A 72089-nucleotide genomic window follows, 5' to 3' on the forward strand; every position below is an offset into this window, starting at 1 on the left:
GTTTATCTCCCACCACTGTCATTTCGTTCCTTTTTTTCTTCCCGTGGACTTTCTCATTTTTCTTGCTGAATTTGCATTGCCTCACATGTGATGGCAATTTTCTGTGCACATTTCTCAGGAACCAAACATCACCCAGCTTTATCTATCTCTGAGCATATTTCTGTCTCCGTAACTATAAAACTCACTAGTAGCTCTTCAAGAAAATTTGGGATTCTAGCCATTTTTTAAAGATGAACGTTTGCTTCAGTATCAAATTATGCTTCCCCGCTAACTCCATGAAAATGCTTACTGCACCAAACTTTTGGAAGATTTTAAAGGCCATCCAATTTAACATGTTGATTGAAAAAAAGTGATGTAATTCAGGTGAACTGAGAACCATGTGAAAAGCTAAAACCCCACTCACGCAGGAGTCACAGTTTTCAACTCTCAATTGAAGTAGCAAAAACCCTTTCTTCTACTGCCATCTCTTTCCTAAATATTTTCAGAACACCTGAAATGATCATAATAATAGCAGCCAGCACATAAAACAATTACTGGAAACAAAAAGTGACCACTGAAACAGTTTTCCCCACTCAGCCTCAATTTTTTAGTATAAAATATATATTTTTTAACCTCGATGCCAAGGATAGCCGTTACATTAAAACAGTTGATGGGACCTATTTCAGATGCTTCTCCCCAACCCCGCTTCAAAGTGCGCTTTTCAGCTGAAGCATTTTTAGACAGAAGTAAGCCCCGAGTGTGACTGAGTGGTCCACAAGCACTACCAGGAGAGCGCTGTGAGAGCAGCTGAAATACAAAAGTGTGGGCGTTTGAAGGCATTAGCGAGCATCCGAGACAGCTGAGATTTAAGGATCAATGCAGCACAGAGAGGGGAAATGCAGTGATGTGAGCCAGATAGTTTCTGCTGCTTTTTTTTTTTTTTTTCTTGAGACACTTGCTAGTTCTTAATTGGTATTCAGCTTAGAGGTCAAGGAAAAAGATGATCAAAACAATAGCAGCCTCGTGTAGCCCGGCAAACACTGGCGAGCAGGGATTTGATGGTGCGCTTGACTACAGGGGTCAAGATCCGAAGGAAACTGGAGCCCCTGGCAGGTGAGACTGTCATTGCATCTCAAGTTTATCCTTCAGCTTTTTTTTTTTTCTTTCTTTTTTTTTTTTTTTTGCCATTTTCTCATCTTCCTTGGTCAAGTCTAAACAAAACAAAACGTGAGAGCTAAGAGAATAACAGGAGAAGCAGTTGTTCTGTTTCCGGATGGAATGGGGGCAGATTGTGGCTAATCGGCATTATCGTGAAAAGAAGAAATGTTTCTGAAATGACAGTGTGAGATGTTCAAAGGGCCCTCGGCCCAGTGAAACAAACATCTGACAGATGATGGACAGATAGACGGATAGACAGATGAAAGTGAGTTGCAGAATATGGTCTGAAGGCATACAGTAATAGAGACGTGTGTGTGTGTGTGTGTGTGTGTGTGTGTGTGTGCGTGTGTGTGTGTATTTTTGGTACTGGGTATTGAACTCAGGATAATTCTACCTCTGAGCTATACCCCCAGGCATATTTTTTTTCTTTATAAATTTTGAAACAGGGTCTCAGTTGCAGCCAGTCTTGCTTAGTTGCTGAGGCTTGCTACAAACCTCCTCTTGTCTCAGCCTCTCATATACTGGGATCACAGAAGTGTACCACCACACTGGGTTTATATATAATTATTATATATAATTACTATATACATATATGTATATTTATATATATAAGAAAATGACCAGATCTTAATTACAAAAGTGTCAGCCTGTGACACTTGAGACACAATGTACTCCTACCCTACCTTCCCCAGCTCAGCTGAGCAGAACCTCTACTCAGTAGGATTTAGATAAAAATTCAGGCCTATATCTTTCTTGAATTTCCCAAACAAACTGGGCATGGCTGCACATGTCTGTAACCCCAGTACTTGGGAGGCTGAGACAGGAGAATCTCAGGTTCAAGGCCAGCCCCAACAATTTAGGGAGACTGTCCACAATTTAAAGACACTGTTTTTCAAAACAAACAAACAACAACAACAACAACAAAAAAAACCACTAAAAAATAGGGCAGGAGATGTAGCTCAGAGGTAGAATACCCCTGGGTTCAATTCCTGGTAGAACACACAAACACACAAACACACTTCCCAAAGCAAAGTTAAGTTTTCATGGCAAGTGGAGCAGGCCACCCACTTTTCCTTTTCACATCACCTCCAGATCTGTGTTGAAGAAAGTATTTCAGGCAGGCAGAGTCAAAAGGACTGGGACTTTTTTTCCATCTTGATTCCTTCAAAGGGTAAAAATCACTCTGGTAGAAGTCACACTAGACCATTGTCAGAGAAAGAGAGCCGTAAGGTCCAGATCAAGACAAACGTCTTCATTCTTACAACTTTTATTCAAGATTGGAAATTATTTCCTAGCCACAGAATTTAGGTAAGAAAAAAGTAAATGGTAGCCAGGCGTGGTGGCGCACATTTGTAATCCCAGCATTCGTGGGCTGAGACCCGAGTATCGCGGTTCGCGAACAGCCTCAGCTACTTAGTGAGGCCCTCTGCAACTTAGTGAGACCCTGTTTCAAAATAAAAGAATAAGAAATGGGGCAGGGGTGTAGCTCAGAGGTCAAATGCCCCTGGGTTCCATCCCCAAACACGCCAAAAAAAAAAAAAAAAGAGAGAGAGAAAAAGTAAAGAAAAGAAAAAAGTAAATGGTGCCTCTATTGGAAAGGAGAAAAAAAATTTCAACTTTGTAGAGGCCATGATTTTATATACAGAAAATTCTAAGGAATCTTCCTAAACAATATAGACTATTAGAATCAATATTGTGTTTTAAAATATTTGCATAAGACCTATATAAAAATTTAACTGCATATCTATAAATATTAAAAATTACCAAGAAAATAATTTCAGTTTTAATATCATAAAATAGAATGAACATTCTAGATAGAATGAATGAAATATGGAGTACTAAATTTAACAAAACAGAGTATAAAACGTGAACCTTTGAAATTTTAAAACATTGCTAAAAGAATTCAAATATTTAAATAATTGAAAAGAGTTATTGTGCTTGTAAGAATTCATTGTTAGAACAGCAGTGCTACATACAAATTTAATTGAATACCTATATAATAAATATTAACAATTACTAAGAAAAGAATTTCAGTTATAGTAGCATAAAATAGAATGAAGTATTGAGGACTAAATTTAACAAAATTGAGTACAAATATGAACGTTTGAAATTTCAAAACACTTGAAAGAATTCAAAGATATTTAAATAATTGGAAAGAGTTATGGTGCTTATGATTGGAAAAGTTAATTGTTAACACAGCAGTGTTCCCTAAACTGACCTGCTAATCCATGGCAAAGTCCATGAAATTACCAGGTGATTTATTTTCTCCAATTTTTGAGAAGCTAAGACAATTAAATGAATTTAAAAAATAACTAAAGCCGGGCATGGTGTTGCAGGCTTGTAATTCCAGCATTCGGGAGGCTGAGACCAGAGGATCACGGTTCGCGGACAGCCTCAGCTACTTAGTGAGGCCCTCTGCAACTCAGTGAGACCCGGTTTCAAAATAAAGAATAAAAAATTGGGCAGGGGGTGTAGCTCAGAGGTCAAATGCCTCTGGGTTCCATCCCCAGATCCACACACACACAAAAAAATACTACTACTAATAAATAAATAAATAATAAAAAAACTAAGAGTAACCAAAAAATCTGAAAAAATATTTCAAATGATCTGTTCATTGCTGCTTTCAGATTGAACTTAAAGCATCCACTGAGATTTATTTTCTTATTTTGGTATTTATTCTCTTCATTGTCAGAATTTTAATTTTGTTACTGTCGGTGAGGGAACAGATAGAAACTGAAAATTATGTATCGTAAAACTTTACCAAGTTAGTTTTACTGTTTGATTATGTATGTGCAAATTCTGCTAGTGTGTCACTAGGTTTTTCTCTAAAGCATGTTGTTTTAAGTTTTATAAGCTTTGAGGAAAAGTATAGCTTATAGTAAATATTATGTGTGGTGAGACTACATAAATCAGTTGGCAACCTTATTATTTTAATTATAGAAAATTTTGACTGTAAGCTTATATTTTATTAAACCCTGGGTCCTACTTAGCTGAAGGTTTCATGATTCTCCATTTTATACAAAAGAATGCTGAAACATGAAGGATACATTTCCATAACTTAAGGAATAAATTGATAATATTAAAATTTAGTTCCCTTGTTAACGTGATCATAAAATTTGTGTTGCGAGCCACTATTTCTTGGAATGAATACATGCCAAGTTTCTTCTGGATATGGCATTAGGTAGAAAGGCCACTGTGATCTAAAAAGGAACTGAGTAAAATAAAGCACTCCACGCCTTCACAAAATTTGCATCCTGTTCATGATATTACTGGCAACGTCCAATTAACGTTGAATCTCGTACTATTCCAGAAGCACAAATATAGCATAAAAGTCAGTCTATACCATGTAGATAATACAAAAAGAGTCAATCTATGTTTCCATCAAGAAGTTGACAGTGGTAGGCTATGGAATGTACCTAAGAAAGCAAAAAATTAAGCACATGGACTATTAAATAGGGGTAGAGATTAAAAACAGAGGTACACATTACTTCTATACTTTTTTTATGAATCAAGGGAATACGCTTTTGAACCATTGTTCTTTTTCTTCAGAAACTTTTCTGTTATTTGTGAGTAGGAAAAACTCGCTCCATTTATATGCTTATAGAACTTTTTGACTTTTCAGATTCTTTATTAAAGCTATTTTTAATTGTTGGGTTGTTGTAAATAACGCCTGCTCTTCTAAATAAACCTGAAGCTCCATGATAGAAACTACATTTGCTATAATAATTAGCTTTTATATTTTATCATGGCTTTTAACTGCCAATAAAATTATCCAAAAGATAAAAATAAGGCCTGGTCTAACACACAAATTTAATAGATGTTACAGGAAAAACATAAATGTGCTGCAATTCTTAAATCACACTTTCTCCCATTTTTTCAGAGGGGTTTTTATTTTATACAATTTGCCATACTGTCTAGATTTAGTAAATATATAATAAAGATTTTTATTGACCCATAATACAAGTAAAAATAAGCATTTCAAAACTTAGAGTGGTTGTCATATATATTTCTTTTTTGAAGATTTAAAGAAGTTTATTAAAAAGATAGAAATACAGAAAATAGAAATACAGAAAACAGTTACAGCCCCATGCCAAAATGGCATGAAAGGGGAGGGTGGCCCTGGCCAACTCACCACTCCCCCATCATATATATTTCTTAACTCCAAATTTATTTTTGACCATTTATAAATAACTTCCAATGGTAATTAGTATAAGTAATATAAAAATATTTAGTTCTCATACTTAGTATCATTTCAGGGCTAGTTTATCAGTATTATGATTGTAAAAACTGAGTGGGAATATTAGCATATTAAAATAGGATGATTTTCAGACTACATAAAATGCTTCCTAGAAGCACCTCGCATGTAATATTAATAAGGAAGATAAAGTTCATAATGATAGAGTTCAGTGAGTAAAAATAAGAAAATTCTTTATTTAAAAATTGCATACTATGAAATTATATTTTATTTTTAAATTTTCTATCTATGCATAGCGCACTAAGAAATTGTGACTGATCCTCGTATTTGCAACAGCAGTTCACTAAAAGCAGAGCCATTTGTGCTTGTGATGTGCGGGGACGATATGAACACTCAGTTTCCTATCACTGTCTCTCTTGTATTGGGTCTTCTCAGAACACATCCAAGTTTAGCTAGGAAGAAATATAGGCTATTTTGAGAGCCAATAATTATAAACTTAAGCTTTTATGTTATTTTCTCTATTCCTATTATATGAGCCTTCTTCTTGTATAGATGAGTGGCAGGAAAGAGAAAATATGCTAGGTGCTATATACAGCAGAAATGGAGTCTGACAAACTCAACAGACAGCCTGTTCCGTAGGAGTGACAATCAGTAGCCACCACTGGAATGACTAACTTCAAGAGCACGGCGTTGGCTGGGCATGGTGGTGCACATCTGTAATCCTGGGTTCGTGGCCACCTCAGCAAGTAGTGAGACTCAGCAATCTAGCAAGACCCTGTTTCAAGACAAAAAAGTAAAAAACGAGGAGTATTGCTCAGAGGTAGAATTCCCCTGAGTTAAAACTAAACAAAACAAAACAAAAAAAAAAAAAAAACAAGTTATCACTACACTCTCATCCTGGAATCACGGCTTCACCTGCTGCTGGCAGCTGAACTGGTGGCTCACTCTGGAAACACAGCAGATAGCTCCACTCATTAAACTTTTTTTTTTTTCTGAATATCTCATTAATGCTTCTTACTTTAGAAGATACCTCCTAAGGAATGCAACCACCAGGAAGAAGGAGGAAAAGTAGACGTAGTTTTGAGCTTTTTATGTCTCTGCAGTTCAGGAAGGCATGGTTAGGAGGAAAAAAATGAATACTGAGAACTAATGAGCTGTATTCTATAACAAGTTCTGAGTGAAGAATTAATAGAGCACACTGTGTACATTTAAAAATTCCAAGACAAATAACCTTTTCCCATAAATGGCACTTAATACCAGGGCATGTAACCACGTGCATGTGCTTGCTCTCTGTCTCTCTGTCTCTGTCTCTGTCTCTCTCTCATGCATAGTTACAAATGCATTACATTTTCCCTAAAAGATGTTCTAATATCCCTTAGTCACTTTATCCATTTGTGGGTGATTATTATTAGGGTAGCTCAGCTGTAGTACCAGGTTGATACCTCCTCAGAAACGAACAGCACAAAATAGCAGGAAACCTGGAACATGCCCCTTCAAATCTGGGGCAGTATGGATAATCATGAAGGTAATTAGGACTAGAGTCCTCATATATGGCCATAGTTCATATGTGGAAATTCTTTCTTCCCTTCTACTTCCTCTGTTCCTTTAGCTTTCTGGGTCATCAAGATTGTTTATTTAGGGGCTTAAGAAAATCAGATCTCTATTCTTAAGGAGACAGAACTCTAAATATTACACCTATAGTAGGATTCTCTAATTAATTGCTATCTATACTACCATGCATAGCAGTTGTTAAGAAATGTCTTAGATTAATGGTGTCTAAGTATTGCTGCCCAGGTACCTTGGAGAAGAAATTTGACATCAAATATTTTTGAAAAATGTAAAGCAAAATGTATATAATTCTAAAATTGACATATAACACTCTGATTGTGACAAGATTTCTAAAGTAGTAGCTTTGTAAGTGTTATACTTGGCACTTTAAGACAAAGATGATTTGCCTTAGGATTTACATAGTCACAAGAGAATTATTTTGCACCTGAACAACATGACAAAGACATCTGAGAGCTTAGCTGGCAAAGAGTCTAATTAACTAAAATCCCAAAGTCATAGGTCTACATTCAGGGAGAAAGGATCTCAAGAGCTTTTATTTTTGTTGAAACAACAGGAAGTAATGGGAATTTCCAGGGATATAATAATACTGATGAAATTTTTCAAATTTGTAAAATGTGCAGGTGGTTTGGTATGGTAGTTTAAAACCCCTGGAAGGCCCAGACATATCAGGAATCTGTCTACAGTTTTGAAATTTTTATACAGCCTTCTTCACAGAGTTTATGGGAATAACTGAGGTCATAGCAGGAGACTAAAGAAAGCTTCCAGGAGAAAAGTGCTGGAATATGAGATGGAACAGGCACATCAAGCCTTCCCCTGAGAGGCAAGCAGCAGCTGGCTCCCACTTAAAAGATGGGCGTGAAAAGTTGAGGTGAGACCTCAAGAAGCATACTAAAACCTGATGACAGATAGATGGGTATCTGAGAAAAATACACAAACATCCTGAGCCTCCCTCTACTGATAAAATATGACCAGAGAAGTTGAAATATATGTACCCATCTGTCTTAGTCAACATCCTCAATGCTATAATCTAAAAGACCTGGCCATACATTGGAGAGGAAGGAAGACTTGCTCATGGCTTCTTTGGAAATTCTGGGTTCAGTCCATGTGAGACGGAGATCTATGGATCTCAAGGCCTGGCTACAGGGAGCAGAAAGAGGGAGAGCACATGGGTTCTGCTCCTCACATCATGGAAGCCAAAATCAAGAAATCCCTCAAGGGTAAGGAACCATATACAATCCCCAAGGGCACATTTCCAGGGACTCAACTTTTCTGGCCACACCCTACCAGCGTTGGCTACTACCCAGATAAAACCAATAAAATGGGTTTATTCACTCATGAGATTACAAACAAGGCTCGCTTCTAATATTTCTACTTTGATTCCATGAGGGCTAAAGGGATATTTTGATTCCAAATCATTAACCCATTAAACTCAGAGGTTCTGCTAAATTCCCAATTCAGAAGGGAACAAAGGAAGACACCACACGGGTATTTTGACCTGGTTCCAAATACCAAGCAGCAGGGATGTTCACTGGTGGGTTGGCAAGTGTCTCGGTCAATATTCTCTTTGCTATAATCCAAAATGACTGTCCATAAAACTTAGAGAAAGAAAAAGTTATTTGATCACATATTTTAGAGATTTGGAGGTGCAGTCCGTGTTGGGTGGGTCTGCAGAGCTCAGGGTATGTTAGTGGGAAGCAGAGAGAGGGAGAGACCAAAGCTTTGCTCTCACATCCCTGAAGGCTTGAAGCAAGAAAAAGTGTGCAGGGAAGGCAGAGATCTTATATAAACCTGAAGGCCATTTCATCAGGCACATCCCCTGCTTCCAACATTTCTACCTGGGGAACATTCTAAATCCAAACTACTATAGCAAACTTAAAGAGCTATTTCTAAAGAACAGGTTCAGGGGCTGCAGAAGGCTGCAGGTCAAGCAGAAGATCTGCAATTCAAGTTGTCATTGCTACCAAAAGAGAGATTCTGCTTTCATCAGCTTCAAACTCCAAGCCAACCCCAGACCGGGTTGACTGCACCACCCACTCTAATGGCTTGACAGAAGGAAGCATGACCTTTCTTCAGCATAAATACACTTACCATAGATACCATATCAGTATGCTTTACTTCATTCTCTTGCTTTGATGGCTTATATTTATTTTATTTTTTGAATTTTTAATGGATACATAAAATTGCACGTATTTATGAGGTACAGGGTGAGATTTTGTTACATGCATACTACAAAATCTTACATTCATATCAAATGCCATTAATATATATTATATATATATTAATATATATAAATTAATACTAATATGTGTAATTTTGAGAGGAAAGAATATGACATAGTACCAGGAGATTAAAGTGGATTCTGATCGAGAGGTACAGCATAGTTTGGAATCATTAGGAGAATAAAAAGATACATATTCAGGAGGGTGTATATATATAAAAAGATACATATTCAGGAGGTTGTATATATATAATATATATAATATATAATATATATTCCTCCTGAATTTTAAGGATATATATAAATAGGAATATTTACTGATTTACTGTAAAAGTTTACAATAAGATTTAGCAGTGATATAAAAATATTTAAAAAGATAAATTAAAATATTAAAACATTTTATTGGATATGGAATACTTTAGCAGGCCTAAGAGTTAATTGAGCAAAATAGAAGGAAAATTTGATAATACTGACAGCTAATCAATAAGAATTATGCCAACAAAAATAAAATATGAGTACAAAAATAAATATAAAAGTTTATAAGATCTTGGGATAGTGCAAAATTGTTGAACACAGGGATATTGGGGTACCAGTAGAGGCAAAAGAAAAGGGAAAAGAAAAAATTTGAAGAGAAAATGTCCAACACTTTTCCTAAATCAAAAGTGAATCAGCAAGTCAATAAAGAATAATTCCAGTGCACACTAACACATATACATACACATGCATGTCCCTAAACATAAGTGCATCAAACTTCTGAAAATAAACCAACAAAAATGAAAAATCTTAAAACCAACCAGATAAGATGGATGAATTTACACACAGAAAGATAACAAAAGTGATTACTGGGTTTTTATCAAAAATAGATAAAGAAGCTGGGCATGGTGGCGCACGCTTGTAATCCCCTAGCTTGGGAGGCGGAGACAGGAGGATCGCACAGGTTCAAAGCCAGCGTCAGCTACTTAGTGAGGCTCTCAGCAACTTGGTGAGACCCTGTGTCCAAATAAAATATGAAATAGGTCTGGGAGTATAACATGGAGGTAGAAAGCTTCTGGGTTCCACTCCAGTACCACCAAAAAAAAAAAAAAAAAAAAAAAGAATAGATAAAGAAAACCAAACATTTTAGTAGAGGGAAGAATATGAATAGTGTATCTACTCCATCTTTGTGGAAGTTGTATTTACTAATAGATTTTAAACCCCATCAAAAAAGCTTTTAAGCCGGGCGTGGTGACACACGCTTGTAATCCCCACGCTTGGGAGGTGGAGACAGAAGGATCACACAGGTTCGAAGCCAGCCGAGCTGGTTTAAGAGACCCTTTTTCCAAATAAAAATATAAAAATAAGTCTGGGAGTGTAGCCCGGAGGTAGAAGGGTTTCCAGGAATCCCAGTATCACCAAAAAAAAAAAAAAAGCTAATTTGATTCATTTTATTCTTTAAATAATTTGAAGTAGTCATTTCAAAGTCTTTGTCACTTTGTCAAGTTAACTTCAATATTTTAGAATCATAATGTTGCTTTTTTATTTTAATAAATTATGCATTTTGGGTGTACATTGTAATAGTGTGTGTGTGTGAATGAAATCCAGGGATGAAATCCAGGGACCTTCTACCCCCACGCTATACTCCCAGACCTATTTTATACTTTATTTGAAAACAGGGTTTCACTAAGTTGCTGAAAGCCTCACTAAGTAGCTGAGTCTGGCTTTGAACCTGCACTATCCTCCTGTCTCAACCTCCGAAGTGCTGGAAGTATGTGCCACCATGCCCACTGTTGTGCAAAACACAGAATCTGGGTAGTGTTACTCACCTTTAAAATATTTTACTTTTTCTCTAATAAGCCAATAGTGTATTATAAATCACTTTTAGCCACATATAAGCTGAGTTGAGCAAGTTTTCAGACCATAAAGGTTCAGTTTACTTATGTTTTATTCGATCCTAGAAATTATGACCTCATGACATTATGATACCATGAAGTCTAGACTATCTAATAGAGTTGTTTTCTTTCTTTATTCTAAACAAATCTTTGGTGACATTTTATAAAATTTTAGTTCTGTACTACAATGATCTTTGCTTAGATTTTTGAACTGCTACTGTGAAAATATCCATATTTATTACATTTTTTGGAGGAAAAATTAACCATATACCTGATGTTCAGAACTTTGATTTATCCATCCCCCAGAAGTGACCTTTTCAGTGAAAATCAGTGATATTTTTTGCCAGCACCATAATTAATACATGCTTTAAACACGAATAGGTAGAAATGTGAGCTCACCTCTCTGAGGTTTGTACCACTTCAGTTTTAATTGCTGCAGCAGAAATTCTAGGAACCTTCTAACAAATGGTTTTTAGATTATATTTTAAATCATTTCATCAGTCTTCTTTAAGAAGTTTTATTTTTAATAGATTTGATGAGATATTATTAACCTGCCTCACAACTCGTCTATTTTAAAGGTTTAAATATATGGCTCTTCTATATGCATACAAGATTTATACAAATAGTATCATAATTTTAGAATATTTTTGTCACACAAGAAATATTAAATACCTATGACTAGTTTTTATTATTTTCCCATTATGAGCATTTAATATAAGTACAATAATGTATAATCTTTTGTGGTTGACTTTTTTCACCTTCATATTTTAAAATTTAATCCATACTGTAAGATATTTTAATCCTTTTTTCATTTTTATTATTGTATAGTGTAGCATTATATGATATAGCTGTAGAGACTATGGTCACTATATGTCTATTATTTTGAGGAATCTATAAATTGTTTTCCAAAGTGACTGGGCCATTTCATATCCTAAGCAGTAATGTATGATGGTCCTAGTTTCTCCATATTCTTGTCAAAATATATTAAGTTCACAGTGGTTATAAAATGATAAGTTATCATTATCTTTATTTACATTCTATAATGACTAAAGACATTCAACATCTTTAAATTTACTTATGAGACATTTGTATGTCTTTGCTTTGGGTTAAAGAGCTTTTCATATCCTTGCCTTTTGTAAATTGGCTTATTTTTATATTTTGCATTATGTTACTTATATATTCTAGTCACAAGTTCCTTATCAAATATGGTTTACATTTATTTTATCTCCTTTGTGAATGAATATTAAACATTATTTTATAGATGATAGATTATAAATATCTGTGTGTGTGTTCTTCTAAATTATTTAGCTCTTCCCACAGTTTACATTGGAATTTTCTCCAAAGTTCCATGTGTTAATGGCTTACTCACCAGTATGTGATATAATTGGGAGGTGGTGGATACTTTGAGGTGGGACCCTGGTGGAAAGATGTTAGGTCACTGGGGGTGTGCCTTCAAAGGGGAACCCAGTTTCTCTTTCTCTCTCTTTTTGTTTCCCAAATGCCATGATATGAGAGGTGAACAGTCTTTCTCTGCTTCCATGATGTATTATGTTACTATGGGCCCAAAGCAATCAGGCTAAATGACATTGGTCTGACACTTATGAAATTATGAGCCAAAAAGGAATATTTTCTAACTTTTTTGTTGACTGTTTCAGTACTTTTCATCACAGCAATGGAAAGCTGACTTATACTAGTCTATCATCTCTTGGGGCTTATTTAGTTATTTGATGATACAAAAAAAGGCATCTAAGTTTAATCTTTTTCTTGCGGCTATTGAGTTATTCCAGGACTCTTTGATGAGAAGACTACACCTTCAACAGTATATTATCTTAAAACTTTGTCAAAAATCAAACTGACCACAAAGAAAAAGGTTTTGCTGTAGCCTTTTTTTGCCTGGGTTATGTAACATGGAGAATAATACTTTGTATATATAATAAAAGTTATGAAGCTTAAAATAAGGAGATTATCTGCAAGTATCCAGATAGACTCCATCTAATCACTGGATCCCTTAAAAGCAGAAAGATAAGCTGAGTGTGGTGGTGCATGCTCGTATTCCCAGTACTTGGGAGGCTGAGTCAGGAGGATTGCAGGTTTGAGAATAGTCTCAGCAACGTAACCAGACCCTTTGAAACTTAGTGAACACTGTCTCAAAATGAAAACTGAAATATGGCTGGAGGTTTAGCTCAGAGGAAGAAGGTCCCTAGGTTCAATCCCCAGTACCAAAAACAAAAACAAAAACAAAAACAAAGCAGAGGGATTTCCTCTCCATTTGGGCTCACTCAGAGAAATCCAGTGGAGAAGACAGAACAGTCAAAGCATGAAGGCAGTGCCCCATTGTTGGTTTTGAAAATGCTCATGAATCAGGGATTGCAGGTGGTCCACAGAAACAGAAAGTGATCCCTGATCCAGTCCTGAAAGTAAAATCCAGTCCTACTTAAGATTACAGGCAAGTGAATCAGGCTAAAAAATTGAGCTGCTCTGAGAATGAATGCAGAGGCCTTCAGCTACACTGACCCACCTCTTGTTGCATCTTACAACAGAGGAATCAGCTGAGCTACGCTACACCAACACTGTTGACCCGGAGAAACTGTGAGATACTAAATATGTCCTGTTGCAATGTGCTAAATTTGTGTAAAATTTCTTGGCATCAATATAAAATTAATAAAGCCACCATATGTCCACCTGCTTTCCTTAAATGGATATAAAGGACAAATCTGACAGAACAATTCAGAACACAAATGTACAAAGAAAACTGGAAATGGAAAATCCTCATTAGAATAACATAATGATTGCTGCAGGCAACACAAATGATTAATGATAAAAATTTAAGGAGAAATGGTGCATGTGCGTAGTCTCGAAATAATCTTGAAAAATGTTAATTTCTAGGATGAGCTTAAAATATGTTCACCTATGATTTAGTAATCCATCGATTTTGTTCTCCTCAATTTCTCCTACTCTCGATTTTGGATAACTAAATATTTTATTTTTGTTTTTATACAGTTAAAGGAATATATGATAGAATATAATTAAAAAAACAGAAATATAGAATCACTGGAACTAGACAGAACATCAAAGAAGAACTCAGAATATAAAACATATATTCCATTCTTAATGGGATAAATTCTTATGGGCACTTGGTAAAGACTTGTACCAGCAATTATTTCTCGAAACTGGAATAACTGAATCACTAAATAAGTTGGTGGAAAAAAAAACTTGTATCAAAGACATTTGAACATATTTAAATCTTCAGTAGTTGGTAAAGAAAATAGTATTATTGCACAGCTTGACTCATGCTAAATTAGTGCCAAAGAGAGTCAGACAGATACACGTGGACTTCTGGCAGGAAGTGATAAAAAGTGAGCACCAGATCAAAGCTAAGATATATGTAGATAAAAACCATATTAAAATAACAAGTGCATGTGGGTTTTAACTTTGTAAAAACCCAAGAAAGTATGCAAAGGTGGTTACTTGTTTTTGAGATATCTGATCTGTATATTGGTATGAACTTTGATCTAAGAAGGTCATCTACTTTTCACTTTTAAAAATTTAATAATTATGAAGTGAAATAATATCATAAGCATATACATGAAATAGAAAAATACTCAAGAACATGAATCATAGGTGCAGAAGATTGTTTATTTTCTTATATCCTTCATTTGAAGTCTCTGCCTAGAACTTGCAGTGAGATTAATCTTTCAGGTGATGTTTCAGAGATGTCAAACAGTGAAACCTGAATATAAATGAACATAGGAAGAAATAAAAGACATTTCATAATGGAACGTGAACTCAACCTGCTATCTCAAAGAAGATGATAAAGAAAGGGGAGAGGAACAGTAGAAAGGAGTTCGTTTCCACTTTAAATTGATGGCCCTAATCATTAAACTAAGGGAAAATTAAAGAAACACAGTAAATTTTTCCTAGACTTCCATAAGATACTGCACAGTACAAATGAAATCATATATAAGATATGCCTGTAGAAATTTCCTTTTTAAAAATAGTTGGAAAATATTATTTGTCTGTTGCCTGATACATACCTCAAATTTAATATATTATTATTAATAAGATGTCCTTATTAATAATGTATTGAAATGAGAGTTTAATACATTATTCACAAATATAAATCCCAGTTCAGTGGAGGAGCAAATTCTCCAGGGTGTACTGGGAAATTTTGTGGGCAACTAACTAGATTCATGGCCACTTGGCAACTGCTGTAAGTCAGCTGGAGGCAGAGGCCACTTGCTAATTTCTGTGTGAGTACCTTAGAACAGAGGTAAGAAAAATATTTATTCAAGGCCCTGGCTCATATAATATACGACAGCTCACTTAGAGTCATGGTGCAGATAATCAGGGCAAAAACATACTGGAGTGGATCCGTGAACGCATCTTAAATATTCAAATTGCTTTCTCTACAAATTGAGCTGCAGTTATAGTGTGCTAAATGGAAAAACAGCTATGTATTTTAAGGACAGAATTGACACATGACTTTCCTTGATTTATTCAGTTGTAAAGGTTAACAAGTAGAAGCTTGACAAAATACAGAAATCACAGTACAAAGGCAAATGTATATTTATCATATACATAAATATAGGGGTTCTAAATTTTATAGCAATTTAAAATATCCTGTATTAATATTTTCACTTGGTGCAGAGAATCATGGTAAATATTTCATGTTATTAATAAAGATTCAAATAGCCAAAGTTCTACCTTTTTATTGAAATTCTATCTGCATTAAATAATTTTAAAGTTAAGTTTGTTGAAGCTTTATGCTTTAATGCTTAAACTTTAGACTCCAGAAGATGAAATAAGCAAAAATATTCTAATTTTGACTCTTTTAAAATGTCTCCTTTTTGTTTTTGAGATATTTGCTCTATATATTGGTATAAATTGTGATTTAAAAATACCATGTGCTTTTCTCTTTTAAAAAGTAATAATTATGAAGTGAAATTTTTATATTTATCTCATTTGACACTTAAACCAACTGAAGTTTAGAGGTCACAATAAGACATAAATTATATTAAACAAAATACATAATTATACTAACAAGTCTCTTGAATTTGGGAATTAATCTAGTTTTAGAATTTATAATTTTTACATCTTTTGAATTATATGCATGATTTGTTTAGTTAATTGATTTTGTACATTTTTTCAGATTTATGTTTATTTATCTATTCACGTAATGCAAATGATGGGCAGCTCATGAAAAGAACATTTTTACTTTGCCTAGTTGTAATGAATAAAAATAAGTTCTGGAGAGAAGATTAAACCTTTGAGACATAAAATATATTTCTCATCACGAATCTTAATACCTTAGCACAATTTAGAGGTTAAATGTTAGCCGTACTAATACACGGCTGAATTGGAAATTTGTATTTTCTTTGACTCAATATTATACAGTATGAGTGAAAGTCTGAACATAAAATTCTAGATATAGGATATAGTCCTTAAAGTTAAGTAAAAATCAAAATAGAAATATTGAAAGTATAATGATTTATGAATAGACAAATCAGTTTTTCACATAGTTACTCCAGAATATATTATCAATGTGAAGTGGACCTACAACACTGCACATCAAAAATAATTTTTTTTTGGAAACTGATACAGAAATGGAAGTTTAAATTTCAAATTTAATTGCGATTAAATAATAAACTATAAATCTTGGCTATAGGAACAAATCAGCACATGTGATATATTCTTAATCAAAAGGAAAAAAATCATCACAGTACTTGAGAGGCTGACAGAAGATTTCAAGGCCGGCCTTAACAAAGTATGGTATCTTTATTAACATAGCAGGACCCTGTTTCAAAGAAAAAAGTATTCAGGGTATAATGAGGAGGTAAAATGCTGCATGTTTGGATATAGATTGTTCCCTGAAGAACTCAGGTATTGATGCTCAGAATTGATGCCTTTAAGTCACAAGGCTTGTAATGTCATCATTGAATAAACTGAGGCAACGTAGGCAGGTGGGATGAGGCTGGAGAAGTTGGGGCCCTAGGTACAAGGCCTCAGGCACTGTGCTGTTGCCCTCGAATCCCCTTGCTGCTTTGCTCTCTTTGCTTCACATCTCCATAACATGGCGGGAGAGGCCGTGCTCTTTTTCTCCTGTTTCTCATTGCCACGGAGATTCACAGACCCTAGCCTCACTCATACTGAACTTGAAATCTCTAAAAACTTGAACAATTAAATGTTTCTTCTCCAAGTTGTGTGGTCAGTTGTTTAGGATTGTAACAATGAGAATGTACCCTAGACAAATGCCCCTGGGTTCAATCATGTATATTAACATATACATGTGTTGTGTAAATATATAAACATATGTTTATCTATTAACAAATTTTATTGCAGAATATGTAATTAATTTTTATTACATTAAACTGGAATAAATGAAGAAAATTAAATGGAAATAAATTTTTTTAAGAATTATTATAGCAATTTATATTTAGTGAGTGATATTGAAATTATAGTTATTACACTTTAGCTTTGGTAAATAATACCAAGAGCTAATAGGTAACATTGAATAATTTATAAACTTAAAAGGCACATACTGCATTTCCTTATATTTGTATATTTATGCTTTATAATTTTATTGTATTTATGATCAAAACGCATTATTTATGTATATCAAAATACTTTATGTATACCTACTTGGAATTTTTGTAGTTTGAAATGCTAATTCTCATTATTATTCTAATTGGTACAATAGTCTGAGAAACACTTTTATAGTAAGTTTTGGGTATAATGGAAAGATTTTTTTAGTTTTTTTAAAATTCATAATATTTTAATAAATAAAATTATTATATATCATCTTGTAAGAGCGTATCTGATTACTTCTCACTTTTGTTCTTACAAACAAGACAACTATACATTTTCTTTTGAATAGGAAATTTGCAAGGAAATTATTTGGTCATATATTCAGAATATGAGAGTACAAATTATTATAAGTCATTTTGAGGGGTGTAAGGTTTCTTAATAGTAAGAAGCAGTTGGAAGCTGGAGCTGAGACTTTTTTCACATGCACTGTGATGATAATTACATATGATTAGGTTGGAAACATCTTAACTATTTAAAATAATGACATTTTAATAAGTAGTAGAGCTGGGTGTGGTAGAGCACAGCTGTGATCAAAGTACTTAGGAAGCTAAAGAAGTAGGGTTGTAGGTTTGAGGTCAGCTTCTTAACAAGGTTCTAAGCAATCTACAGAGATCCTGTTTCAAAATAAAAATATAAGAATAGCTGGGAGCGCCGGGCATTGTGGCGCACGCTTGTAATCCCAGCCTTCGGGAGTCTGAGACAGGAGGATCGCGGAACGTGGACAGCCTCAACTACTTAGCGAGGCCCTCCGCAACTCAGTGAGACCCTGTTTCAAAATAAAGAATAAAAAAGAGGGCAGGGGGTGTAGCTCGGAGGTCAAATGCCTCTGGGTTCCATCCCCAAACCAGGAAAAAAAAAAAAAAAAAAAGAGAATAGCTTGGAATGTAGCTCCTATAGCTCGGAGATAGAATGCCCCAGGCTTCAATCCCTAGTATCTTCCCCCCCTACACAAAAAGAATAGAGCATAATTGCACTAACTCTACATAATTATTACATATATAATATGTATTGGACATTGTTCTGTTATACAGAAATAGATATTCTTTACAACTTATAATGGATCTTACATATCATAGATATGCTTACAAAATAAAAATAATTTCAGTTAGGAACCAAAATAATGCATCTAGTCAGTTGCCATTAAAAGCTCGATGGTATATGCTTCTAATTTTATTTGAACTTTTCTAAGTTGCCTAATCTTCAAATCAGGGCCTCGGTTTCTCACTGTCACTGTGGGCTCAGTAGATAACTATAGATTATTCTGTGGGTGGCAAAATCGAGGTCATTTAATTTCCTATGTAAAAATTCCATAAGTCAAATCTTAGTTCTTGACAATGTTTCTGATATTTTACAAAAATCCTGACTCCGGTTTGGATATTTTTCAGTGTCAATGGTTATTTTCTGGTCTTTGCGTCTACATTTTCTGGATTTTACTTCAAATTATTTTTTAAAGCCGTTAAAGATACTAACACGTGAAAAAATTCTATCTCTCTAGAAATAGAGAACATATTAAGACAATAAAATGGAACATAATATTATCGGTAGTCTGAATTTTATTATAACAAACAATAAGTAGCTGAATGTGGGGACATATACGAGTAATCCTAGTACTTTCGAGGCTGAGGCAGGAGGATCACAGATTTGAAGCTAGTGTTAGCAATTTAGCAAGACTCTCAACAACTCGGCAAGACCTTGTATCAAGATAAAAAATAAAATAGAACTGAAGGTATAGCTCAGAAATATAATGCTCCTGGGTTCAACCCCTAGTACCATAAACATAAAATAAAAACAGACTTTGGAGTGAAACAAAACCATAACTTAATTTTGGTTTGCAACCGTTTAAATGGCAGCTAGTCAGTAAAGAATGTCATATCAGTAAAGAAACCTGGGGATGGTGGTGTTTTTCTCGTAGAGCATACTGTAGATACTTAGTTAAAAAATACTTTAGAAATCAAAAGAAAGATTTAACTATGTGGGCTCTGAAACCAAATATATGGTACTCAGAACAGCACGTCTTTAGGTCATTAAATAGAAATGGAATATCAAGGCTTTTCAATACCAATTGACAGCTAAAAGAATGTATGAACACATGCATACGCACACATCTTAAGAGATTAAAAGTCCAGTTTTTTACATCAATAGTGATTGTAATTAAGAACAATTTAAGGTGGTAGTAGATACAGTTCTGACCTAGAATAATTTGCAGGCTTTATATTTTCAAGTTTCCACGATAATTTCATTTCTCTAGATCTTAAACATATATTGGAACTCAAAAAAAAACTTGCTGAATATTCATGTTGGTTCTATGACCATGGAACATTGTTTGAACTCTCCTAGGATTTCATTCCCATGATTAATATTTATAGGAAATTAGTAAATGTTTGTTTCCCTCTAGTAGAATATTAACTTCTAATATAATCTGATATATGCAATAATAAATTCTAGAAGTTGGAATTTAATGTATCTCAAATATTGATTTTTATAATCATGTTTTATAATTATCTATGGAGAGTAAGTGTTTTTCAGAAAATGGCAATGCTTTTGTATGTTTAAGTACAGTTAAAATCACATTTGGATGCTGTAATTGTTTAAATTTAGAATGCCCCCTACCTCATGGTAAAAAGGCAGCCATATTGGAGATAGGAACATCCCTGGGAGTGTGGCCTTGAGAATGATATATGGTTCCTTTTCTCTCATTAGCTTCCATGACATGAGAGCAGAGCCCTTGTGCTCTCCCACTCTCTGCTTCCTGCCACAATATCCTGAGATCCATAGATCCCAGCCTCACATGGAATCTCCTAAGAAACGTGGAGCAAATACATCTTTCTTCCTATAAGTTGTGTGGTCAGCTGTTTTGAATTATTATCTGTAAGACTGTTGATTGAAATAAATGCTCTTTCTCTTTCCAACATTATGTGGTTTTAAATTAGCTTAATTTGTTCCAGTTCTAAGAACCATAGCTACAATTCATCAAACAATAGCTTTTTTAATTTTTTTTTATTGGAGCATATAGTCATACATCGTAATGGGATAAAAGACTTGTGAAGACATACATGCACACATCACCCAATTATCCCTTACCCTATACCCATCCCATTCCCTCCCCATTTCTCCTTCCCAAGTTTGGTTTACTGATTGACTTTGATATGTTTAAATACATCATTTACTTTAGAGAGTTTCCCTCTTCCCTCCTTCCTTCCCCTCAGGTCACCTTATTTGCTCCTCTATAGCATCTCCATCTTCATCTAGAGTTCCTCCTGTTACCCATTTCTCCCTAGCTTTTGTATTTTAGGGAAAGCATCCGATTTCTTATTTTTTATGACTGACTAATCTCACTTAGCATAATGTCCTCCAATTCCATCCATTTCCCTGTAAATTATGTAATTGTGTTTTTCTTTATGGCTGAGTAAAATTCTAGTATGTACATATCCCACAGTTTTGTAATTCATTCATCTGTTGATGGACATCTTGGCTGGTTCCATAGTTTGGAAACGGTGAATATTTTTTTTTTTAAATATCATGGTCTGGCTTTACTGAAGAGAATTTTCAAGACAACATGTATGTATCATGGGTGATATTGAATAAAAGCTATTAAGATAATGAAGCAATGTGTGAAGAATAAAGTTTTTCATTAAAATAACCACAACCAAAATCAAGTTTCCAGCACATAATCGACTATAATTAAAAATTATAATCAATAAATTGACAAATTATTTAAGACACAAATTTTAAGACAGTTCCCCTTTACCTACTTTTCTGTACATATTTAGTTATGGCCATTTTTATAAACATGAAGCTCTATTTGCTAAAAACAGGTTAAATCTGATATTAATTATGTATATTGTGCATCTTTTAATCATTATGCAATTGTATTACCCTTATACTATTTAATTTCTTTTTAAATTATTCATTTTCATATTTTGCTCTTTTGAGGGAGGCTTTCTATGTTACTGATATTGTATAGTTCTGTGGTTACTCTCTAAAATTAACTGGAAAAATGTACTGAATTTCTTTTCATTAATTCTCCTCCTTTAACTTGCTACTTTAAGTCAAGTGTAATACACATAGGGGAAAGTACATTATAACAGTATTTTAGCTCCATATGATTTCACAAATAAATATAAGCAACAAGCCCCCAGGTCAATAATCAAAACCATCATCCTGGTAGCCCAGCTAAATGGAGGGCTCCACTAAGTGCCTGATTTCATAGACTCAAAAGAATCAAGAATAGTTGAAGTATGTTCTTTTTGTCTCTTCAAAGTGTTTTTCTTTAACTAAGAATAGTTTTTAGAATCTACCTAAACAAATATCTCAACTTTAGTAGCAGTTAGACTGAATGATAATTTAACAATATTTTTTTCCAAAATAACATACAATAAAATATTTATTTGGATACTTATAAATTTATTTTGTCTGTAAATAATTTTATTCAAAAGAATATTTTCATTTGAAAATATCAATTAATTAAGAAATAATCTCACTACAGATAATCTATATAAAGGAAAGCATTGATATGTACTCATTTTAAGATCAGCAAAAGAAAAAAATGTAAAAGTTTCACTTATAACTATATAATTTATTGTTCAAAATATAATTTATTATGAAATATTTCAGAATAATGAGAGAGATAACCTTGAGGAAAATATATTATAATTGAAGCTGGTAAATATTGTAAATGAACTGATACCATGTACTGTCACATAACACTAGAATATATTAAATAGTATAACTGAAATTTTTGTAATCAATACTAGTATTTAAAATGAAAATTAAAATGTTGTAATATGCAATATTAAGAATATTGACAACAATGGTAGAACTAGAAATTAAACATTCTCTCACTCTTATAAATTGACTTAAACATTTGAAGTAATTAACTGAGATTTAAGATTTGAGGCAATTTAATGAGTAGAATCATACTGAGTTTCTCTCTGCCATTAATAATGGCATTTTAACTTTAACATTAGACCTAATGACTTGAATAATTATCCCTTTTTAAATGTGTCATATTAAAATGAAAACTGAAGCTTAGAAAAAATAGAAAATTGTATTAAACTATAATCAGAAATAGTACCCTAATTGTTTTGATTTTCTGAGATTATATATGATTTATATGTATAAATATATGCATATATGACATATATAAAATTCAATGATAATATATGCAGTATTTTATAACTTACATTTTTATTAGCAATAAAATGCAAATTTATTTCACTATGCTAATAGTGGTCTTTAGAGATTAAAATTATTCAGAATTTTTAACAACAAAGTTATAATTTCAAATGACATCTTTTCATTTTCCCTCCAATCAAAAACTATATATTTTTGTCCAAAAGGCAAATTCTAAGGCTGTTTTTGTTCCAAATAACATAAAATAACATAAAAGATAAAAAGCATATAAAGGTTCTTTTAAAATAGATAAAATATTAATAACATGGAGTAATTTTGAAATAATTATATTAAAATGATAGAACAATACTAGCAAATTGACGAGGGTATATCTTCAAAATATATATTATATATACGCCTAACTAAAAATTTTAAGTGGTTCATCCTCTTACATATAACATATCATTTCAATATATATTTCCAAATCATAAATGATTAAGTAGCTCATCATATAATTTCATATGAAGCACAAATATATGTCTATTTTCTGAATCTCAATTGTGAGATACTTTAATATTATTATAATTCCTAATTTAATTGTATTCTTATGACATATTTTCTAGATTGTACTCTTAGAAGAAGTTTGGTACCTGGTAAGAGAATAATTTTATGTGTTGTGCCAAGTAGGTGCATCTTTAATACTTGTACTATAATACAGAAACCAGTGCTATAAATCCTTTATATTTTCCAGTCCCATCCCTAATGCATATATACACACAGTTAAGAGTAAAAAGGGCTAAAATTATGTCAGTTACATGGAGTGAGGGAAGAACTTTGGGCAGATCTCCACTGCTACTCCACTTTGAATCACTATTTGATAATACCCAGACTATGAGTAGACAATTGCCATCAATATATGTCAAATATTAACTGTAATTATAGGTTAAAGTTGGAATATTTTCTACCAGTTAATTTTTTATTTATTCTTTTTAATGTTCCATAATATCAATAATTTTAGTAAACATAATTTTATAAATTGCTAGTTCACATATGTACAAGTAAGAGATGCTCTAGTCATTAAAAAGTTAATTACTTTAAAGTATTACTATATAAAAGTTACATTTGTCATTGATGAAATGAACAATATTTGATAAGAAAAATCACATAATATCTTATTTCATTTTCCTGCTTTTTAGAAGAGCGAAGTGTTATCTCATCTAAGGCAGAACCTAAAATCACAATAGTTTCCTGCTGCATATTTCTGAACTACAAGCAACAAACTCTTTTGAAGCTATCAAGACATTTCAATCTTTCAAGCTTCCTTTTACTCATTGTTTTAGCCACTTATGATAAATTATAAAGAGCATAAAGTTTTAAAAAAAAATTCAGTTTTAATGGAAGATAAAATGAATGGAAGAATACCAGGATATGGTGACCTTGTGTAATCCCAGTTTCCTGTCTTGTAATCATACTTAAGTGGAAATTGAGCCCCTCAGATTCTGAATATGTTAAAAGAAAATGCCTAGCTTTTGGCAAGGTCTTGTCTCCTTGCAATATATATATATTGGTTCTAGGGATGGAATCCAGGGACATTCTACCTCTGAGTTATACCCCCAGTCCTATTTTTAAAATTCTTTATTTTCAAACATGGTCTCACTGAGTTGCAAAGGCACTCACAAAATAGCTAAGGCTGTCTGCAAGCTGCAATCCTCCTGTCTCAGCCTCCCAAATGCTGGAATTACAAGTGTATGCCACCACGCCTGGCTGCAGTATTTCCTTATTTATTGTTCTTATTTATTTTTCTTTTGTATTTATTTTTATTCATGCATTATAGTCTCACATCATAATGTAGATCATGTTGGCAATGGCATATATTCACAAAATATTTGGTGCCCCCTCCAGCTCCCCATTTTCCTCCCTCCCAATTCTGAGTGTCCAGGTTAACAGCGTTGTATTCATATGTATACACATAGCTGCAGGTAACATTTCCATTAATGAACCTCAGCTGTCTTCCTTCCCTACTCTTCCTTCCTGGCTCCACTAAGGATCTCCTCCATGATCTGGAATCCCTCTGGTATTCCCAAATACTCCCTAGCTTGAGCATATTAGAGAAAACAAATAGCCCTTTTGTTTCTGTGCTTGATGCTATAAAGATCAGTGTGGAGATTCTTAGAAAACTGGGGATGGATCCACCATAGATCCGGCTATATTACTACTGGGTATCTTTCCAAAGGGCTTGAAATCAGAGAACTACAGTAACATATGCATACCTATGTTCATATCAGTATTTCTTAATATAGCTTCAATTTTCTGAAAGGATGTTATTATATGCATATATTTCACTATACAAATATATAAGTATATACTTATATGTTCATTCAGTTATATGAATTTGCCTTGAGGATAGCTTTCTCTTACTGTTCCTGGTATGACTCATAAAGATGACAAAGACCATGTTTATTTCTATAATTATCCAGAACATTGGTTATTGTTGTCATTGCATTCATATATTTTTACAAAATGTAGCAAATCTAAATTCCTGAGTTCTTCATTAAACTGAAAAACTGGATTAATCATACAGAAGGACATTCCATTCTTCAAGTTTATCTTCCCCAAATGTCAATTTCTCTACTACCTTTATTCTTAGTCTGTCATGGCATCTTACAAAATGCAGAGTAAAATATATTCAAAAGAAAAGTTTGTGATTCAAAAAGGACTGTATTAAGTAACATTTCTTAATAACACAATTGAACATTTTTAATTGATAGTATGTTTGCAAAACTTTTTATTACCAATAACATGCATATAGTATTTGATACAAGGTTACTAAACATGTAAATGACAACGTGGCAAGAATATTTGATCTTTTATTTTAATCCATTAGTACCTAAAAGAGATGATGAAGAAAGACCTGGGATTCTAAACACAGGCTACTCCTATCATCTACTAGCAGCGTGCAGCAACATTGACTTGGACAATTCACAACAGAATAATTTTGGAACCATACAAAGAGCTTACTTGTCCCACACTCCCTGAGATATATCTTGAATCATGTATTGTAGAAGTAAACATGAAATCACAAGGCTATGTATGATCTAATTTTTTTGGATCTAATTTTTTAAATGCAAATAAAGTCAAGTTGGCATTGAGATATCTGTTTCATACACTTTCTAGGAATAACTGAGCTAATGAAATGTTCTAAGGAAACACTGAATAAAAGTTACATACAGAAAACATGTGAGAAATAGAATGAGCAAGGAAACAAATAATCATGTTTAATGCTTAGCTCCGGTCACACTTACTGCTCACAGGTAGTCTGCTCTGGTCAACATAGTTTCATCTAAGTCTATATTACACATGTGCACACAGGAGAAGGCTAAGATACAATCACCTTAGTCCCAGTTGCGTTGCCAATGTACGGAGGTACACTGACTTTCTGCCCAGCAGTATTCAGGGAAGGGTGTTAAATACTAGCTCATTTGCATTCGCACACTCATCTCTTTATTTGTGATTCTGCCCCCACAATCTTAGGTTCTGCTGTATTAGGAAGAGATGAATATTTTTTGTCAAGAGACATAATAAGGGGGCACTGAGTAGGAGTGACAAGTTCTTTTTGGCCACTTTGAATTATAGTCACCATAAACCATTAGTGAAGTCCCCTTCTTTCATTCTGTCAAAAGAACTACAGTACTGAATGGGGTACCCATCACAGATTATCATATGGACTTACAGTTTTAAATACAAAATGGATCAAGACTGAAGCACAGGAATTTTTTGGGACCATTATCTAGTATGTTACACCCAATAATAGTTGTTGATGATAACTAAAGTAATTTCATAAAGATGGGACCACGTAAGTTTGACAAACTAGGTCACTCTGCCAACAAGCAATACAAATCAGCCAAATTACTGATATAAGGGCAATGGGTTAGGACAGACAATAAAGGAAGGAGATGATAATTAATTCCAGTCTCAGAACCAGCCTTTCTCAACAATTAGCTCGGAAATCTATCATGTATTTGCTTCCCAGTGTTTTCTGCTTATCTTTCTTTTCTCCTTTCTCCTGTTCTGGAATTCTATCTCATAATAAATAAGATGTAAATATTTTTCCTGAAGCTTTGTTTTCTAGAAACCAGATGAAGACATTTGATAAGTACAAAGCAATATTAATAGAGTATATGTGATCCAAGAGTACAGAAAATGAATACTACTTAGTATAAATTCAGTAGGTGACAGTGTTAGAAATTACTTATGTTTAACCATATTAATCAAATATCTGGTTAAAAATAAGATACCTAAAGTGTGTATTCATTAAAATTCTTTACACAATTACTCATTGAAATGGTGTTTTTATAATTAAAATATATTTGACACTCAAATTGTTTAAAATGTTCAATTTCAAGCATAGAAATTCTACAGAATAAATAGCACATCTTCTATGCAGCAAGTAAATCAAAGCGTAATTAATATAGAGCAGACAATGGAATCCCCTTTACAAAAGAAGTCACTTGGGATCATAATGCCCTTTTAGCTGTTGTTCATTTCATAATAGACTTCATTATGCAACCTCCAAAGATTTTTCTAAGGTCAAAGAAAGAACTTGTATGTGAGTATGTGTGCAAGTTCTTTTTCCCTCAGCTTTTTAAAAGCCCATTTAAACTCTTTGTCCTCATGATCTCTAGAGATTATATTCTGATTTAAAGGCTGACAAGAACTTTAAAGTCAAGTCACCCATTGTAACACTCTATGAGAATCCATTTTTGCTTATGAAATGTACAAGGTTTCAGGCAACTCTTAAATATTTAATGTTAGTACATTATCATGAACTGGGAAAAGGAGTCAATAAGTAGGAGGGAACAAAAGATGGAAGGTACATTCGAAAATATTATGGATAAATAAAGAGTATTTTAAATAAGCTTCAAATTCTTATACAAATAAATGTGCCTAGTCTGTAGCTTTTCAACATATAATGTTTCACACATTTAACAACCTTTCCTGAGATATTCTAAATGACAGTTTGCTTTTATCCATATCATAGTGTACATGTTGCTGTATTAGTCTACTTCCTGTTTACTCTTTCAATCAGCATATATAAATGTATAGTCTAGTTTATTATATGCTTTCTACTAAATGATAGATATGTATGTTCTTGCCTCATGGTGCTTACAATCTGATAAGTATCCTGTTTCACTCTTTTGAAAAAATGTAAATTGACACATTAGCATAAGAACTATAATGTAGGCCTAACAGCTGAACAGACATATTTGTCCAGAAAAAATTAAATGTCTTCACAGTGGAAACGTGGATTAAGTTGAGAACTACATAGTTGTGCTGATTATCATAAGTTGATTATTTGCAAATGAAAACAAAAATATGACCAAAAGATAACCACCACACTGGACTACAAATATTCTCAATTTCTGTCACTTTTATTATAATTTCAAATTAATCAGCATATTCTCTCTCTCTCTTTTTTTTTTTTTTTTTTTTGGTGGTACTGGGGTTCCTGGAAACTCTTCTAACTCCGAGCTACACTCCCAGACCTATTTTATATTTTTTTTATTTGGAAACAGGGTCTCTTAAACCCACCTCCCAAGCCCAGGGATTACAAGAGTGCGCCACCACGCCCAGCTAATCAGCATATTCTAATACAATGGGCAGTGAAATTCCATTCCATGTTAATGTTGGAAAACAAAGATAATTTGTGTGCATGTGTGCCCAAGGCTGTACTTGTGTCCAATGACATTTTACAAAGAGATGAAATAAGTAATACAGCCAAGCAAATATACCTTTTCTAGAAAGTGCTACTTAGCTGGGAATGTTCCTCAAGGATATTACTCACCTATGAGTTACTGTGAGTTTATTTCAAGTCTGAGAATAACTTATTTTTCATGTTCATCTCTCTTGATTCTCTTGAACAATGTAACAAGTATTTTCTTTCTTATTACTAAATTACCTTATCTCCTTGAAACATTCACTTCCTTACATAGATATTTAATTGTTTTCAAGATAAAAACATTATAATTGGTTCTACAACTTTTATTCTCTCAATATATTGGCAAAATATATTTTTTAGCATTTCATCTAAATGGATAGGCACGTTACATATCTAACCATTTCAACATTTTTAGCCATATTTAAAGTAAGGGAGTGATGCAATAATATAGCTAAAGTAATTGTAGGTACAAAATAAATTTTTTGATACGGGGTATTGAACTCAGGTTCATTCTAACTTTGAGCTATGCCCTTAGCCCTTTTTAATTTTGTTTTTGTTTTTGCAAAAGAGTCTGGATAGGTTTCTGAGGGTCTTGATAAGTTGCTGAATACTGAAACATATGATTCTCTTGTCTCAGCCTCCCAAATACTGAGATTACAGGCACCTCTACCCCCAACTTATATAAACATTTGAATGTCAAGTTTAGATAATTATAGGATTGTTCTAGTATTCAATAATTTAACAATTCCTAGACTGAAAATATGAAATGAAATGAAATTATCACCATCAAGAGCATACTGGAATAGGATTGTTTAAAATAATGAATTACTACTATATTTTCAAAATTGTGGTAAGTGAACATAGAATATTATACACGTCACATTAAATTACTTGAAATGGCAATGAATATTTGGATATTACTATATTGGGTGCTACATATATGATAAATAAATATTACTATATTTTATAATATGTGTTTATAAATGTCTAAATATTAATTTTAATTAAATTTATCAAAACTAAAACATCGCAAAAGAAAAATATTAAAATTCATGTAATAAAAATAGCATTAAAACTATTTTAAATTTGTAATTTCTTAGTTAAAAAAATCTAAACATAATTTAATTGACTCTATACTTGGTGACATATATTCATAGACACATTATTCTTCTTATCCCATAAGTACATTACTTACCAATATAGTACCATTATAACTTTTATCCAGAAAAAAGTGAACATATACACACTTATTCCTCTGAATTCAGATAATCCAAATGGCATTATAAGCTTGTCATCAGCATGAATCCTGAAAATCTCAGAATGATATGAGCATTTAGGGAGGATAAAAAGGTTAATAATCCCAGTATCTTATTTATATCAACTTTCTATTTTCACCTGGATGGATAGATCCATGCCAGTGTTAAAAAAGAAACAATAAAACCAGTTTCGATTGAAGGATACCCTTCCTAAGGTCTTTAGTACAGTGCCTCCCCATCTCTCTGGGGAGGTAGTGCATAGATGAGGGGGAGGGATGGGCTTTCCACTCTCCAGGGTTGGTGGGAAATAGTAGAGAGGCTTCACTCTTTTATATTTGGAGAACACCAGTTTCCTAGAAATCTAAAATTTTGTCTCTTATTCAGGGCATCCTATAAATGTTCTCCCAGGCAATTGGAAAATATTTAGTCAACAAATTATAAATAAAAGAGTGACTGAATTTGATCATGGGGCAAGGCCAGCCTCCAGTAAGGCGTGGGGTATGCGTTTCTGTGGAGGGAAGTCATGCACCAGGCAGAAAGTTGTGGAACACGGAAGAAACCCCTGGCAAATATGAAGTCTACTGAGGTCTTGGGTAGAGGATAGAAGTTTCTGGATACTAGTTGCCCTGAACTGGACTTTCTAGTAAAAGTTAGTGATTTCTATTTTTTTTTAATTTTTAAAGAAAGGCAGACTGCCATGTGCAGAGTCTCATTTTGATGTTTTTGGAATCTCGGAAGCTTGACTACCTTATGTTCCCCTACAAATGGACCTTGAGAGCTTGTTTAGAGGTTTCAGCAGGGGAGCACAGCTATTTGTATACCCATGATGGAAAACTGATCCTCCTCTATTCGGGGAAGGTTGTCCTCTTCGACTGAGTGTGCAGCTTTGGGAGGGATGCACATGGAGCGGGGAGGGAGAAAGGCGACACCTGTCTCGCCAGCCAGATCAGCCGAATCAACCCTGGTGATCTATAGGGTGACAGATGTCACAGCGAGATGCCCTCACATCCAGAACTGGTGCTTCTAATGTGAAGCTGTGAGCTTCTTTGTGATGACCACATTACACAGACCAGTTGTTTCTTTAAGCCTACTTTGAAGCTCATGAGACTTTTGTCTGGTTTCAGAGCAGGGGAAAGTGTCCTGGATACTTTCTCACATATTTTCTGATTTAGTCTTGCATCCCAGATTTGAAATGTGAAAATCAACAAAGTATATGTCCTTTGTTCTCTAGTTTCTTTTCCCTTTGATAATCTTTGCCGAAGGTAGCAAATGGCTTATCATTATGTGATTTGCTCAGGGGAAGAGCTTTCAAAAGATAATAACAACAACAACACAATGAAGCACCTAGAAAGACACATCACTTACTATTCAACAATTTTATTACATATGTATTGCAGCTAGAAGAAAAAGAGAGAGCTAATTAGAATTGCTCTGAAAATAATAAAAAGGAATTCTTCTGAATTGTTTTGTTTCGACAAACTAATCAGATCAAGTAAGTAATATGGAATCCTATATCCTGAGGTGAATGTCAATTTTTAACAGATTGTACAATGTGTTTGTTCTGTTAGCATATTCATTGGGTACCTAGATAAATAACACATCTTTTTATTTTTTATTTATTTATTTTTGGTACTAAGGATGGAATCCAGGGGCATTCTATCTTTGAGCTATACCCCCAGCCCTACTTTTTATTCTTTATTTTGAAACAGGGTGTCACTGAGTTGCAAGGGACCTCACTAAGTAGCTGAGGCTGGCTGTGACCAGCTATCCTCCTGTCTCAGCCTCCCGAATGCTGGGATTACAAGCGTGCACCACCGCGCCTGGCTTTCACATCTTTTTGATGCACAAGCCACTAAATATAAATAGGACCGTATCAATATTTGAGTTCTCGGAAGACAAGACACACTTATAGGGATGATTAAACTGTGAGTATGTGAAGCATAGACGTCAAACTTTGATTTGTCATGACACACATCATTTCCAGGAAAGAACACTTACAGAGACAAGACCAACAAACTGAAAGAGAAACACGGCTTTAATAATTTATTCAATATTATTGGATGCAGTCTTTGATTAAGCTGGCCCTATCACTGAGCACTGAAGTTATTTGATCTTGTGCGCATTGGATTGCTTTACTTTCAACCAAAAACTGGTATGTAGGCACAGACTGTGGCCAATAACAGACATATTATTGACTTGACTTGACAGAGGACTGAAGCTTAGAAAACTGAAGAAATATGTGTAAAAGTTGTAGTTGGTCAACCATCAATTGCAGCCCAAAGTTACCATATTAAACAACTTTTATGAAGCACATAAGGAGCAGGATAGTAGTGCTTTCGATTTTTGATTATAGACATAAGTTTTGGATGGGTATGGGCATTACAGAATTGCAAAATGATTGATCTTTCCCCTCCAAGGTGAAGTTGATGAGAGCAGAACTGAGTGTGGACCTTGAATGAGAATAGGTGGCAAAAATAGAATCCAGGGAAAGAGAAAAAGTTTGATCTTTCTGCACAATTCAATACTATACTGTTGTAGTGATTAAGCATTTTTATTTATTTACTTATTTATTAATTTAAATATTTATTGGTACTGGGAATTGAAACCAGGTGCATTTTATCTCCGAGCTACATTAAACAGTATAAATATATATATATGTATTTTATATATATATATATATATATATAAAATATATATATAAAAACTATATATATATATAGTTTTTTTTTTTTTTTGGTGGTACTAAGGGTAAAACCCAGAGGCTTTCTACCACTGGCTATACTCCCACAACTATTTTATATTTTATTTGGAAACAGGGAATCACTAAGTTGCTGAAGACCTCACTGAATCGCTGAGGCTGGCTGCAAACCTACAATCCTCTTGTCGCAACCTCTCAAGAATGAGGATTATATGCATGTGCCTCTATACCAGGGTTGTGCTAGAACATTTTCAATGTTTATCAAATGCACAGAAAATTTTCACACTAAAATTTTAAAACTTTACAAATAAAGTTTAATAGATCAGCAATAACTTTTGTATTGATTACATGTTGAAATGATCATTTCAATATATTAAGGTAAATAAAATATATCACAAATTGATTTTTACATTTTTCACTGTGACTACTAAAATGCTTGAATTTATATATATGGCTCATATTTGTGGCTTATGTTGTATTTCTATTTTACAATATTTCTATGGGTTTTCCTAATATTAAAGTGAACCATATGAAGCTATCTTTGCTGAAAATCTCCAACATAGCCAAAATTGTCCTCATTTTAAATTACTATTGATTATGTTATAACATTGTTCGTAGGGACATAAAATATATGTCGATTCACTTTCATCCTAGCACCAAGCATAAGCCAGTCAATCAGAGAATGAATAGACAGGATGAACTAGGAAGTCTGGTAATTATAGAGAAAAGTCCAAAATCAAATATCTGGTTTTAGTTCCAAAAACAAACAGTTGCCAAAATTTGAAAGACAGCCAGCTTCCCACAATTCCAGAGAGCTCGTTATTATTAGAAAAATCCAAAGCCTGTCAAACATCTGCCTCTCTCTGAACCCCATGAAAAGTGAATATCCGAGATACCATCAGTGAGTAAGTCAGGAGACTGTCAAAACCACTGACCTAAACATCTATTTTTCTATTCGGCATGGAGGAGTCCTGCCAGGTTTGCTGTTGTCTCCTACCTTTAGATAGAAGATAAGCTATGAGCAACCTGCTTTCCTCACTTTGGTTTTTTTCCAATGAAAATTTCAATTGCAGGTAGTTTCTCCTTTTTACTCTGTAATTGTGCCTGGGGGCTTCATCTGTCCATTTTAAATTCTTGTAACCAGAATACCTGACAAGACCAACTGAGAAAAAGAAAAGCTTTTTGAGCTCTTGATTGGCTTCAGAGGTCTCAGTCCATGGTGAGCCAAAGCCATTGCTCTGGTCCTTAACATCATGACAGAATGGGAAGAAAGCTGATCCGCTCACCACTCCTGGGAAGCAAGGAGAGGGGTGCTAGGAAAAAGATAAACCCTTCCAGGGCATGTCTCCACTCACTGGTTTACTCCAACCAAGCCTTACTCCCCAGTAGTCCATTGAGGTATCAATGAATCAATCCATTACATGGACTAGGTAGGATGAACATCTCATCTGGCCTCCACGTGACAAGCCACCAAAAGGCACGTGCTATATCACAACAGATAAAGAAGTCATTTTAGAATACTTAAAGCTAGCCGGACGTAGTGGCACACACTTGAAATCCTAGCATTTGGGAGGCAGAGACCAGAGGATTACGGTTCACTGACAGCTTCAGCTACTTAGGGAGGCCCTTTGCAACTCAGTGAGACTGTTTCAAAAATAAAAGAGACTAAAACATAGGGCTGGGGGTGTAGCTCGTAGGTACAGTGACCCTGGGTTCCATCCCCAGTACTGCAAAATAAATAAATTAAATAAAACAAAATAAAACACTTAAAGCTTTATAAAAATTTTATTTATATTTCTTGTAAATATATATGTGTGTGTGTGTGTGTGTGTGTGTGTGTGTTTGTGTATAGACACATGTATATATATATATATAATTGTGTATATTTCAGGTACCTATATGTATATATACCCCTGTATGTGTGTGTATTCATTTTAGAAACAGTGTATTATGTTAGGAATATATGTTACTGAGACTAACTATAACATGTGAAATGGAACAGATACAACTGTGAGATAAGAAGGTAGAATAAACTATAATTAAGTACATATATTTAGTTACTATTTAGTTTTTTGAATAAAAACTTATTTTTGTCTCTTCTAGAAATATATGTAGTACATTTTTCCTGGGGAATTTTGATCACAATCCACCTAGTTGTGGGATCTATAAGTTATGATGCTTTCTGCTTCCTTACCAGGTACAAAGCCTTGCCCAAGAATTTCCTGATATGCATCACTTTGTATAATACAAGGTTATTTTCAATAGAACATGTATCTTTGAGTATATTTATATTCTCATTTGAAATTTGTCTTACTTTATTCAAGAAGCATTCAGTAAATTCTTATGTACAAAAGATAAAGAAGAGCCAGACATGATGCCACATGCCTTTAATTCCAATACCTGGGAAGCTGAGACAGGAGAATGGAAGGTTCAAAGCCAGCCTCAGTAACTTAATGAGGCTCTCAGCAGTTGAGCAAGATGCTGTTTGCAAATTAAAAAAAAATCTGTATGATGGTGCAGCTCAGAGGTAGAATCTCCTTGGGATTCTATCCTCAGCACTACAAAAAAAAAAAAAAAAAAAAAAGGAAGAGAAGTTAATAGCTCTATGTAAAGATATTTCTAAATTTGTTTTTGTGGTTACATAAATACTTCTTCATTCACATGCAATGTCATGAATTTACAAAGGTGTCAGTGCTAATAACATCACTCTAAGAGATCTTTCCCTTGTTTTCTTATGGAGTAAAAGACAAACCCCTCTCTGTCTTCCCAATTCTTTCCATTTATTTAGATATACAGGTTTCTGTTCTTATATGTGAACTACTTGTTTTAGCTTAAAAATCATGCTATAACAAATTTAAAGTTTCTTATGGTATTTGTAGGCATACCAAAAAACTTTCTAATAAGCATTTTATTTCACTTTTGTTCAGTACATTTACAAAACTCTTCTCTTATTCTTTGGAATGAATATTTTGATTTAATAATATCTTTCCAGTGTGTGAAAATTATTTCACGCTGAGGATCTGATCAAACTAGTTATACATATAAGGTCATGTGGAGATTTAAATTTTTGAACTAAATTTTCTAATTCAAATAGCAACTGTGTTTCAAAGTACTGACATGTATTCCTTTGGTATTGAATGACAGTTATTTTCAAGAACATTGTACAATCATATCAGCTATGAGATTTGATTGTCAATAAGTTGATTTTTTTTCTTTGCACTGTTGGAGAGGAATTGAAATGTCTAGCATACCCCAAAATTGAACAAAAAAGAAATATATGAGAGACAATCATAATAAGGTTTTTAAATACAAAGAACATATAAAAAATTGGGCTATCTGGAGATATACTGTAATTGTTGAGTTTATAATGAAGGAAATTGCTTTCTAGTTCTCAATTTCCTTCACAGTTCTATTTTATGTACTATAAAATTAATATAAAATGAATTATATATATATATATATATATATATATATATATATATATATATATCTGTACTCATTTTAAAATGCTATAATTTTTACGAATTTTCCAAAACATATAAAGTCAGAACAACTATAAGCTAGTTAGTAAAATCTATACATATACTTTATAAGTGGTAAATAAATTTTAACAAAAGACCATAGACTATAAGACAAATATTTAAGTTCATATTCAATATGTATGTAGTTTGTTGATCATCCGTTTTAATATAGTTCTGAAAATTTAATATTCTTGCATATTTAGAGTGTGTGTGTGTGTGTGTGTGTGTGTGTGTGTGTGTGTGTGAAAGAGAGAAAAGAGAGAAACAATAGGAGTTATATTTTTTACTTCTTTCGGGAATCAAAGGTGTAATGAAACTTTTGGTTACTGCACTCACATATGAAATTCAAATATAAGCCTGAAATCCCCTTTCAATGTGCCAGAAATTCACAAGTCTGATTGTTTAATCTTAAATTATTTTACATTAGTCATGTATTATAAAACAATTTTGTTTTAATAACTCATAAGGATTAAATATATAAATAAAATGCTTAAAACAATGTTGGACCCATAGTTACAACTGATAATATATTAATCATTAGTGATTATAAATTAAAACTCATTTGCCTAATTAAATGCTTAAGTATTGATCCATAATTTCTTTATCAGTGACTGATAAGTCATATTTGAAAAGAAATGTGATAAATTGTATGACATCATATCCTGAATAGGCATAGCTTCGAGGTATGTGAAGAACTTACCTGCTTGCTGGTTGAGCAAAGTAGATTGATTTAGACTTAATCGTGTTCAAGACAGAGCTGATGCAGAGGTCTCTGGCAGAATTTCAAAATGTCATGTCTGGAAAAGAAAACCAGAGCAGAGCTCAATCAAAAGGAGATATCAAGGAAGGAACTCCTCCTGGGTAGATGGATTAGGTAAACTAAGGCTCACAGCTGTACCAGATTTTATCTCCACATCATTATGACTTATTGGAGGTCTAGAATGTTTTCTCTTGGAAGTCCAAACAGAGGAAAATAGAATTCAGGATGAGGAATGTTGTCAGAGATATGGAGGGAGTCTTTCTAATGCTGTTATAACAAAGTATTGCAACTGGAGGCTTAAAACAATAGACATTTATTTTTCACAAGCCTCAAAGCAGAAAGTCTAAAAATCGAGGTATGGGAAGGGCTGGTTCTTCTGATGAGCTGGAAGGAAGAATCTATCCATTCCTTTCTCTCAGCTTCCACTGGCTTGCTGGCCATTGCCGGCATGCCTGGCCTGGCCTTGTGCCAGCAGAGCTGCAGACTTTCCTTGGCATTTTCTCTGTGCCTCTCCATTGTCTTTCTCCTTTTTATATCTCTCTTGGTCTGAATTTCCCCATTTATTATTATTTTTATTTGGTACTACAGTTTGAACCCAGGAGCTTTCTACCTCCTATCTAGACTCCAGCATTTTTTATATATTTGTTTATTAATCTATCTATATATTTATTTGTTTTTTATTTTTGTTTTGAAACAAAGTTTCATTAAGTTGCTCAGGCTGGCATTGAACCTGAGATTCTCCTGTCTCAGCCTCCCAAGAACTAAAAATAAAGGTGTGGGCCACTCTATTCAGTGCAAATTTCCTCCTTTTATAAGGGTACCAACCAAGTAAGATTGAGCTTAAGGATTTAAGATTGCCCTAAGGACTCCATCTTAAAGGCATTCATTCTGTAAAGTCTGTTTCCAAGTAAAGCCACCTTGGAAGGTACTTGGAGTTAGGATTACAATGTGTCTTTTTGAAATGCACAATTTAACCCATAGCAAAGAGCATTTTATAATGAAGAAAGGATAAAACTTTCCAAAATACATAGCAATTTTCAACAGTGCTTCAAAATACTCAACACAATATTTAATAAAATTGAAATAAGTAAAGTGAATTATGATAGTTGAAAGTTCAACATTTCTCATGTGTATATAAATATAAAAACAATAATTAGAAGACAGATAAGCAGCCCAATTAAAAGTAGTCAACTCTTTGAAGCAAGTACTTCATAAGAGAAGTTCTACAAGACATATAAATGAGAAATAAACACATACGGAATATATCATAGATCACCAGGAAAACAAATTCAAACCACAATGTGGTACTAGAAAGTCTTTGGAATGATAAAATCAAAAAGAGTGATAGCACCAGCTGTTGTGGAGAAAAAGGAAAAATTGAAATACTTTTTTACTATTATCAGAAATGTCAAATATACCAGTATTTTGTAAGAATATACAAGACTGCAATAGCATAAGAGTACAAGTTTATGTTCAACATACCAATCCCATTTTCTTTAAGTATATATCCAGTAGCGGGAAAGATGGATCTTAAAGAGTTCTACTTAGTGAAATAAGGCAGACACAGAAAGACAAACTGTATGATCTCACTCAGAAGTGGAATCTAAAATAGCTTACCTCAGTCAGCCAGGCGTGGTGGCACACACTTGTAATCCCAGCATTTGGGAGGCTGAAACTGAAGGACCTCAGTTCAGGAACAGCCTCAGCTACTTAGTGAGGTTCTTTGCAATTTAGTGAGATCCTGTTTCAATATAAATTAAAAAAAATAGGGCTGGGAGTATAGCTCGGAGGTAGAATGCCCCTGAGTTCCTCCCCAGTACTAAAAATTAATTAATTAATTAATTAATTAAATAGTTTACCTCATAGAAGTTGAGAGTAGACTAGTAGTGACAAAAGATTAGGAAAAATAGGGTAGAGAAGGGAGGAAAGATCTATCAAGAGTCACAGGGTTATTTGAAAGAAGGAATAATTTCTACTGTTCTATGACATATGAGTAATTATAGTTAAAAATAATGCTTTATATATTTCAAAATAGAAAAAAGAAACCGGAATGTACTCACCATACATAAATGATAACTGTAAGGTAATGGATATGCTAATTACATTGATTTAATCACTACTCAACTTAGTGTATACCTTATATATACCTCATAAACACGTACAAATATCATGTGTCAATCAAAAAATAAAATAGTCTCACTGATCTCAGTAATACTTTTTTTTCACAAGCATGCCTGTAATATCAGTACTTGAGGGGCTGAGACAGGAGGATTGCAGGTTTGAAGCCAGTCTCAGCAACTTAGGGAGACCATCCCTAAAATAAAATATTATTGGCATTTTTTTCAAAATATATAAATGCTCCATTAACCCAAATATCCAATAACAAGTAGACAGATTCACAAAATACAATATATCAATACAATGAAATATTAATCAGCAGTAGAAATGATATACACTAAGTCATAGGTACATCTCAAAGCCGCAAAACTGTATATGTAAAAATGTATATAAGTCTATTCTCATAAAATGTTCAAATAGATAAATATATTGGATTAAGTTTTTGAAATGACATTGAAGGTTAATGAGGTCACTTTTGATGCACACATTTTGTAAAATGCATTAAAGTATACTGTTTAAAATTAAAATTGGGGTGTTTTTTAAAGAAACTATATTAAGTTAATGAAGAAGGACATAGAGTATTAAAAAGGAAAAGAAGAAAGTAAAAAGGTGAATAGGAAAGGCACATATGTTACTAGAAAAGAAACTGTTAGTAAATTAAATGCTAAGTCTTACTGATTTTTTTTACTCCTGATATTAATTGTATAAGTCAGTTCATACCTGAGAGAGAACTATTACATTAATATTCTCTTCTCTGAAAGTCTTTTATTATATTGAACAATGGAATGCTCCAAACACCCTAAATATAGAAAATCATTTCATGCTTTATGCACTTTATAGTATGCATTTGTGTCTAAATGCATTAAAGTATAAAAGAAAATTCCAGTGTCTAAGAATAGGGCATACATAAAATATGTATATAAAACGATCACTTAAAATACTATGCATATTTTACAAAGGCCTTGTAAGAGAGAAAAACAAAAATTTAAATCCTCTAAGACAAGTATTCATTTCTTTCTGCCAAAAACACTTATTAAGTATTTCTAGTGCTTTTTTTTAATCTCTTCAGCAGAATAATCCTTCAACTTGGTCATAGACAAGTTTAGAGTGTTTCAGAAAATGAAGGACATTTTCAACATGAAATTTGACCTGAAGCATATTAGTTTGTGTATATTTTCCATTTTATTCGTGTGTGTGTGTGTATGTGTGTGTTTACTGGGAATTGAAACCAAGCACATTCTACCTCTGAACCATACCCCAAGACCTTTTGTCAAATTATTTGTTTGAAACAATGTCACTAAACTGTTGAGATTAGTGTAAAACCTGTGATACTTTTGTCTTAGCCTCCTGAATACTGGGATGGTGTGTGCCACCATCTGCCTCCATTTTACTCTTCATACTTTGATTTTTTTTCATTATATTGAATACAGTATAGTGAATCAACTATATTCACAACTATGTTCACAATAGATATAGATGTGCTAATTTTGTAAACTTCCATCTTAAAAGATCACATCAATGAAGATCTAAGAAAAGTAGGTGTTGCTTTTTAAAAATATTAGATTATACAGCCTGTGCAGACATAAATGAAACCCCAAAATACTTGAAATGTCTGTATGTTCTTTAAAGCCATCCTATCAGAAAAAGCTATTGAAAAGTGGAATTTTCCTAAACTATCTTTTAGTGTGAATTATACCATCTTGCTTTTGTGATATCTTAACGAATAAAGAATATTTTTAATTTGTTAAACCTCATCTGTGGAATAATTTTTTGTTCATGAATAATTTTGGAGTACTAAACTTTGGAAAAAAGTTTGAAATAAAAGCATAGTATTGGCAAAAATAGACAGATATATCAGTGGAACTGAATAGAGTATTTCACACCTGTAGCAAGATATTCTCTTTCCCAAGAGGTTGACCAACATTATTGCAGCTGTATAAAGTGTGTTGTTTGATCATTTAACCAAAAACAAACTGAAGTGTTTTCATGGTTACTGGAAACATTCAAAAATAAAATAACTAAAAAAATTACTTAAAAACTAAGTATTACATAAAAAGGTAAAGAAAAAGCTGTTCCATAAGATTTTGCATTTTTGTACTAATGTTTTTTAACTTTTCAAGTATTGATAATAATATTACATAAAATATGACAAAAGGCAAATTCTTTGAAAGTGTAGGCAATTGCAATTTACTCCATTAATTTCCTATCTAAGGGCATGTTGTCTACAATTCTTAAATACACTCTTAAATTATTAAAAATTCATAAGACTTTGACCTTCTGACTTCCAGTCAATTTTCTTTCTTCTCTGATCCCACACCATGCTTTCTGCTTGGTAAAGGATTGGTGTCTTGTTTTTCTTTTAGAGTGTTCTCCTTCACATGAACACTGAAAACCTTTATATTTTATTGTTCAATTAAAATAATTATCAGATAGTCTTGAAATCATAGGCACATGAGAAGACTTGATATATAATTTTTAAAATTAATAAAGATTTATAAAAGGTTAAGAGAGCAGCAGGGTTACTGAATTAACTGTTCTATTAGTATATCTTGCCTGTAAGGGTGGAGAATGAATGCAACATAATTATCCTTATGAAATGTTAACATAAATATACTTCTTTGAACTATAATGTACAAAGTGCAGATATTTTAATTTGGTAGTTTAGTCTTAAAATGAAGTTAAAATTTATCCAATTTAAAAATGTCTCCTGAACATTAGCCATATTTAGGATGCAAAATTCTGTGCCAGGAGTGAGGTTGTAAAGCTATCTTGTCTTTGGTCATCCATCTCACGAATTAGTAGTCAAAATATATGTACACATAATATACAATAACCTTGTGAGGTCCACAAATTGCATTTTAAGACAGAAAAGAATGAAATGATGATTTCTATGTTGAGAGCAGGTAATGACTCATGGTAGGTGCTTCATCTGAGCTAGATTTTAAAGAATGGGTACCAATAATGTCTTAAACAAAAAAAACCTTTTACTGGTGCCATGTAATTAATTACACATCACAGTGAGATTCAGAGTGATGCAAACATCTGTGCACAATTAATCTTAAATTATAAATTATGAAAGAACAATCATAAAATAGGTTTGTGTGTACACAAAACTTGTGAAGACTAACATGGGAAAGAGATGAATTATGTGGTAACATGATTAGTATTCCAAAACACATTTAAAAATTTCATTTGGTCTATTATAAAGACGTACTTGTTAATTCCTAATTGTGTCACAGTGTAGTAGAGAAGCCTCAGCCATTTTGCTAAATTCTGATTCCAAATTTAAGAAACATATTGGACAATCATGACTTTTCAACCTGTTATGCTTTTCCACCTCATATTCGTCCCCTGCTTCTTAGTTTTATATAAGCGTACTGGACATCAGAAACGTAAATGCTAATGGCCTTATAATGGTAATATTAGACATTTTCTGTTAAGTTTTCTGAAACTCAAGTTAGGCAGTTTTATTAAAATAATATTGATTCATTGTATTTATCTTCAATAATACAAAAGTATAAACTAATAAAATGTGTTTGCTAAACCAACCATAATTTGATTGTCCTGTTTTTTTTAATTGAGGATCTTAATATTATTTTGATTTTAAAATTAAGGGAAGATGAGGATTTATAATGTTCTCGAAGTGATTGATGAGATTTTAAACAATAAAAATAATGGTATATATTCTAAAATAAAGTGTGTAGTTTTTTGCTACAAGTATCACAACCATTTAGGATATTGGGAAAAAAAGTTATTTTGAGAAAAGTTTTGTGTTTTTAAAGGAAATATTCCTCATTAACTGGGTTGGTATCTTTCTGTATTTTGTTCTATTTGAAATACCAATAGAAACTCATTTATCCAGTGTTTCTTCTAAAATTAGATGTTTTAAAATATATATTGCCCAGAGATAATATAGTACCCTAAGGTATAAGCAATTTTTTTTTAAATAGATGAAAGTAGAAAACAGGAAACAAATAGAAATAAATGAACCAGCAACACAATCTGCTGAATATACACTATATCTAACAAAGGGGTCTTCCTGTGTATAAATAATATCATATTTTGCAGAATTATGGAAGCAATTGTTGATTAGAAAAGCCTGGGTCACTGCTTGTAGTTATAATGGTGACCACAAATCAGTCTGATATTGTGTTTTGCATCACTGGGGATAAACAAGCTCATACTTAAAGTAGTTGAATATCTTTTCTTCATAAACATCTGACTAGGTCACAAACAGACAAATAAATGACTGAAACTTGAAACTAGAACCTTAGTTATATAAATGGAAGTGGGATTATATAAAAAATGTAATAAGATATGGACTTGAAGATTGCAAACCTATAAACAGATATATATGAGTTTAGTGCCTGCTAAGCAAGCATCAAATCAATGATTTATATTCATGAATCCATTAAATTGCTCAACAGTCAAAATAAGTGTTATTATATTTGCAGCAGTGTGGTGGTCAAAGTGATTCCATTTATAGCTGAGAAAATTCTTGTTCATATTTATTTTGAAATAGTCTTAAGGAAGATGCCATTAAAGCTGTATGCAGCTAAAATAAGTAAAATTATAACTATTTTATTTGTAGAAAGAAAAATGACAAAGTGGATTGCCGATGGTTCTAATTTTGAAAGTAAATAAAAGAAGCAGGAATATTTTTTCTCAAACTGTCAATCTATATCACATAAATAGTGGAAAATGATGTGTTCTAAAGAAAATAATTATTAAAATATTAAAATGTTTATTTTTTTTTACTTTTGGGTGAAAACAAATGTATATTTTCTAACATACAAGTAATTTCTTGGCACAAAATATTTAAGACTTTTGATTTATTATTTGACCTAAAATATGATGAAAAACACTATATATGGAAATATAATAGCCACACACTCCACAATACAAAAAAAAACCCTAAATAATATAAACCTAAAATTAAATCATGGTTAATAAAATGTATTTTGTTTGGTATTTTTTAATGTTTCTCTTTTCTGATTTCAAACTTTACAGAAAATTGGAATTGATACTATTCTTAAAAGACCCAACAAATGCCGGGCATGGTGGCCCACGCTTGTAATTCCCACACTTGGAAGGCGGAGACAGAAGAATCACGCAGGTTCGAAACCAGCCGCGCTGGCTTAAGCGACCCTGTTTCCAAATTTAAAAAAAAGGTATAAAATAGGTCTGGCAGTGTAGCCAGGAAGTAGAAGGGTTTCCAGGAACCCCAGTACCACAAAAAAAAAAAAAAAAGACCCAACAAACTCAACCAAAGTCTTATTGAACTGATAAATTCAGCAAAGAGTTTGGATACAAAATCAACCTTAAATAATCAGAAGCTTTTCTGTATGCCAACCATAAATGTACTGAAAAAGAAATCCAGAAATCACTTACACTCAGGATATCCCACACAAAAATAATAAATAGAATACTTATGAATAAACCTAACCAAGGAGGGAAAAATATCTACAAAAAAATATATAAAATATTTTAAAAATTTGAAGAAGACCTTAGAAGATGGAAAGATCTTCCATGTTCTTAAATAGTTGAATAAATATAATTAAAATGGCCATCTTCCAAAAGTGATCTACAGCTTCAATGCAATACCCATTGAATTTCCAAGGTCATTCCTCATAGACATAGAAAAATCAGTCCTTAAATTTATTTGGAACAACAAAAAAACATAGAATAACCCAAGTAGTTTTCAGCAACAAGAACTATGCAGGAGACATCACAATAGCTGACTTCAAACTATATTACAAAGCCATAATAATAAAACAGCATGATATCAGAATAAAAACAGACAGACCAATAGAGCAAAAGAGAAGACTCAGAAACAAATCCATATACTTAAAGCCTATTGATTTTTGGCAATAGAGCCAAAAACATACATTGGAAAATAGCCTCTTCAACAGATGGTATGGACAAAATTGGTTAATCATATGTAGAAAAATGAAAATAAACCTCACTATCTCATCCTGCACAAGAGTCAACTCAAGATGGAGCAAAGGCTTGGAAATCAGAGCAGAGACCTTAAAGCTCCTTGAAGAGGGCATAGATTCAACTCTTCAACACATAGGCAAAGGTAAAAACTTTCTCAACAAGACCCCAAAGGCACAAGAATTTAAAAGGAGGATCAATATATGGGACTGCATGAAACTGAAGAGCAAAGAAAACTATCAAGAACCTCAATAGAGAACCAACAAAATGGGAGATTTCACCCAACCATTTCTCTGATACAGAACTAATATCTAGCATATACGAAGAATTCAAGAAACCAAGAAACTCACAGCTAAGAAAACAAATAACCCAATCAAAAAATGGCTAAATAAACTAAATAGAAAATTCACAACAAAAGGAGAAATTTAAATGGATAATAAATGCATCAAAAATGTTTGATATCATTAGCAATCAGAGAGATGCAAATCAAAACTACCCTGGGATTTTACCTAACTCCAACGAGAATGGCAATCATTCAAAACAAACAAAACAAAAACAACAAATGCTGATGAGAATGTGGAGAAGTGGGAACTCTAAAACATTATTGGTGGGATTGCAAATTAGTGCAACTACTTTGAGAAACAGTATGGAAAATCTTCAGAAGAATGGGAATGAATTTACCATATGATACAGCAAAACTACTTTGGGTATCTATCCAAACGAATGGAAACAAAACTACCAAACTAATGCATGTGTTTCTATGTTCATAGCTGCACAATTCACCATTACCAAACTCTGGAATCAGCCAAGATGTCCATCAACAGATGATTGGATTACAAAACTATGGGATATGTACACAGTGGAATTTAACTCAGCCATAAAAGAACAAAATTACATCATTTTAGGGAAATGGGTGGAACTGGAGAACATTATGTTAAGTGAGATTAGTCAGTCATGGAAAGTAAAAAATCAGATGCTCTCCCTAATATGCAAAAGCTAGGGGAAAAAGAGTCATAGGAGGAACTCTAGATGAAGAAAAAACCATCAATGAGCAAATAAGGCGATCTAACTGAAGGGGATAAGAAGGGCAAGAAAGAAATACCCTAATGTACATGATGAACATTCACAAACATATCAAAGTCAGTCACTAAGCCAAACACAAGAAGGAGAAAAAAGGGGGAGAGAATGGCGTGAGAATTGGGGAAGGGCTAAATGAGTGATATGTCCATGTATGCCTCTATCATCTTGTACCCCATTAAAATGTATGACTACAAAGCACCAATAAAAAAAAAGAAGCCAGAAAACCAGGCTTATATGAATAATACACCCATTCTACAAAATGCTCTTATATAGCAATATTAACAGCCACTCCCTTCAAAATAGTTCAGTTTTATATTGGAGAAATTGAGGCTCAGAGAAGCCGGTCATCTTAGCCATAATGACTCCCTAAGAAGTTTTTTCTTAAAAGACAATAGACACAGATGCAAATTCAAATGTTAAACATACTGACAAAATTTGTCATAGTTTAGTTTTTTTGATAAGATATGAAACTGTCATTGCAAATGTTATAAGAACTATTTGCCACAAAAATACATTTTTTTTGCAAAATTGCATTTATACCATGTTGAATTCCTTAACAGTTGGAACTGGTCACAAAAAATTATTTAAATTACATTAAAATATATCCAGGAATGAATGCGTGAAATGTTAAAACTGGCTATCATGATAGCATATTTAAAAATTTATCTTATACAGATATAAATGTTCTAATAATTCAACCTTGTCTTAGTGTTATTTTTAAAATCAGAAAAATTTTGATAGCATTTTTAAAGTCCAACTATTACAAATAGAATATTTGAGTAAAATAAGATATATTTGATAATTAGAATATGAGAAAACACCTCTCTAGATTGGAAATGTGACTGATAAGGTTGGTGATAGTTCATGACTAATTTAATAAAAATAAATATATTTCTAGAGAAAATATGATGATAGTCTGATTAGCATGTTTTCCAATTTGATTTGCTATCAACAAATTTAAAAAAATGTAAATTAGACAAGAACTTCAAGAGTGAACTACCTTGATCCTGAAAGCATGAATACTTATTGGAAAGCTTAATGATTTTGCCATTTGTGTTTATAAATAACAAGGACAATAACAGAGTTATTTAGAAGACAAAGGGATTTCTTTTGTGTGTGTGTGTGTGTGGTACTGGGGGTGGAACCCAGAGGCTTTTTACCTCCAGGCAATACTCCCAGACTTTTTTTTTATATTTTATTTGGAAACAGGGTCTCACTAAGTTGCTGAAAGCCTCAGTAAGTAGCTGAGGCTGGCTTCGAACCCATGCAATCCTCCTGTCTCAGCCTCCCAAGCACGGGGATTACAAGCATGCACCACCACACCCGGCAAAAGGATTTCTTAAGGGGCTACCATCCTCCATGTGGTACCTATTGGTCCTTGCTTAAAAATGTCCATATTGGGATTTGGTTTCCACATTATTTACATAATTGTTAAAATATTCATGGATAGAATAACAATATCTATTTTGCTGCTTTATTTTGATTATGCAGCTTTTTAAAATTGATGTCCTTTAAGCCTCAAAATAACTCTATATACATACTCTGTTTCCATAAAAATAAACTTTATTGTTAAACTTCTATTGTGCTGAATACTTTTCTGTAAATATTGATCATACAAATATCTATATTTCCAAAAGAATTTTTCTTTTTCCATGTCTGTCTTTCAAATAAAATTATATTAGATTTTTTTGTGGCTAGCACACTCCTCCAAACAATATAAAACTACATATTTTTTAAAGTGAGAAAAGACTTTTATTTAAAAGCTAATCTAAGGAACTATTGATAAGAGGTAAAAAACAGAAACATTAAAACTGCTGAATGAAAACTCTCTCAGTAAGGTGAGGAGACAAAAGAAAAAAAGAAATTCAACTTCTTTTAAATTAATTTTTGGCTCAGAGTGAGGACCTGTTTTTCCTGATGATCAGGTATTAATAAGAGGACCAATACCTAGATTATATAAAGAACTTTAAAAATATTAACACTAGAAAAAATAAGCCAATTTAAAAAATGAGGATCGAGCTAAATAGACACTTTCAAATGAAGAAACACAGATGACTAATAAACACAAAAACAAAATGTTCAACATCATTAGCAACCAGGGAAATACAGATCAAACCTACACTGAGATTCCATGTAATGGCATAATGGCAACTATCAAGAAATAGTAACAATAATAAGTGCTGGTAAGTTTGTGAGGAAATAGAAGCTCTTATTCATTGTTAGTGGGACTGTAAATTAGGACAGTTGCTATGGAGATCAGTAGATGTTTCCTCAAAAGATAAGAAATGAAACCACTATATGACCCAACCCTGTCATTCTTTAGTATTTTCCCAAAGGAATTAAAGTCAGAATACTACAGTGTTACATGCATATCCATGTTTAAAGCAGCACAACTCACAATAGCCACATTATTGAACCATCCTAGCTATATGTCAACAGATGAAGCAAAGAATATGAAGTGTATACACACAATGGAATGTTTTTCGGCCATAAAAAAAGCCAAACTACTCAGTCATTTGCAAGAAAACAGGAAAATTAGAACATATTATGCCAAGTGTGATCCACCAATCTCAGAAATTAAAAGGGCACACGTTTTCTCTGATATGTAGAGAAGCTTGAGAGAATATAGAAAATAAAAGAGACTTTAGATACATGAGGAAAGAAACCAGTAAAACAGTGGGAGGTGACTGGAGAAGACTGGTGGGGAGGGGATAAAGGAATATTGATAAAGAAAACAATTCAAATATGTTCTATTCATATATGAAGATACTATTGCCAATGTCACTAAGATGTATGCATGTATGGGGCAGAGAATGGGGTGGGCTCCAGAGGGAAACACACAGTGCTGTGTGAATATATTCTTGTATAATTTTAAACCTTACTCAGATTTATAATTACAGTGTACCAATAAAAGTATTAAAAAAAGTCTCTGTTCCAGACTCAGTCAAAATAGGGCAACTCATGAACTTTTGTTGGGATCTATTTATTCCCCTTCGAACAAAACAGTATGTCATTACCTTTCAAATCTATTGTAGAATTTTCAAGATGGAGAGACTAATCAAGCAGTGTTGCTTGTCACAAAAATAAACCTAATTAGAACTGCAAAAAAAAAAAAATAGTTATTGCAAGTGGTTGCTAAAAGCCCATGATATTTAGGGTCAGTAAAGTTAATCAGCCAAGGTGCTACCTCTTCTTGTAGCACCTTGTCTACTTTGAAGTCTTTTAATGTATATGGAACACATATTTATTTTAAAAGGGGGTTCATTAAAGTCAAAGAGGGACTTAACTTCTAAGCATAGCTCGGTGTGGCCCACCACACTGCACCTTGATGTACAGTGCCCAAGCTAACTCTCACAGCACACATAGGAGTGACAGGACATACCCAGGTGTCAGGAGCAATACAGGGTCACCAGGCAAAAGGTGCAATGCCCAGGCTTGATCGACTGCCTGCTGGCCCAAGGACTACAATCCCAGCGGCCTGAGGACTGGAACTGTCAACACCTGAGGCTGAAAGCCCACAACTTCTGCCAAGGAGTCTTGTCATCTTGCCATTCCAACCACCCGAATGCTGAAACAGTGTCTGTGCTAGTCGCTGTCAGGTAATTCCCCGACTTGGCTTCTGGTTGAACTCTGGTTAAGGGCAGGCCTGAACACCTGGAGCAGAATCACAACTGTCCCAGAGCTGAGACCTGACACAGTCAACTGAGCTCAGTGGTAAATGGACTGCTGCCCAACCTGCTCTCTGGGTTACCCCTCTCTTTCCTCTCTCTCCCTCCTCTCTCTCTTCTCTCTCTCTCCTCTCTCTACCTCCCTCCTCTCTTCCCCTCTCCCTTCTTCCTCTCCCTAAAATAGTGTAAATTGTATAAAATTTTCATGAAGTATTAACAAATGAAGAACATATTTTAGCCACAATTACAACAGATGTTCTTGAAATGACAAATACTGTGTTTGTTTGTTTTCCCCCCATGATCTAAATCTACTTAGAACACAATGCTTAAGAACACTTTTTAAAAAAAATTAAAATTCTTATGAGTGCTTTTTTTTTTTTTGGTGGTACTGGGGTTCCTGGAAACCCTTCTACCTCTGGGCTACACTCCCAGACCTATTTTTTATAGTTTTATTTGGAAACAGGGTCTCTTAAGCCAGCAAGGCTGGCTTCGAACCAGCACGATCCTCCTGTCTCCGCCTCCCAAGCGTGAGGATTACAAGCGTGCGCCACCACCCCCCGGCTTTGACAGGGAGTTGGATTAGTTTCATGTTCACAGGCTTGGGGTAGACTCTAGATGGAAAGGGACTTAGATCCACAGGGCTGCTGTTGATTATGTTTTCATGACTATATTCAGAAACTTAATTATGCCCCAAAATAAAGGTTATAGTTATCCTTTTATGATACTTATAAAATGATGAGAGAACTGAACTCAGGAACATTCTAGCTCTTAGTTATACTCCCAACATTATTTTATTTTTATTTTGAAACAGGGTATCACTAAGTTGCAGAGTATGGACTTGAACCTCTAAGTCTGTGCCACCATTTCTGGCTGCAAAATATATATTAATGATAAAAAAATCACCCTTTCATTTTTGCCTCAAAGTTTACTCTTGGTCTAATATTATGTAGTTCGCATATTTAAAAATGAAGGTAAAATGTGTAAAGGCAAAATCCTTTTACATTTATCTATTGTTTTAAAGACCATGGATTATAAAGGAATGATTGAACTTCCCCAGTAGAAAAACATGATACACTGAAAAGGTAGAGATAAAATTTTGCCTCCCTTATACTTACTTTCCTTTTACTGCAGTTGTATAAACAAATGTCCTGTATAAGGAGGAAGTGCTAAATTCATAAAGCTCTTAGCATAATTACATAATAAAAATAAGTAAATAACAAGCTGGATATGGTAGCACATGCTTCTAATCCCAGTATCTGAGAAGCTGAGACTGGAGGATCTGGGTTCCACAACTTAGTGAGACCCTGTTTCAAAATAAAGAATAAAAAAAAAAAAATCAGCCTGAGGGTATAGAATGTCCCTTGGTTCAATGCCAAGTGCCACAATAAACAAACAAACAAACACATGATATGTTAGGAAAGGGCTTTTTCTAAAATGACTGGAAATGGAGCCATCATATTCTCATGGAAAACACAATAACTTCTGTGGGTTCTTGGCTTCCATGTCAAAAATAATTTCCAAATGGGCCAGTCAGAGATAAAGGAAAAGCTTTTACTTAGAAAAAAACAAAGAATTCGAGGGGAAGTTCATGCCATCTTAAGAGGTAGAGACCATCAGAGCAAGAGCAAGAGGCAAAAAGGGCAAAAAAAAAAAAAAGTGACTTTGCTGCTTTTTTAGTTCTTTTATAGAAGTTCCAGGAGCTGGTGGGTGGGGTCTCTCAATGGAGGTCTAAACTTCCACTTACTCTTCAGGTTCCCATGGCAATGAGGAGGGCTGGTGGGTGGCTGGTGCCCAGACTTTGCTCCTCCTCCTTGTGGATCCTCTGTTCACTAGGCATCCCAGGAACTCCAGATGGGGTGAGGGGCCATTGTGATTAAGAGTGTGGGTCCATTGAGGCTTCTGCCTAAGACTCACCCTAAAAGTATGCTCTCCTTTTCTTCTGAATTTGTCTCCTTTCTACCTAAAAAATTTATTTCTTCTATTCTACCTCATCAATATGACCCAGGTTTATCACTCCTGGGAAACTCCCCAAAGGAATTGAAATGAAAACACTATAGGGAAACATGTGCATCCGTGTTTGTAGCTGCACAATTCACAATGGCCACACTATGGAACCAGCCTCGCGTCCGTCCCTCAAGAGATGAGTGGATTACAAAATTATGGTGTACACACAATGAAACTTTACTCAGTCATAAAGAATAACAAAAATTATGTCATTTTTGGGAAAATGGATAGAAGTAGAGAATATTATGTTAAGTGAGATTAGCCAGTTAGAGAAAGGGTCATGGGTTTTCACTAGAATATGAAAGATTTCAGATACATGAGGGGAGGTACTAGTAGAATAATGGAATGGGATTTGATGAGAGAGGTGGGGAGGTGAAAGGGAAGATCTAATGATGGAAACAGCTCAGTAATTCTTTGTTCATATATAGTTATCAATAGCAGTGTCTATATAATGTATGGGAAAATTAGAGGAAATAGAGTGGTACCCGGAGAGAAACACCCAACAATTGCTGTGTACATGTACTTCTTTTTCTTTTCTTTTCCTTTCCTTTTCCTCCTCATCTTCCTCATTTTTCTCCTACTCTGGTGCCTTCTTCTCCTTCTCCATCTCCTTCGTCTCCTTCTCCTTCTCCTTCTCCTTCTTCTTCTTCTTAATTAAAAGGCCCTACAACCAAAGGCAGCAAAATATGTAATAGTATTCTAAGGATATTTGAACAACTATGTCAATAATGTGGAAACTAAATCCCAATATGGGAATTCTTAAGCAAAGATCAATAGGTACTGCATGGTGATTGGTAGCCCCTTAAGAAATGCCTTCATCTTCTAAATGATTATGTTATTGTTGTTGCTATTCTTGTTATTGTTGCTTATAAAAATAAATAGCAAAATCATTAAGCTTTCCAACATATATTTATGGTTTCAAGATCAAGGTAGTTGATTCTTGAAGTTCCTGACTAACCTGCATTTTGTTAATCCATAGGCAGCAAATCAAAATTGAGACCTGCCAAACAGATTATCATCATCTTTTCTCTAGAAATATACTTTATTTTTCATTAATTATTCATAAACTACCACCAGTCATAGCAGTTAAATCCCCAACCTGGAGAGGTGGTTTCTCATTATTCTAATTATCATATATATCTATTTTACTCAAATCTTCTTTTATTGTAATCATTAGGGCAAATCATTTAAAAATACTCAAAATTTTTCAGATTTAAAAAATAACAATAAGACAAAGTTTCAGTATTAAAAAATTTATAAATGTATACAATAAATTTTTAAAAATGCTATCATGACAGCTAGTTTAAAATTTTTCTGGGTATTTATTTCTGGGTCTATTTTGATACAATTTAAATAAAAAATTTTGACCAATTTAAATTCTTAATGAATTCAACATGGTATTTATATAATGTTGTAAAAAAATTTTTTGTGGCACTGGGGATCGAACCCAGCAGCACTCTATCTCTGAGCTATACTCCCAGCCTTATTTTATTTGTTCTTTTTTTCTTTTTCTTTCTTTTCTTTTTTTTTTTTTTTGTGGCACTGGGGATTGAACCCGGGGCATTCTCCCTTCAAGATTCATTATATTCTTTATTTTGAAACAGGGTCTCACTAGGTTGCTGAGGCTGGCCCCAAACCTGAGATCCTCCTGTCTCAGCCTCCAAGTACTGGGATTTTGAGCAAGCATCACCAGGCCAGCTAAGTATTTATGTTTTTGTGAACAATAGTTCTTACAGTGTCTGCATATTACAATCTTATAACCTATAGAAAAAATGTAAAATATGGCAATTTTTAGCATTTGTTTGACATTCAAATTTACATCTGTGTCTATTGCTTTTTAAGGAAAAATTTCCAAGTAACATAATCATATTATTTATATAGCCGGGCATGGCGGTGCACACTTGTAATTCCAGCATTTGGGAGCTGAGAGAGGAGGACTGTGGTTCATGGACGCCACAGCTAGTGAGACTCAGTTTCAAAATAAAGACTAAAATATAGGGCTGGGAGTCGCTCGAAGGTAGAATGTTCCAGGGTTCCATTCCCAGTATTGCAAAAAACTTTAAAAATGTTTATATATTGGGAAATGAACCAATAAAAATAACAAAATTGTAAGACAACTAAAGCACTCAGTACGACATAAGAGGTAAAAGTGTGAACTTTATAGCTGAACTCAAATCCCATTCCACTTCTTACGAAGTCATCATAGCTGAAACCCAGGGACATTTTATCTTTGTACTACACCCCCAGTCATATTTTATTTTGAAACAAGATCTCACCAAGTTTCTGAGGCTGGCCTTGCTAACTCGCTGAAGCTGGCCTCAAACCTGCCATCCTCCTGTCTCAACCCCAAAAGTACTGGAATTACAGGAGAGTGCCACCTTGCCCAGCTGCAGGTAGGTTTCTATCCCTCTGAGGCTAACTATGATATAATTATAAATACAACAAAATGAATTCATCAAATTACATATTAAAAAAGACATGACTTTTTTATATCTATCCGAATTATTTTATTTTGAAAACATTTTCTCTCCTCTGTAAGTAGTGAAAGGAGACATTATCAGGAAAATGCTTCCAAAATAAGGTTTGCAGGGCAAGGGAGGGTTGGGGGATGAGTTAGTGTTTTGCATTTTATCTCAAAAGATTTTGACATGCAGTTGAGCCTGAACGCAGTGAAGTGTGAGAGTGTTACTTCATTTCACCCAGTGTCAAATGGGGCACTGGGACATCTATTTTTATTTATTTTTTCTTCAAATCATTAATGAGGCAGTCTTGCAAATGCAAAGTTACAAGAAAAGTAGATTTTGACACATTGGCTGGTTGCTTAACGTCTTTTCCTTGCAACAGGCTCTATCTACATCAATGGATTTTAAATAGAGAGGCAGGATACTTTTTATTATAAAATGACAAGCAGAAACCATGATGAATTTTCAAGAAAGTCATGATTTGGAGAAATTATTACACTTAGAAGAGGAAAAAAATGTATTCATAGATCATGTTAAAGCCAGCAAGTAAGTAGTCTTTATTCAAGGTGATGGGGGGATGAAGCTAGGGACCATGGCAATGGGGTCTTATGGAAAGGGAGAGAGATTTGGATTCAATACTGACCTGAACAAGTACAGTGGGATTTATAGTCAAGAAGTGGTAGCTGCCCTTGTTACTAAGTAAGGGGGAGAGTTGATGGGAAATCACTAAGAAGAAATCAAAAGGCAGATTGTTGGTAGATTCAGTCGATAGAATTCTTAAAAAAACATAAGCAAGGTTAATAACTTATAAAGAGTGGTCAGTTACCAGAGATGAAAGCATTTATAAACTGACTAATGCGGGATTTTTTTTGTCAAACTAGATTCTGCAAAAAACAGACAGATAATAGGCAACGACTGGACCAATAATGCAAAGGGTTCAGAGGATTCAAGTTTTGTAACAAGGAGAAGATCACCTTTTTTACAGTAAATATCTTTTATTTTTCACTTTCTTTTGGGAAAGAATCGTGTAGAAATTCTAGACTAATATAGCAGCTCAGAAAATCAAAGGCTGCACTCAGAATTTTAAATGCATATGTACATTTTACTATTTCAAATTCACTGTGCAAAATTATGTCAGTAAATGAGATCAGGTCACAGCAAATAAATTGCATATATGTATGAGTTACTGAACAAGTGTGAATGACTTGTGTGCTGTGTTGACAGTCTCAATAAGACTGAAAGTCTCCAATGTGATTTAAGGATATTTTTAAGGTTTGGCAGCATTTTCTTTTTGATCAATAAAAATTGAAATATCTTTTATGACAAATTTTTTCTTATCTAGAATCTGTTTTCTTTGTACAATTCTGATTTCCATACCCTCTGCCAGTCCAAGAGCAGAATATTACACTCAAGAAGAATTACTTGCAGGCCTTAAAGTCGTCTATCAACAGATTAATGAATTACAAATATGTGGGATATATACACAATAGAATTTTACTCAGCCATAAAGAAAAACACAATTATATCATTTACAGGGAAATGGATAAAACTGGAGGACATTATGCTAAAAGAAATTAGTCAGTCACAAAAAATAAGAAATTGGATGCTCACCCTAATATGTGGAAGCTAGGTAGAAATGGGTAAAAGGAGGAACTCTAGATGAAGAAGGAGATTCTGTAGATGAGCAAATAAGGCGACCTAACTGAGGGGATGGGAAGGGGAAGGAAGAAACTCTCTAAAGCACATGATGTACTTAAACAAACATATCAAAGTCAATCACTAAGCCAAGTGTGGGGAGGTGGGAGGGGGAGGGAATTGGGTAAGGGCTAATTTGGTGATGTGTGCACGTGTGTCTTCTCCATCTTTTATCTCATTAAGATGTATGACTACAATGCACCAATAAAAAATTTTAATAAAGCCGGGCGTGGTGGCGCACGCTTATAATCCCCGCGCTTGGGAGGCAGAGACAGGAGGATCGCGCAGGTTCGAAGCCAGCCGTGCTGGCATAAGAGACCCTGTTTCAAAAATATAAAATAGGTCTGGGAGTGTAGCCCGGAGGAAGAAGGGCTTCCAGGAACCCCAGTACCACCAAAAAAAAAAAAATTAATAAAACGATTGCTTGAAGGCCTTAGATAGTTCCACAAATTGTCAACCTCTGTGATATGAAGAGCTTACTTTGCCCCCTTCTAGGTGAAAAAGCAGGTGTACTTTCAGTTCCCGCTATGAGAAAATCAGCTACACCAATCATTGGTAATATCTATTATTACCAATACCTGTTATCACCTATTATTGGTAATGTTCCACAAGTAGGAGATGTATATGAAGATTTTTGAACATAGAACTGAGGTATGTTTTTAACAATGATGTTGTCACACCCATAGACAGAAGCAACATAGCAGATCTATGTAGAAATACCCAGTGTTTGCCCCTGGTGATGTCAGAGTGCAAAGCATGAAAGTTCTATGACACTCTGGAGTGAGAGCCAATCAGTGAAGTATCCTTGCTGATGTCTTTACTGTGAATCAGTCAAAATGAACACACAAACAAACACACAAGAACAATTCCTCGTTGTTCTTTGAGTCCCCTAAATGCAATGTAAACACTTCTAAAAATAACCAAACCTCTTTTCAGTAAATCTCCTTCTCCCCTCCCCAAACGAGTAGGAGTCATGGCTGAAACAGGAGAAAAGGAAAACCAAATGATACTAAGAAATATCTTTGCTCGTAGCCATGAGTATGTCATTTGAGGACAGAAAACATAAAGGCAGGAATCCTAAAAAAGGTTCATTTTTATATTCTAGTTTCAATTCATTTTTTAGGTACAACTGTAGTTTTGTATCTAGAATTCTTGTAAAAAATTTTGTACTTTATTATTAGTTTATTTGTGTATTTATTTATTTACTTTGCAGTACTAGGGATTGAGCCTGGGAGCATTCTACCTTTGAGCCACATCCCCAGCCCTATTTTTTATTCTTTATTTTGAAACAAGGTCTCAGTAAGTGGTAGAGGGCCTCACTAAGTAGCTGAGGCTGGCCTCAAACCTGAAATCCTGGTTTGGCCTCCCAGGTACTGGTATTATAAGAATGCACCACCATGCCCAGCTGGCACTTCTTTATTTTTCAGCTAATTTTTATTGGTTTCTATTATTAGCACTTGAAATATGCCAATTGTAATGGATTTTTAGAATTGTAGCTAATATAATTTCACAATTAAACTTCAGGATATTCAATTGCAGTATTTGATCTACAAAAATTGATGCTTGAAAATTTTTAATCTTATACTTATTAATTGTTTGTTTGTTTATTTATTTATTTATTTATTTATTTATTTATTTATTTATTTATTTATTTATGGTACTGGGGTTCCTGGAAGCTCTTCTACCTCTGGGCTACACTCCCATACCTATTTTATATATTTTTTTTAAATTTGGAAACAGGGTCTCTTAAGCTAGAGCGGCTGGCTTCAAAACTGCACGATCCTCCTGTCTCTGCCTCCCAAGTGCGGGGATTACAAGCGTGCGCCACCACGCCTGGCTATACGTATTAATTATAAGGACTGAAACATCTAAAGTATATAAAATAAGAAAAGGTTTTTGCAATTATTTAGTGATATAATTTTATGGGAGATTATTTTTCTTTTAAATCATACTGTTCTAGTTTAACCAAAAAGTCTATAAGACTATACTTAAAATATTTATATATTTTGTAATTTTTATTTATTTTGTGATATTATATCTTAAATGACCCAGTGTGATATCACATAACTTTAATAATTTAATGTGCCATTATAATAATATTGTAATGGAAATTATTAAATTCTGGCATATATCTTAGTACAGTTATAAGATATAATATCAAAAATTATCTGTAGCTTTTCCATATATTTATTTACATGTACTCAAGTATCTTGCTGTGAAAGACTGTTTTGATCACAGCTACTTTAAAAGTAAAGTTAGCATGCTATAGCTATTGTTTTACAACTGTAAGTATTCTAAAGATTTGACTCAATAGTTTTACTCAAAAGTAAGTTTAGCAAAATCCTTGGAAATCAATTAATAGTGAAATTCATTAGGAATAATTCATTGAACACTAATAAATATCCAACAAATAATAAAAATTAAATTATAAAAGTTCAGTCGGGCATGGTACGCTTGTAATCCCTGTGCTTGGGAGGCAAAGACAGGAGGATCGCGCAGGTTCGAAGCCAATCACTCTAGCTTAAGAGACCCCCTTCCAAATATAAAGTATAAAATAGGTCTGGGAGTGTAGCCCGGAAGTAGAAGGGCTTCCAGGAGCCCCAGTACCACCAAAAAGGGAAAAAAAAATTATAAAAGTTCAGACATTAAAAATAATTATTTGCTTTTCTTGTTTTAATGGTGATGGTGGTGGTTGTTATGGTGTGTGTGTGTGTGTGTGTGTGTGTGTGTGTGTGTGTGTAATGTACAAGATCAAATATAATTATGGAAATAAAAGTTCTTTATATAAATGCATTTTTTTTTACCTTGTACAGTCACTGAAGTTTCTGGGAATGTAAAATGTGAGAAAACAAAAAAAGATGTGTTTGACTTGGATCAGCATGCAGAAGTCACTAAAAGTGCATTTAACTGACAATGCCATGCTCCTGACAACTGATTTTGGCCATATATATTGAAGTGTTGGCCAGCTACTCTACAATGACAGGCAGCAGTAGTGTTAAACAGTCCCTACATGATTTTAATGAAGTTGATGCCAAATATTTATTCGGACTTTAAATTCTGTCACATAATAATATTTAACATGTTTGCAAAGACTAAGGTGATAGGTTTTATTTTTGATACATATATTATTTTACCTTTAGGTAATATTTTTTCAAGCAACTAAAAGTACACTATAGTCAATATCTTTGTTTGCTACATTATAAATACCTAGAAATATCTACAGTTTTAACTAAAATATGTTGTTTTATTTGAGATATATGGTTCGATATTTAGTGCAGAAGCAAAAGTGAGTTATTGATTTTATGGCATTTAGAATTCATGGATGAATGTACTGTTATATTAAAAGAGCTGCTTTATCAAAACAACATTACAACAAATAAAAATAAAATATAAAAACATAAACATGAAGGTAACTCATTAAGATTATGTTTGTATAAATCTGAACAACTGGAAATCATAAAATTTGTAAAGCTATTTTAATTTTATCATCAAACTGAGATTTTTATCAATCTATTTACTAGATTGTTTTTATTTGATGAATAAAAGTTTAATATATATTTATGGTATACAACATGTTCTGATGTATGCTGTGAAATAACAAGACAAAAAAATCTTTTTTTTTTTTTTTTTTTTTTTGGTGGTGGGACTGGGGTTCCTGGAAGCCTTTCTACCTCTGGGCTACACTCCCAGACCTATTTTTATACTTTTTTATTTGGAAACAGTGTCTCTTAAGCTAGTTCGATCCTCCTGTCACCACTTCCCAAGCGCGGGGATTACAAGCGTGTGCCACCACTCCCGGCAAAAAATCTTGTATTAAAATTCTAATTTACCTTCTAATTAGCTGTATAAATTTTGGACAATTATTTGATTTTGATTATTTTCTTTAAATCTAAAAGATTACACCTAGTTTAAAAGTTTTGAAAAGTGTTTGAAGTATTCTATTTTGTCTCATAGCTGTAAGAGAATAAGTAATAGTTATGATAAAGTCATAATAATGGTTATGCTTAATAATTATTTTTGACCCTGCACAGAAATCTATCAGACTCTAAATATTTAATACAACTAATTCTTTCTATAGAATACATTCTAAGTGCATGACTATTCTTTTTCCACCGAACTCTGTGATACTGATCACAATATATTATCTCTGATTTAGGTATCCTCCTGAACTTTAAGGCATGAGCCAGGCTATTGGCTGCTTAGCTGGAGAACATGGAGGGCACAGTATTGAATTTGACCTGAAGATGATAGACACAGCCAGAGTCTCTATGCTTCAAAGAAAGGTTTGGCTGAAATTAAAAAATAAATGAACATGTATAGTTTGAGGAAGTATCTCAAAAACAGACTTTCTTTAGAGAGTTTTAGAACATGGACCTACCTTAGTAATTTGTTTTGTAAATATTTATATGATACTTGTGAATATTATACTTACTTAAATATAGATTAGGGATGTCTATAGGATCACTTAAATTTCTACTGGAGACCCTGTGTGCACTTAAAAAAAACAGAATGGTTGTGTGTGTGTGTGGGGGGGTTACTGGAGATTGACCTTTCTACCTCCAAGCTTCACTCCCAACCCTATTTATTTATTTTTTATTTTTTTATTTTTTATTTATTTATTTATTTATTTATTTATTATTTTTTATTTATTTATTTTTTTTGGTGGTACTGGGGTTCCTGGAAACCCTTCTACCTCCGAGCTACACTCCCAGACCTATATTTTATATTTTTATTTTTGGAAACAGCGCACCTGGCTTCAAACCTGCCTTATCCTCCTGTCTCCGCCTCTCAAGTGCGAGGATTACAAGAGTTTGCCACCACGCCCGGCTGCAACCCTTTTTATTTTATATATAATTTTTTATTTGAAACAGCATCTTGATAACTTGCTGAGACTGGCCTCAAACCTATGATTCTCCTGTCTCAGTCTCCTGAGTACATGCGATAAGAATTTAAATATAGCACCACAGATGCATGAGGTTCATTTGACTTCTAAATGAGAAATTGATTCTGTATGTATTTAGGTAGAATGAATAATAGTGATTTTAAATATGTCTTAGATTGAATGTAGTTTATATAGATTATTGGACTTGCAAGTTATGATTTTCAATAAATCTATAGGCAATTCTGTCCAATTAGCCCCAGAATAAAGTTGTTAAACATATAAAAATAGTATTGAGCACCATGAGTGTGGATCCTCTTATAATATTTTGAGTGGAAAATAACACATTTCATATATCTGTTAAGAGTGGACATTTTTATCACAGGTTAAACTAGAATTAAAAAAATATCTTGATATGTATATATACGTATATATTTAGTTATGTAGTTCAGGACATGCACAATTGCTTATGCTAACATAACTTACTGGATGTAATACAAAATGCATAATTTATTCATAATAGGAAAAGACTTAAAAGTTGAATATTCTGAGGATAGATGAGAGACAAAGACCGCACTGAGATATTTTATCAAGCCTTAGGTTAGTTTGCAACCCAAAGTTCACTCAACCAAAACACTATTTTTTTTCCCCACTCACAAGTTGTTGATCGGAGCTACTAAATTCTTCACAAGCTTTAGCTGAATAAATAGGGTCAAGAACTTAAATAAAATAGGTTCACAAAAGCTAGCATTTACTCAAAATATCTAGATCACAGCTGTTTCTTTAAATAAATGGAGCCAAGGGTTTCCATCAATCTTGCAACTGTACTACAGGACACCAATAATTGTAAAATAAACAGCTTTGCAAATGTTTTCTTACTGAAAACTTACCTCTTTTTTTTAAAGTAAATATGCTTAGGGCTTTTACAAATGTTTGAATTGCACTAAGTTTTATGATCTTGATGGGGTTAAAATGTAATATCTATAACAGTGAAAAATAAAATTTGATTTATAGCCTTAGAGATCCAATAAAATGAATTACTCACCAAATATAAGATTAAAATTGGTGTTAATATATGCTTTTGGTTTGCAAAAGGAAAATTCTTATTTTCAATTCAAAACCCAGTGTTTAAAAACTTGCCTTATTTCCCCAAATACTTTAAACCATCCAAGGAAAATAAACATGGGCATTTCCGTTTGAAAGAGTGAAATTTACAATGTTATGAAAGAAAAATTAGATGTAATAAATGCATATATAACATATGTATTTCTGCTTGCTTAAAATAAGATGTAGATAATGTATAATTGTTTGTGATTTTAGAATAATGCTCTGGCATATCCAATTTTAATACCAGAGGCTGTACCCTAAGTTCTAAGGACAAAGAGAATTTTTAGTCTCAGGTGCTGACCGTTGCTGTCCTCAGGTTGCTAGGGACGGGACATGGTTGTCAAGGCATTCCTGTTTGGCTGGGTGGTAGGCACTGTGCCTGAGCATTGCCTGTCAGGCCTGGGTGTTGCACCTTGGGTCTAGTGTCTGTGTGTTGCCCCTTAAATCCCAGGTGGGTGGTGCCACACCTGTATGTGCTTTAAGAGTTGCACTTACAAACTGTGCACCATTATTGGAGTGTGGTGAGCCACCCCCAAGATGTGCTTTGGGAGTTAGGCCCTACTTTGGCTTTAATGGAGCCCTTAAAAAAAAAAAAAATCCTGTGCTTAATATCATACCAATATTAAAAAGATTCTCAAAAGATTTAACTGGTTTGAATAACCTTATATTTGACTATTTTTATGGTCCAATGGCTAAAACAAAACATGTTTACGAGCTTGTGTTTGTCTTGCCTTGTTTTGGAAACCCATCTTAGAAAATTCTGTGTCTTAGAAATAAGTGTCCATGTTCAGTGTCCTCCATAAACTTCAGCCCAGTGTCCGCTGGTTTGCTCTCTGCTGTACTGCCATTTCAAACACCGATTTAGGATAAGCAACACCTGGAATCTTTTTCTAGAATCAGGCTGTGGGCCAGCAGGAGTTTTGCCATGAAGACTTAACCACAGTTGTCATCTAGAAAGTCTCTAATAATCCACAGTTAGGAGAAGCCTGGGGTTCAGGGATTCTCCATGCCCCCGACTGGGATTTATCTTTCTTGCTTTCCTTTAAGATTTGTTTGATGCGCACTTTTTTTTTTTTTTTTCATTTGGGATAATTCAGTTTTGTTTTCCTTTTTTTAATCTTCAAAGCTTCAGTCTGTATATTGAAAACAAGAAACCTGGCTTCTGCCAACTTTTCTCTATTCTCTAATCTATGGTAATAGTTTCACTCTAAGCTTCCTTCTTCTTTTTTTTTTTTTTTTTGCTTTCTTTCTTACCAGAGAATATTTTTTTTCTTTTCTTTTTTTTAGGTGAAGCTATCATACATTTATTTATTTATTTTTCAGAAAAAATTTATCCTGATATGGAATATGGACTCTAGATATCCAAAACAATCTCGAAGAAGAACAAAGCTAGAAGATGTATATTTTCTGATTTCAAACCATATAAAGCTACAATAATTGAAACATTGTAGTACTGTTCTAGAGGCAGATATATAAACCATTGGAGTTAAATAAAAGCCTAGAGATAAATTCTTCCATATATTGTCAAGTTATTTTTGACAAGGTTTCCAGGAACATTTGGTGGAGGAAATAATAATCTTTTAATTAAATATTGTTGAAAATAATAATTACATGAAAAAGAATAAAATTAGACCCTTATCTAACACATATACAAATATTAACTCAAAATAGATAAAAGACCTAAGTATGAATCTTAATACTATAAACTTTTAGAAGAAAATCTGGGTCATAAAAACGCACAACATTGAAATTGGCAGTGATTTAGTGGATATGATTTCAATAGCACAGGCAAGAAAAGGGTAAATATACTCCCTAAAAAATAAAAAAAAATATTGTATATCCAAAGACAATGTAAACAGAGTTAAAAGTTACTGATAGAATGGGATAAAATATTTCCAAATGCTATATCTGAAGGTATATTAATATTCCAGCTAGAAATCCTAAAAATTAGCAACAATAAAAGCAAACAATAGAATTTAGAGATAGGTAAAAGACCAACATAAATAATGAATCTCCACAGATAACCAATCTTAGTTGTCTGTTGGATGGAAACTCTTGTTTCTCTGGTTCTGGTGTGTGTTACCTATTTCTTCTTTGTAGTTAATCTCTTTGAGAATTTTCTCTAGCGCTGGTTTTGAAAACATAAATTCCTTCAGTTTCTGTTTGTCGTGGAAGCTTCTTATTTCCCCATCTAATTTGATAGAAAGTTTTGCTGGGAAGGAAATTTTTGGCTGGAAGTTGTTTTCTTTCAGAGTTTGGAATATGTTACTCCAAGCCCTTCTGGCTCTCATGACTTGGTTTGGGAAGTCTGGAGTTATTCTAATTGGTTTGCCTCTGAATGTCACTTGGCCCTTTGTTTTTGTTGCCTTTAAGATTCTCTGCTTGGCTTCCACAGTGGTCATTTTGACAATTATGTGGCGTGGGGATCCTCTTCTCTGATCCTCTCTAACAGGAGTTCTATAAGTTTCCTGGACCTGTGTATCGACCTCTTGCTCTATGTTTGGAAAATTTTCTGCTATTATTTCCTTGAAAAGATTGTTAATCCCTTTGGTTTCACCTTTTCTCTCCTCTATTCCAATTATTCTTAGGTTAGCTCTCTTAAAATGGGCCCATATTTCTTAAAATGGGCTGAGATCGGAGCTCACCATGAGGAAAGGCCGGTGCTGGGGACTCTGAGGCCTGGATTGGAGCCTGCTGAGGGTTTAGTCCGGTGCCGGGGCCAGTGAGTCCGGCACTGGAGTCAGCCATGAGGCAAGGCTGGTGCTGGGGCCTCTGAGGCCAGGATAAGAGCCTGCTGAGGTGTTAGGCCGGTGCCGGGGCCAATGGCCGGCATTGGAGCCCGCCGTGAGGCAAGGCCGCTACTGGGGCCTCCGAGGCTGGGATCGGAGCCTGCCAAGGGGTTAGGCCGGTGCTGGGGCCAGTGGCCAGCATCGGAGCCTGCCGTGAGGCAAGGCCGCTACTGGAGCCTCCAAGGCCAGAATCGGAGCCAGCTGAAGAGTTAGGCTGGTGTTGGGGCCAGCGAGACCAGAATCGGGGCCTCCCATGAGGCAAGGCCACTGCTTGAGCCAGCGGGGTCTGGATCAGTCCACCGGGTAGCCAGGCCACTATTGGGGCCATCAAGAGTGGGATTGGTACTTGCAATGTGGCATGCACAGAGAAATATCGCAGAATATAAAAATCAGATGCTTCCCCTAATCAGCAAAAACTAGGAGGAAAGAGGCAACAGGAAGGGGTTGAGGTATAGAAAGGGCCCTATAGTGAAGCAACTAAGGTGACCAATCAGAGGGTATGGAATAGGGGAGGATGGAGCCTCTTTAAAACGCAGGAGGTACATAGACAAATGTATCAAAGTTAATCACCAAATAAGCATGGGATCCAGGGAGGGGGAGGGAATGGGATGGGGACTGGATGAGGGCTAATTGGTTGATGTGTGCTTGTATATCTCCTCAAGTCTTGTATTCCAATGTGATATATGATTACAATGTACCAATAAAAAATAAATTATATATATATATATATATATATATATATATATATATTCATACAGATACAATTAGTTGATTAAAGAAAACTATTAAGTATATTTTTATATGGTTGCTATAAAAATATGGCTATTTAAAATACATGTGACACAAGTATCTACATATAGAAAATACTGTTCTCTAAAATTTAATCATTTCTAAAAACCAGCTTACTTTCTGTCATCTATAGTTTTCAGGCTATGACATTTTTAAAACTTTTGTTATTCACCTAATAATAAACAGAGCCCTCTACTATGACTATTCAACTATATGTTATATTCCTAATGCTATAGCAACCCTGTCAGTTCTCTGAAGGGTGATGCTGGCTCCTTTTTCTGCCTGGAACTCTACCAAATGCCTTGAGTATGGTAGACTCCTCAATAAATGATTATATTTAGTTATATTAAATATAATCAGTAACCACAATAAAACTGAACCTAAACATTTTTTAAGTTTGTTGTACTAAAGTCAAGGTGACTTCATGGTAAATCTTATCAAAGTCTTAAAAGATTTAATTAAATACAAACTCTTTCACAAAATAGAGGAGGATTGAATACTTCCAGGCCAGTTGAAGAAGACAAGACAAAATATAAGAAAAAAAAAGAATGATCCAAATATTCTTCCCAAATATAGATGGAATAATACAATAATTCTTACCAAATATGCCAAATCAAATTCAGCAGCAAAGAAAAAGGTGATAAAACACAACAAAATGGAGTTTATACACAACTTCAAAGTTGCTCTTACATTAAGAAGCATGTCATTTATCATATCTTCAAAAGTAAGGAGGAAAAGAATTATATAATTATCCAAAATACAGGCAGAACACACATATGGCTAAAATCATCACCATCTATATTGAAGACTCTTAGGAAACTAAGAATAGAAAGGAAATTCCTTAAGATGATAAAGGGAGTCTATGAAAAACCGGCAGGTAACTTCATAGGTGAAATACTGGATTTTCTTTTTTCAAAGAATTTTGAAAGTGACAAGGATTTCTATCATCACCTTTCCTACTCGACATTGCAAAACCCAAGCAATACACAGGTGGGAACATGATCAAAAGGAAGAGAAAAAGCTGTCTTCATTCCTAGTCAATCTAGCTAGGTAAAGAATTCTTAGCAATTCCACTGTAAAGATAACAGAAATAACAAGTTCAGTCAGATCAAAGAATACAAGATTCCCATCAAAAATAATTACATTAAAAATGTGGAAGAAAATGCAAATAATTTAGATCTGTCCAGACAAATCTGAAGCAGCACAAATTTAAAACATTTATACTACCTGATTTTGAGATTTTACTTTATGGCTATATTTTTGATTCTTGAGAAATAGACATAAAGATGAATATACTTAAACACTGAACAAACCCAAGAATCTAAAAGGATGATACTAATTTGGTAGAGCAAAATGTGATAAATGAATTCTAAGTTAGTACCTAAGAGTCCTGGCACCTTATGGACACATTGTCATCTCTATCCATTATGAAGATGGGACTTTGAGTATAACAAACAAACAAACTTCTATGATTAATTTATTTGAGTGACTAAGGTGAAGGAATTTCACAGACATAGATACAATTCAGATTAAAAATCAATCTTCTTTAAGATAAGGAAGATAGATGAAGCTGGAGAGCCTAGGTAATTTAGGTGATGCTTAGAAAGAGACAGGACCCTGCTTGTAGGAAGAGATGGAATCCCACACTCTGAGGTAAGGATGGGAGAGCCAACCCAGGAGCAATTCCCAGCTGACAGCTAGAAAGTAAGTGAAAATTTTAGTTCTACCAGAGTAAGGAACTGAATTTATCCAGCTACCCAAATAAGAATGGAAGAATACCTGCCTGCAGGTGAGGATGTGGCCGGCTTATTCCTGATTCTAGTCTTTTGCGAACTGAACAAAAATCAGGTTAAAATATGATGTACTTCTGACCCACGGAAACTATGAGCTAATAAGTATGTGTTATTTGAAGACACTATATGTATAGTAATTCGATAGTAATTTGCTATGTAGCAATTGAAAATTTACAGAAATAAATACAAAATATATGTATAAAACTAAAGCAGACATCAATCATAATAAAGAAACTATTTTTTTTCCAGTCAGGAACTGGGAAAGAACTTTTTTTTCAACACTTTGCTGTTGGTTCTATCCAGCACTGAGTTTGAAACAATCAATAAAACTAATTAGGGTTTTAAATTTGTCATTATTGGCAATGTTTGTCAACCTGAAAAACCAAAGGAAATCCTTAAATGTATAATACTACTACTAAATTCAGTAAGGTTGATTGATTTTTATCAGTAAAGATAGTTGAAAAAATGGGAGTGTTAAACATGATCTTGAAAGTAGCATCAAAGCTTAAAATATCCTGAGAAATATATTTGCATTACCTCTTTAGAGAAAAATTTATTATTTATTAAAACATCAAAGAAGATCACTAAATAAACATACTCAAAATATCTGTGAATAAGAATGACACAGCACCATACAAATATTAGTTCTTTTTACATAAGTTTAAAACTTCATTGCAATTCTGGACAAATTTCTAACATCCTCTTTTGTGGCACTTGTCAAAATGAGTCTATGTGGAAAATCAGTAAAAATATACCCAGGAAATTTTTAAAGAAGAAAAAGTGAGCAGACTGCCTTATCAGATTTCAACACTTACTATAAACACTATGAAAAATAAGACAATCTAGTGTTGGAACAGATGTAATAAATGGGCTAATAGAACAAAACTAGAAATCAAAAGCTAGTACATGTTTTTATAGAAACTTGATATATTACAGACTTGTCAGGGCGATAACAGAACATTAGACAGAAAATTCAATAAATGAGACAAGTGATTATCCACATGGAAAAGAAAATAAATTTGCTTTCCACCACATACAAAGATTAATTCTGTTTAGATTAACAATATAAATGCAAAACCCAAGAACTAATTCTTCAAATTTTTAGTATATATAGTAGGATATTTTTATGACTTTGAGAGAAGCATTTTTTAAGCTGGACTAAAATTGAGATAAATCAGAATTACAAAGCAAAACTAACAAAACTTCTATAAGTTAAAAGAAACCATTACAGTCACAGATTGAAAGATGAAATTCAAAGCCCATGTACTTCGTAAGTGATTGATGTCCCCAATAAAGCAATAAGCAAATATACTCCTCTCCACTTTCCACATAATAAAATATTTTTTAAAAAGAGCAAGAATTCATGTAAAAAGAAAATTCAGCTGGGTGTAGTGGCACATACCTGTAATCCAAATACATGGGACCTGAGGCAGGAAGATCACAGGTTTGAAGCCAGCCTTAGCAACTTAGGGAGACCCTCAAGCAACTCAGCCAGACACTATTTCAAAATAAAAAGGGTTAGGGGTATATCTGGAAGATAAAACAACCCTGGATGAAATTCTCAGCAACACACACACACACACACACACACACACACACACACCAACTGTCTTATTTCCTACTTTGTGACTGTGTGTGTGTGTGTGTGTGTGTGTGTGTGTGTGTGTGTTGGAAGTAGCTTAGCTTTTCAGAGCTAAATTCTAATACTTCTTGGAATTTCTTTCTTCATTGATATTACCATGATAGCATTTTTTTTTTTTTTGGTGTTTCTTCAGTACATCAAGTTTCACATAAACTAGCAGCACCCATAAAACTAGTATATTATCACTGTGAAGAAATACAAAGCACAGTTTGTACTGTTGTGTTGAATATAAACATTGTCATTGCTGCAGAAATTACTGTGCAAATAATTTTATTTTGTAAACATTCTCAAGGTAGAGACATATAAGCAAAGAGCTTTCTAACTTTAAGTCTCTGGTCACTTAGTTTAGAGTCAATGGTTATTATTATGTTTAATTGCTAATGTGTGTCTCACAAAAAGAGCATGGACCGCGTGCCTGTGCCCTTAGATTTCAGAAGCTGAAGAAACAGCATTTTAGTTCCTGCAGGTGTGGCCAAATTTTGCTCCCATCAAAATTCAGAAAGTAAGGAGTCCCCCACAGAAATTTGGTTATATGCCAGGGAGACTGTAAAGGGCTATCACTCACAGAAGTTTAAATCAAAACTATTTTCTTTTAGTGATTCATAATTTCACATTCACCAATTCATCAAATATTAAAAGCTTCATGTAATAAGTAGTCCTGAATGGGCAGTGTGGGTAAATCTCATATGCTATTGGTGACGGTGCTAACTGGCCTAATAATTTTAGGTAGCAAATTGGCAATATCTAGTAATATTAAGTGTGTTTGAAATGCAAAACAAATATACAAAAATACATGCATAATAGTCATGATAACATACTGAGCAAAAGCAAATAATTGGAAAACAACATTGTATCAATATGAAAAAGGACAACCAAGATTTGATGTATTTATGCAGTTAAATGGTATATTTGGATATTATCAAATTGGGTATTAACAAATATGACTGCAAATATTTTCCCCAATCTATTGGTTGTCTTTTATCCCTCACATTGTCTTTTCTAATGATTTTTTTATGTCAAACCAAAAACTGAGCTTATAAAAGCCAAAAAGTAAGTGAAACTTTATGAAACTAAAAGCTCCTGTACAACAACACAAATTTTTGAATGCCAGTTTTGTATTCTGTACATTTTCTGAATTTGCTTATTAGTTTTATCATTTGATTTTACAGAAATCCTTGACAATCATGTTATTTATTATCAAATTGAATGTTATTGACACTGCTCCAATTTCTGGCATAGATCAAATAAACTCTCTCAAAATTAGACTTGAAACATTGAAGAACAAATGGCCCAGTTAGTATAAACACTCTTTAGACCTTAATAAAACAGGCCATTATTTCCAAAGAAAAAGAGACTTTTACCACCTTAAACTCTTAAAATTACAAAATAGGGTAATCATAATTAATGTTCAAAATCATCTGAATCTGTTCTCTCAAGGTAACTATTCCTTTGAAATATATCTGAAAGATAATCATACAATTCTACTTTTGTGTGTGTGCATGGTGGTAACAGCTTACAATTTTGTGAGTCAGTTCATTCCACGCTTTAAATTCTCCAATTATCGCAAATTTTATCTGAACTCAAATTTGCCTAATTTTGACAACCACCTCCTGATTTTAGATCTTCTTCCCTGGTTATTGCAAGTAGCATAAAAACTTGCTATCGCTATATCTTATTACTTAAATTTGTGTTTCTCCAGAGGAAAAAAAGCATAAGAAATGATGATGAGCTAGGATTTATAATCACCAGAATCTTAAAGGTCATCACACAATCAGATCAACTGAAAAATAACATGAAAAGTCCAAGTAATAAATAAAAACTTTCATAAAAAAAAGAAAGGTCAAAGCTTTCTAAAAGCAATCTCCAAGAAGGTATTTTTATTTTCTGTCCATATGAACAGGGTCTCTGACTGTGGGGAATGTTTAATAAAGAGTATGATAATGAGGATGATTGAAATGTCAAATGAACTCACATAAAAATGAGCATGGTCTTTCAAAAAACATTAGCATTTTAATGTGATCTGAAAAGGCTAATATTTAGCAGATTCTTTACCTACTGTATATCAGAATATAATAAATCTTTAAAATTGGATGATATTTTATATGATAATTATTTTGGTTGATTGTAAATATGGGACTTATACTTTGAAGAAAAGTTCATAAAATATGTATAAAAAGAAAATAAAAGCCGTACAAATGAGCCAATGGCAATATTTTCACAATAATCAGTAATGTCATAGGAAAGATGCTTTTAGAATAATCTTCCATGGTCTACATGCTTTTTTTAAATTTTTGAATTTTTTTTTTGCTTTATTTTGCAAAATCTCTAAAACAGTTAAAAAACAGTTACAGAAGTAAAACCAAAATAAGGACTATACATACACACATCCCCATTTGTCAGCATGTATGTACATGCACACACAGAGTATATACATTTAATATACACAGCTTAATTGCAATAAAGTTTGCATTTAGTAAACAAAGCTATATTTGGTATATGAATGTCTATGCTGTAAAAATAATTTTTACCAAGAGAAGTTGTAATATCATATATCATAGGTGGTTTTTGATTCGGTTTTGAGATAATTGCTAAAAACTCTCATTTTTACTTTTCAGGAACTATGCTAAGTCAATCCCTCAACCTCAACTATTTCCTTTACTAAGTTTTAACTCTCTTGGTGTTAAAACATATAAACTCAACTGCCAGAAGTCCTGAACACCAAACATCTAGGGACACGTGTTTCTTCCTCAGGCCTGAGAAATTATTCAAAATTCCCAGTTCACAAGAATCTAGCATGCTGTAATCAATCACATCACACAGTTTGAGCTGGTGGTTCCTTTCCTGGAGCAACCCCTATTTGGACCAGGGTGGCTGTCTTCTTTCCTCTAGAGCTGTAAGTCATAAATTCTTGCCTCTTATCTGGGGCCATTGAATTGTAGCTTGTCATTAGATTCTAACAAATTGAAATGGAGATAATAGCTTCTGCCTCTTAGAAATAATATGTATAATCATAAAGCTTAAAACTGGCTACCTTTCATAGATTAAGAAGTCTACCTCCTCGATGCCAAATGCCAATGCACTCAGGCAGATGATGGGTTTATTTTAATCTGTGTTAGTTAAAGAATGAGAATGGGATAAAGACAAAACACTTTCCCTCCCTTTTATCTGAAGCACACTTTCCTGGTGGGTCTTCTAAACATTCTAATGGAAGAATCTGGCTTTTATTCAATGAGGGATGGATTTATTATTCTAAAGATGCCAGTTTTACCTTCTCCACCTTTAATGAGTACCAGAAGCTGCTTAGTATACACAGTATTAGTAGCCCAGTTCCCCTAAATGATTGAGCCAATCCAAATTTTACCCACTTTGTCTCAGTGTACTTAAGAAAACATTAAAGATTACTTTTATTTTTTCAAACTCTGCCAATCTGTAGTTCTATGGAAATTTTCATTAATCTAGGAAACAAACAAAAACTGCACATTATTTTAGAC

This window comes from Muscardinus avellanarius, assembly GCF_963383645.1.
Source record: "Muscardinus avellanarius genome assembly, chromosome: 7".
In the NCBI taxonomy this organism is placed as follows: Eukaryota; Metazoa; Chordata; class Mammalia; order Rodentia; family Gliridae; genus Muscardinus; species Muscardinus avellanarius.